The sequence below is a fragment of the Telopea speciosissima genome, chromosome 9 (assembly GCF_018873765.1).
Source record: "Telopea speciosissima isolate NSW1024214 ecotype Mountain lineage chromosome 9, Tspe_v1, whole genome shotgun sequence".
Lineage (NCBI taxonomy): Eukaryota > Viridiplantae > Streptophyta > Magnoliopsida > Proteales > Proteaceae > Telopea > Telopea speciosissima.
The window spans coordinates 9543505-9615593 of NC_057924.1; the positions used below are offsets into that span (position 1 = coordinate 9543505).

Consider the following 72089-nt stretch of genomic DNA (forward strand, 5'->3'; position numbering starts at 1 on the left):
GTCTAACTGTTTGAAAACCTAATAAATTTTTTTTTTTTATAAACAAAACTTTAAATCTAGCAAGTAGCAACTACTAAGTAGTCACGTTTTTTCACTAATGATTTCCTTTCTCGAAAAAAATAAAAAAAATTAATAACTTAGTAAATAATAAGTAATAACTATTAACTAATAACTAGTATTAATAAATAGAATAGTAAATGTGTATAGAACCGTCTAAATGAAACTGGGTAAAATCATATAAAATCATTTAACCGAAACCATTTAAAAATCGTTTACTAAATGGTTCAGATTTTGATTATGAGACCATTTAGTTAAACAGTTTGATTACAGTTGCTACTCTCAAACAGTCAAAATCGAATTAAATCAAACCATTTAACTGAAATCGGACTGTTTAACACCCTTACCAAGACATCATGAACCTAATTCTAAATTTTTTCTTCAGTTAAAAGAATGAAAAAAGGACGTTTATTTCCAGTTTCTTAAGCGGACAAAAATGAAGAAGAGCGGAAACAAGAGAGTGATACCAAAGCAACAAACAAAACTAGTCAAAACATAGTCCCCATTACACAGCTGTCGTGCGGTTGCCGTCAGTAATCCTTAACGACTTCATTTAAAGGCCCGACGTTTTCTTGTCTTTTTCGGTCCAATGTTCCGTATCCCTTCCTTAGTCCCTCTCATGGTGTTGGGTATCAAGATTAAGGGGTAGATTTCTATATCGGTATCGGATTGGATACGAGTAAGTATTGATAATATCGGATAATTTTACCCTTAAAAATACGAAAAACTACATTATTTTGACAATTATACACCATGTTGTTACTATACACCAATCTGGTATCAGTCAGATATTGATATTGATACAGATAACCAGCCAGGAGAAGCCGATACCTAAAACCATAATTCCGTGTCCTTTCCAAGTCCCCTCTACCGTTATCTAACCTCTACACGACAAACACACTATCCCATTCCTTGTTTTCGTCCCACCACCACTAGGGGTATCAAACGGTTGATTCGGCCCAGTTTCAGTCAAGCTGAATCGATTTCGATCTTGGAATGAGTGAGACTAAAACCATATTGTTAAGAAACTTCGGTTTTCGATCGGTTTCAACTTCAGTCCAATGTGATTTTCATTTATTTTGATTTTCAATATCGATTTACTACCAGTTTAGATTGATTTTTTTTGGGATTTGAACCACAATGAAACCTTACATTCATAATTTGTAGGGCGAAATATTCAAAAAAAAAAAAAATTTAATTCACCTTCCCCAAGTCAAAACAAGTAAACGACCATGAATAGAAAAATTTATCTGATGTGTTCATATTGTAATTCGAACAAAGAAGAATAAATTATAAGGAGAATAATGTAACTAATAAATTGAAATCAATGGATAAATAGAATTTGTGGCGAAATCATTTTTATAAATCATATAATTATTTAAGGGTAGGATAACTAATATCTAAATCAATAAATAACTAGTCATTGAGAAGATAACTAATAATAAAAAATAAATGCTACTATTTGACAATTTTACTAATTTTGTATAATAAACAAGAAAATCAATGGAAGCATTGTTACAAATCAATTTTCCTATTCATAACCTCATATTTGATTATTACCAAAAATTTAAAAAAAATCCTCATATTTGATTTTTAATATTCCTCTTGCAACCAGAAAGTTTCTCACTAAAATTGAAATTAACAAATAATCAAATCACCTATTCATAATCGTATACTCAATGATTTTTTATTTATCAACTTCATTTGATTCAATTTTCGATTTGGATATTGGTCAATTTAGTGCTGATCGATTTTCAATCAATTTCATCATATTTCAGTCCAAAACCAATCCGATTAAAGATAACTTTGGTTTGGGCCTGATTTTTTCGATCAGTTCCAATCGATCTTAACGATTCGGGTTAGATTTTGACACCACCACGACGTTAAATGCTACATCCCATCGATAAGGATACTACAATCTTTTAAGAAAGCTACGTTACGTGACGTTACGTGCGGGTTCAAAGCTTTGTAATGTCTTTCATTCGCACAAACTACAGATTCCAGATTTCCTTCTCAAAAAGTCTCAAAAATCAAAACAATGGCTTTGGAGTTTGGATGGATGAAAGACTCAGATTTTTTTATCTAAAGTTTTTGTTATTTAAAAATGTTTTATTCCGCTAAATAGGAAGAGGGTAAAGGGTTTTAAAAGATGGACCGTTGGATGTGAGAAACGCCCGTCCGCTTGATGCCGATCTTTCTTTCATGTCTCTCTCTCTCAAGTCTCAGCCTTTGTTTTCTTCTTTACTCTACTCTTGCTTTCTGCTTTGGATTGTTGCTAATGTCGTCGTCCTCTGCGACATTGTAGTTTGTATCAGTAATCAGAAGGGGTGTCATTCAGCACTGTTGAATCTGAGAAAGCTGGAAAGGTTTCTCATTGCAGAAGTCGCTGACCTTTCGCCGTCTGAGGTCCCTCTCTGCTCTTAGGGTAGTTGTGGCGATAATATCGCTATCCGAGCTCGAGCAATGAAGGTCAAGCACATTGGCTGGCGTGTCCGAGCTCGATACCATATCAAAAGCTGACTCGTAGCCGTCCATCACTATGCCCTGCATGACATTGCAGCAATCGAACAGGTTTTCCTGCAACGATGGATGGTATTCATTATTATCAGTTACAAGTAACAACAAATCTAAAACGAAATTAAAAGAAGAAAAAATTGCTGGAGGTGAAATAGAGAATGGTGAAAGTAATGTTATACTCACTTTGTTTACATATTCACAAGACGAAATGGCTTTTCTGAAACCAGGAAATTGTATGGGAAATAGCTCATGAGAAGCAGAGAGGAGCGCAGAAGCTGCTATTATCGATGGTTTGAAATCAAGAAGCTTCATTTCTGCAATCACAATGAGATTAATTAGCGAACAAATTTCTGCAATGGTTTTGATGCCAAAAAAGAGCAATGTATGGATCCAAATAATGTTTTCGACATTTTTATGGCGATTTACCGTTTTGAGCTTTAAAGACGATCTCTTTAGCTCTGGTTTTGAGAGCATCTCTTAGCGGCGGATCTTTCAGCATGAACAAAGACAGGAAGAAATGCACGAATGCGAAAGGAGTTATTGAGCGCATTCGCCACTTCAGAGCTCCGAGAATCAGGAGTTCCATTCTCTGTATAGACTGTGTATCGAAGATGAAACCTTCTCCCTTCTATTCCGAGTTCAACGAATACACGAAACATTTTAGAATATCAGGTGTGATTACAGATGCAATTTTTGACGGTTTCGTTTACAGAACGAAAGAAATAACAGAAAGAAGAGCACATTCAGTTTTTCACCTGAAAATCGATCAAGGAGAAGTCCGATTTCATCATCTTCGCCGCCAAAGAGAGGCAAGACATAGCAATAAGCTTCAGTATCCACGGCTTCCCTTGCTGTAATGCCAAGATCCGTTAGATCTTTAATAAAAATCCATAACAGAAACAGAAAAAATGTTCAAGAAGAGAGCGTCAGATGAACATTCTCCATACAAAGGCCTTCTTTACGTAACAACAAGGAAAAAAAAGGGGGGGGGGGAAACCTTTGAAACTCAATGGTAAGCCTGTAAAGTTTTGCATTTTACCGGAATTCCTTGTGTGGCGATGAACCGATCGAGGTAATTTACGGCCAGATACGCCATTAACGGATCGAAGAGACAGGAAAACTGCGCCTGGAGAACTAAAGCAAGTTCATAACAATAAAAAATATCACGAAATCAAACTACGAGAAACAGAGGTTGATGTAACTTAAATTTACCTGTAGAATCAAAGAGACGGACTCTTGTCGAACGGAGACATCTAAATCCCTTGCTTCGATGCTCCCACAGTAGTAATCGCATGGCATATGATCTGATTCTGCGGCGAAAAGTACTGGCATCGTATCGGATTGAAGTTCTTGGGAGTTCGTAAGTGGATTCTCGAGATCGAAATCCTCCATTGTTCTTCTTATATGTTCAACTCTGAGATTCAGAAGCTTTGATTATGATGAACAAAGATGAAGATACCAGAGGAAGAAAACCATCTGTCTCAGAAGAAATAGAAAAAGAATAGGTAAAAGAGCGACTTCGCTTGTCTGCTTAAAAGAAGCTGAAGCCTTAAACTTCACTCCATCAGTCCCCGCTCTCTCTCTTTCTCTCTCTCTTTCTCTTTCTTATCTGAGAGTTATTTGGTCTGCCCTTACCCCTCTCTCTTCTTATTGGGAAGGAAAATCGAAGATTAGGGATTTAAATACTTCTGGTTTGGGTTCATATTTTCGATTTTCTTTTTGCCTTTTGGGTTGCCCTCGTCAATGACATGGGTCCATTGGGCATATCTCGGGAAATTCTCTTCTCCGGAGAAATCAATTGTGAGTGACATGAGCCCAAGCATACAAAAAGGCGGGATTTTTTATCTTTCATAGGGGCGGGATTGTCATTTTGTATCCCCTCTCTATGACGATACATATAGCAATGTCACATTGCATTTCGGGGGATTTTTTTTTTCTGCAAGAAATCGTTGTGAGGCTGGATCAGGTTTTGGGGAACCATTTTTGTACGCTAGAGGGTGCAGAGATGGAATCTACTTATTATCTTGGATTTTAGCTGTCATCTCTCGTAGGAGTATCTGAACCATTCTCGATCATTGTCCGGTCATGTAGCACCCAATAAGAGCACAATTAAGAGCATTTGATTTAACGAGATTTTTTAGTTCATTGAAGGCTAAGGGGTACGTTTGCATGGTCTTGTATATGGGCGTAGGAAGAACCACGAGAGTGGTTAGCGTTCTTCCTCCCGCCCCCATGGAATCTATTTATTATCTTGGATTTTATCTGTCATCTCTCGTAAGAGAATTTGAACCACTCTTGATCGTTGTCCGGTCATGTAGCACCCAATAAGAACACAATTAAGAGCATTTGATTTAACGAGATTTTTTAGTTCATTGGAGGCTAAGCGGTACGTTTGCATGGTCTTGTTCATGGGTGTAGGAAGAACCACGAGAATGTTAGCTCTCCACCTCCACCTCCACCTCCACCTCCACCTCCACCTCCCCCAAATAAAAAAAATAAAAAAAGATCTTTGTCCGGGAGTGTGGCCTATGCCAACACTCCCATGAATCTATTTCTCTCCTCCCCCGTATGAAAAGACATATCTGCCCCCTTGTTTTAAGGAATAGAGAGATAGACACATGAGATTGTTGCCGTCGGCCACACTCCAATACAAAAAACTGCTTCCCTAAAAAAAAAATTACATAGCCTTAACATTTGTTAAGGGTCAAAATCTCACAACAGTTGCCAAGAAACACAAAATCTCACCAAATGTTGAGTAGACTTTTCTTTAGGAGTTATAACCATAGTCTACACAATGACAAATTATTGCTGGAGCCAGAAGTATACAAAATAATGACTCACCTACTCAATGAGCTACAAGGATTCACTTAAAAGTCTTAAACCCCCAAAATTTTGACCTAATTTTTCCAAACTCATGGTGATGAGAAAATATCTCCATCCACTCCATTTGACTTTCTCATTGACTGGAGCAGGATATTTTGAATCATTAATAATAAGCGATGAGTTATAAGGAATCTAGAGTTCAGTCATAACATCACATCCTGGTGAAGAAAAACTGAATCCCCAAATTTTTGGTTGGACCCAATTTTCCTTCACACGGGAAAGAGAGGATGAATCAAGAATCTATTCACCCATCATTCTTTGGTTGTTGCCTGGGAATCTTTTACATTGAAAATGTCATTTTGAACATTTACACTAGGTTGAGTAATTATGAGCATCATAAATTTGGGTGAAGAGATTTTTAGTTCACCATAGATAAAGATTTTTTTTTAATTCCAATGAGATTGTTTTAGTGATAGTTTCTAAAACCAGATGAGATGAGCAGCTGAAACTAGGGATGTAAATGGATCGGATTCGGCTCGGATAGTGTTATATCCACATCCGCATCCGATTAGTTTTCGGACGGATTCGGATAGTGCTAAACGGATACGGACATAGATACGAATCGGATATTTATCCGTTTTCATGTAAATATAGCTTTTCAAATAGCTGTAGCCTATCCGTATCCGCATCCGTTTAGCTATCGGACGGATTGGGATAGTGCTAAACGGATACGGACATGGATACGGAAACGGATTTCGGCTATTCATTTACACCCCTAGCTGAAACAACGTAAAATAGAACAGCCTATTGGTTCCCTTCTTGGTTCAATACTTCAATCATCAATTTGGTATTTAATGTAGGAAATAGTTTTTTGTTCGGGAGTGTGGTCTATGCCAGCAATCCATGTGTCTATCTCTCTCCTAAAAACAAGGGGGTAGAGATGTTTTTTCATATGGGGAAGACAGAGACAGACTCATGGGGAGTGCTGACGTAGATCACACTCCCGGATAAAGTTCTTTTTCCCTAATTACATACGATGGATTTCTCTTCATAGATGCCCCCTTTTTTTTTTTTAAATTACTTTTATTTCAAACAGTATCAAAATTCAAATCACAATAGAACCTAATGTATAGGCAAAATCACCCAAAAAAATATCTCCAAGAACCCTAATACAATAAAAAAAAAATAAAAATTTTAAAGAAAGAAATAAAAGGAGAAAACATCATCACAAAGTAAAATTAATCACAAGGTTTCCCTGAGATCTTCCTCATGCACTCTTGAATAACAATACTAATACAAGAACAAACCGTGGAGAAAACAACATCGCAAAGTAAAATCAATTGCAATTTTTTCCTAAGATCTTTCACATGCAATCATGAAGAACAATACTAATTAATACCAGAACAAGTCGTGGAGAAAACAACATTGCGAAGTAAAATCATTCGCAATTTTCCCCAAAGATCTTTCCCATGCAAACTTGAAAAACATTACTAATACAAGAACATGTCATGTTATCCTATAAACTATTCATCCTCAAACCCTTATTTGTAACTATTGAAAAATAAACTTTAGAAACCCAAATTGATTCTTACCTCGAAACTCATATGCAAGTTTCAATCAACTTGAACACCGTTACAAGCTTTTCATGGGATCGAAAAACTCCCACAACACAGAGAGAGAGAATTTCTTCAGTAATGGCTAGGGTTGGGCTCATCTGTTTGCTATTTATATATAAATGGGAAGACAAAATCCTAGGCATTGTTTGGTTGCAAGGGAAGTGAAGGGGAAGGGAAGCAGAATTTTTAAACTTGAAAAGGAAACTTTTGTAATTATTAACCTACATGATTATGTCATTAACTCTAAATCATTTCAATTTTTGTTATTAAATTTTAATTTTCTTTTCAACCAAATCCTTTGGATTGAGAAAGTAAAATAAAGAATACATCTAAAAATATTATTCTTTAATATGATAATAAATATAAGTATTTATACAATTATGTCGGGTAATGATAACAAAATTACCTCTTTAGGTTTGAAAATGTTCATTTTCCTTCTGCATAATTTCCCTTGTTACCAAACGAAGCTCTATATGGTAATGAGGTCATGAGATTCAATGTATGTGAGGTGTGTAATGGAGTGAAGGATTTTGCCTTTTTTTTTTTTTTTTTTTTTTTGGGTTTTGGAGGGGAGGGGGACGTCTTTAATAGGATCAAACTTATTCCTTGGTATATACATGAGATTCCTCTTTCTTATTCTTAAGTAAGCCCCTAAGAGGACTTAGTTGAAAAAGATATCAATCAATTCTGATTCTTTCTTTTTCTATCGATTCTTTTCCAATCCAATTGTATGGAACCATGGATCGATCTATGTGTTTATGTATGTAGATCTTGTTCATGGATTAGAGAAAAAATGTGCAAAAGCTCTAGTTGCCTCTACCAGTTTATGAGTCTTTTCTTTTTTGTGTATGACATCACCACTCCCCTTGACAACATCCACTAATTCAAAACTTAATTTGAAAGCCATAATTCAGCTCATTTGGCAACGTTTTTTCCTTGTGTGAAAAAAGGATGATCACCACTCCCCTTGACAAAACTCCCATTTTTATGGAAAGATGCATTTGCTACGAAACTTATCAACCATTAGCAGGCCATATATGAAATATTATTTATATTAAAGAGATGGAGAAAGGCTAGGCACATCGCTGGTGTATCGTACGCTAGAGTTCACTGTGTTTATATCGTTCTTTTCCTCTTTGAAATGACCCCCTTGCCCCTTCTATATGATACCCCCATTGGTGTCACCCGCTAATTTACGACACCCCCATTGGTCCCCCCTTTAAAGTGAATACTATTTGGGATAGAATTAGCATTTTCTCTTCCCCTCCCCCCCTCCCCCCCTTTTTTTTCTTTGTTTGTACTGTAATGTATTTAACTTGTCCCTTCTATTAAACGTATGTTGGGAACAAATGTTACTTTGTATTTAATTTGTCCCTTTTAATTAAAGTATGTGGAAAATACTTGGCTGTAATAATCATAAATAGGTAGGTCAGTTATTTTTTCAAATGTCACATGACATCTATCTAGCTATGTGGACAGTTGATTTGTCCATTCCAACCATTGAATAAAGAGAGCATGGTCTAGATTAGACACCGTTCTAATTCAATCAAATACCCCATTTCGTATTGGCACACATTTTGTGTATGTTCATATAAGTGTATCAATACTTATTTCATTATTGTGAACTTTCCCAACTTTGAATGGGAGCAGACGGTATAGATTAAAAGAAAAGTTAAAAAAGATGGCTAATATTTGTCTTGAGATTTTTGGAGACGTCACCTTCTATTGTTACATGAATGATTATCCTAATAAACCCATAAGAAAAAATATTAAGCTTAAGCCATTTCACATGTCTACCTTGGACATTGAACAATTTTTTTCAAAGTACATTGATTTATACACAAGAAAATAATAGTCAATAACATTATTTTTTAATTTTTAGCATCTATAAACCAAAATTTTTATGAGTATATATTTTTATAGATTTTCTTCAGGAATCGAAATCCTCTGCTTTAGTCTGCCCGATACTGTCGTGTGGCCCCACACACAAGCAAGGTGGAAAATACCGCCTTACCCCTGCCCAAGCGCCTTGCCCGAGCGGAGGTAAGGCGGTATTTTCAACCTTGCTTGTGTGGGGCACACAGCAGTACTGGGCAGGCGAAAGTAGAGGATCAAGACTCTTTCTTCCCTGTCGTTATACCTAGTAAAGTATAATGCTTCAATATTTGTCTCATGGGAGTACATGGGTTAGTCCATGTGATAGAGGACCAGACAAACATCTCATTGGTATAATTTCAATTTAAAATGAGTAGAGGAAATAGTTAAAATTACAAAGGATACCATTTTATATTTTATATTCATCTCTATTTGATGGCAATCTGGTAATTTGACTAAAACTTTGAATCAAAGTTTGAGCAATTTTCCTTAATTACTTTGGACTAAAATTGGTCATTAAGATGTATGTGGGATCCTCTATCGCATTGACTAACTCGACTAACTGATGTACTATCAAGTGGCAAATAGTGAAGCATTATACTTCACCAAGTACATATAATGACGCTTAGAAGGACTCTATATACTATTAAGTAAATAGCATTGGTTGTTTCATGTGTGTAATGTTCACCCAAACCATTATTAGTTGGGAAGAGAATAGTGTTATCTCACAATTCATTTTGAGTGAGAGAGAGAGAGAGAGAGAGAGGGTAATGGAGAAGTGGTCCATAATGAAGGCTGTGAGGAAGCAGAAACAAGAGAGTTACAAGAGTTGCAATTTTCCTTTCAGCCGCAACTAGGCGGGCACAACCCTTATCTTGTGTAGGCAAAGCTCACTAGTTAGTCTTAAAAGAGTTGCAATTTGCCTTTCAGTTTCAGGTTGGTGGGCACAACCCTTATCTTGTGTAGGCAAAACTCACTTGTTAGTCCAAGAGAGACCCTCTATCCTCCCCTATTCCTTCACAAGACCATGCCAGTGGACTGTGGACCTTACACTGCCAAGGGCTGCATCACATGCATTGGGGGGGGGGAGGGGTGGGTATGATTATGGTCATAAGAAGGTGTCCCTCCTCTCCTCCCAAAGCTCATTTCATACCTTATAATGCCCAATGACACCAAATGTTTTAATACAAACTTACAGAGACTTTGTCTTAAAGCTCCTTTAACTTATTTTACCGCCAGCCATCGCATGCTCATCTCTCAGACCTTTTGGTTTCTCCTAACCAAACCTTTTGGTACATTTCCATACCCTACCTGTCGCACCCATTTATTTTAATGCTACTGTATGCGTGTGACTCGTGATCCCCTGTGCACGCGTGTATTGTTCATAAGCCTTTTTTTTTTTTTTTTTAAAACTTTAATTTGGGATTATTATTTTTGTTTGATCGTTTTGGTTTAGTGTTTCAGTTTATTATGGTTCTGAATGCACATGATATATGCCTAGCTCCGAGGTGGCTTCATGAAATCCAAAAACTTGACTCCAACTTGATTAGTTTTGCCTGGTCAAGTTTCCTTGGTAACTCTGCAGGTCAACTTGCCAGTCATCATGATTAAACCATACTTAAAAATATTAAGCAATGTTTCTAAATGTTATAATCTTTGCTTGTTAAATAAAGTGGGAAAACCTACAAAATACCATTTAGAGGTTCAAAACTTCAACCCAAAAGTTTAAGGCATTAAGTGGAAATACCTCTATTTAGGGGTGCGATGTCTAACATAATTGGGTTTATTCCGAAAGGATATTAAGAAGTCGAAGTCCTGGAGGGCCTCTTAATATCCTTTCGGAATCAGGTCACCTTGTGTGTTAATCTTTTATTGGGGGTTCCACGCGGAATGTAGAAAAAAAAGTCTCATATCGGATATGAATATAAAATGTGGGGGGTTTATAGGTACTTGGGTACCCTAGCTCTCCTTAATGACTAACTTTTGAGGATGAGTTCTACCCGGCCAAATCCCTAACATCTTTGTTACTGGTAGGTCCATGTGGGGGTTTGGGGACAGTAGCCCTGGAGAAATTATTTTTAGGAATGTATATATACTTTGGTAAATTTCTTTTATAGGTTTTTCGGATAAATTTGTACTGAGGGTTCTTTCTTTGTAATCAATCCAAGAGAGATGTGAGGTCGAGCGGTTGTAACCCTTTTCTCCATTGATAGTGAAGCAGAAACCACGTAAATCCTAGTGCGTATTGTATAATTGTTTGTTTGTGACTGTCATTCTTTTCTGCATCATTTTGAATCTAACTCCTCTCAGGTTCCCTGCCCGATCAGGTTCGTATGTTCCTCTCATAGGGGGCCGAAAATGACGACCTCACCTCCTGCCTGACCACACTGCCCGGGTGGGGTGAGTTCGTCATTTTCGCCCTCCCTATGAGAGGAATCTACGAACCTGACCGGGCAGGGAACCTGAGAGGTGAAAAATTCATGGATGAGGCCTCATTGCTATGACCCATCAAAGGGTAATTTCGGAATCACTGGTGAGAGGTGACCATCCTTCACATGCCTAGTGACAGGCTTCTGTGTCTATATACTAGTTAGAAACCAAGAGATTTTAAAGATTTTATCAGATAATAGTGATAGAAAAGGCAGACAATCCCAATTAATGAGGAAAAGTAGGTACTCAGGCCAAAGATAGGGAAGATACAACACTCCTTTCTACTACATATTGAATGGTGTCGTCTCAATCTGATAAGAATAGCCAACCAAGTGGGCCTTTGGGTCTTCCATCCATAAACTTTATCCCACAAATCTGCTATATAGAGACAAGCTTTATATATTGCCTCTGTACTCCCAACCATACCATTCTTGATTAAATCCTCCAAAAATCAATTCTTCTGTAAAGGAGAAAAAAAATTGCTTGCAATATTGATAGTTTCCTTGTCATGGCAGGGTGCCAGCTAGGGTTTATGTTCTTGTGTTTAATGAGAGGCACTTTGTCCCCACTCAGAGAACACCACTTCTTTGATTATTAAAAGAAATCCAATATCAAACTTAGGTTTTATGGTTTTCTAAGGAAACACATTTGAAGACAGTTTGTAAAGGGTCATATTCTGATACTTATATTGAATGAAGTAGCTATAGTCTTTCTTTGTAGAGTGAATCATGTCAAAGAGGGACCCTTGGAAGGGCATTCAACATTGAAGTAAGTTGTTGAATTTGCTTCAATAAGTGGGGTTTCTTAGTAGGTCCAACAGCCAAGCAGTCAGGGTAGCTGTCCACAACTATAAGGGCACAGGAATATCATGTGAACTCTTAAGGTACCTTAAGGAACTCTTGTCCTTGCAATGGGTTATCACCTATTTTGCCCCATAATCTTCAAAATCTTTTACTCTAATGTCCATGATATGAGGCATTCATATTGTTATTGGGTTAATCCAGAAAGTATTGATCACTTTTCCCCAATATCGATATTGGAGGTCTTGTACAACAGTGAATGGACAAGGGGCGAGCCGAACTTTTGGGAGGTGTTTATACTGGGCGGTAGTAAGGAGGAGTAATATGATTTCGATTGAAGGGACTAAAAGAGCAAGGGCAGGCCTAAAATGACCATAGAAGAAGTTGTGAAGAAGGACATGCATATTCTTAGTCTTGTACCATGTATGACCTTGGATATAGCCTATAGGAGGACAAAGATCCATGAATCAGACCCTATTTAGCTGAGATTCTTCTGACTTTCTGAATTGTGCCTCTTCCTCTTACTTTAATCTATCACTTTTATCTTTCACTTTTCTCTTAATATCCCTCGTTCATTTGGCATCTTCTATTTTTCACTTCTCATCTCATTTGTCATTACTCTTGGACATCTCTTCATTTCCTTATTTTGTTTAGACCTCAGTTTTACCTACTTTGTTTGATTGGATCCATGTAACGGATCCTATTAAGTTGAGATAAGGCTTAGTTTGTTGTTGTTTATATTGGGATAGTTTTGTACTTTCAAAGATTAGGGTTTTTCTATGTATAGGGTATATTTCGTAAAAAGACGAAAAACTAAGATTTTGTAATTTCTTTATCAGAATAGTAGAAGTTCGCCGTGGATGTAGCCCATTTTGGGTGATACACGTAAATCATTGTGTTATGTGTGTGATTCTTTTTCCTTTTTTTTTCTTCTTTTGCTATCGTTGTTCTGTTGCATTATTATGCTAAGTAATTGGAGGATTCATTATCGACTCTAAATAGTTGGAATTTATACAATGATGATGACGTATACATGAGCAATGCAATAAAACATGCTTACGTGTATGGATGAACAAGTGGTCTGCATGTGATGTAAAAAGCCAAAAGCCAAGATTAGGGTTTCTTCATGAATGACCCACATATAATATAATGGATGTATGATGTATCAAACACTAATTGAGAGATTGTGGTGGAGAAGGTAGACACAAAAAGAACACAGAACCTTCTCTCAAGAAAAAGGCCTCAGCCTCCTCTCCTTTTTCCTAATTATTCCATTAATAGTAAATCCATCTCACTTTACTTCCTTATCAAAGGTTCAACAAAACAATGGGAATATAAGCAGGAACTCACTTGGCAAAAAGCTCAGGATTGACTTGCTTAATCACTAATTGAGAAAGACTATGTGTACACGAATGCACACAGAGAACAATGATTTACGTGGTTCACCCAAAAGTGATAAATCAAAGTTTCCGCTATTTTGATGAAGAAATTACAAAACTTTAATTCCTCACCTCTTTGCGAGATCACTGCTATATATAATGTGTGAGAAAATGTTCTAGGGACGCAGGCTGCACTCAGACATAGTAGGGGATGAAATGACCGCCCCCACCCCCACAAATAGTGGAAATCCCGCCTCCCGAGATGCCAACGCTCACACTCACTTTGAACTGTCACGTACACGTGGCCCCTACACTCCCGGTCAGAGAACATCGGCTCATAATGTTTTGAATTCTTGATGCATTACAGTATAAAAAAACCCTAACCCTCAAAAGTACAAAATTACTCTCAGTAAAAAAGACTCCTAAAAATCCAGATCAAGGGCTCCGTCTCGGGGTTAGGGGGGCTCTGCTCCCCAACCTCCCGGTTCACTCTCCGACATCTAGACCACTGATATTGGGGAAAAATGAACAACACATTCTGTACTAGACTGAGATCAGGATTCACCAATAACATGCAATTCCTCTCCACCCCCCTCAATTCTCATCCTTTCTATAGTGAGGGAAAGCTTATTAACATAAGATTTTTTTGGCAACTCTTATTAACATCAGATTGGTATATATTACATAATGGATTGCATTTACAAGCCCAAACAACTTTAATGGCTTTGCCATCCCAAGTATCAATGGCTTCTCTTTTATGGGCAGCACATAAGGCATGTATGCAGGACCAGGAACCAGATTCATGCCATGGAGGAGATTGAATCTACTAGGTATTACCCAAGAAAGAGAGAGAGAGAGAGAGAGAGAGAGACCATGAGTATCTTAGCTAACTCAATCATTGATAAAGTCTAGCTGTACCACATCAAACCTTCATAATTAATGCCTCTAAAACCACAAATAATTAAAACAATTAGCCATCAAATTGACTCTAATCAAGATTTACTGTACAACATATATTCTAATTAAGTTATATCCTTACATAGAACCAAAATTTTAAATGGTCTGCCACTAGACCAGAAAATGACAAAATGATTCATTCTAAAACACACATAAAAGACAATAATTCGAGGTCATTTCTATAAAATATATCGATGATAAGGGAGAGGAAACAAATCTTCTTGTAACAAGGACAAGGTAGGTTTAGCAAGATTACTGGTCCCTACAGTTTAATAAGCAATCAATATATAATCCAATCATAAATTGATGATTAATTTAAAGATGTGGATAATCTAATTTGTGCAATTTAATTGAGATCACAACAAAGTGTGCTATATATATGAATTTATCCAATCCATAGATCTGCTAAAATGTAGCTAATTAAGCAACAGCCAATTGTTATTACCCCACATATGCCATTAATTGACTGGTGAGGAATATATATCACTAGGGTCATCTTCTTCTAAATTTATGCACCTAGCTAGGGATGAGAAAAGAAATTTTGAAAAGTTGCAGTCCTTGTTTGGCATTGTTTTCTTAATTATTACTTAGGTTTTCTTTCTTGTTACTATGCCTAGTTGAGTATAACGTACGTTTCATTCTGTGACACATGGTAGTATATTGATAAGTCCATGTGATAGAGGATTAGACGAGCATCTCATTGATACAATTCTAGCTTAAAATGAATATAATGAAGTAGTTAAAATTACAAAATATGTCATTTTATATTTTATATTCATCTTGATTTGATGACATTTTGATAATTTTACCAAAACTTTGATTGAAGCAGAGTTTGAACCACTTTCCTTGCTTACTTTGGACTAAAATTAGGCCATTGAGATGTATGTGGGGTTCTCTATCACATGGACTAACTCATATACAGCCAAGTGGCAAATTGTAAAACAGTTACTTCACTAGGAATAGTGACGCCTTGGAAACTCTTATTATTAGGGAAGAAGCTAGTTTTCTATCCAGGAGTGTGGCCTACACCAGCAGTACCATGTGTTTATCTCTCTCCTCCACAAAACAAGGGGGCATAGGTGTCTTTTCATATGAGGAGGAGATAGATAGACTCATGGGTGTACTGGCATAGGCCACACTCCCTGATAGAGTTCTTTTTCCCTTGTTATTATTAGGACAATGCAAAGTTTTCTTCCAGTCATAGCCGATGGTTCACCCACCATTCTAGGGTTTTAGTATGTTCCAGAATACCCACCCTCTCCCACCCTTCAGTGAATGGGATCCCATTCACTGTGGGTGCATGGAAACTTGGTCCTTATTATTAGGGCAAGAGATCTCTACTTGGTTGCATGGTCTCTACACAAGCATCTGGCCAATGGGTGAGCACGTCTGGGTATCTACCCAGGGAGCAGAGGCGTTATCTCACAGTACCTTGTGAGAGGGCATAGGAAACACCACCAAAGAGAGATCTTTTTCCGTTATTATTATTATTATTTGATAATATAAGACATTAGAGGGTTGGTAAAATATGACAAGGTCAATCTGTAAAATTAAGTAGAGATGTATAATGATATAGAATTTAAAGATGATATATGCTATTTCAGAAGAAACAGACAAACAGCTAACTTTAATATTTAACAACCAGGCACCAGGTGAGTTTGCCATTGAATGTTGTTTTTGTTGTTCCTTCTCACAAACTCCTTTTACTTGTCTTTCTTTTCTTTCTTTCTTTTTTTGGGTTTTTCTTCCTCTTTGGTGATACTATAGATTCTCTGCTTTGCATTGATGCAAGAGAAAGGTTTAAAGCTCAAGGAGAAGGAAAGAAACCATGCATTAGATCCACTCATTGGAAGAAGAATAACCTTTTACTTTTGCTTTTCCTTACACATCTTACAGACTTTTTCTTATTTCCTATATCTCTCTCAAAGAGCAATTCCCATCTCATAGTCTCTCTTACTCTAGCTATCTTCTATTGTCTGGATTCAAATTCTTTACTGCCGAGCTGTCTAGACACGGTACTGCGCACAATGATCACCTTACCCTCACTCGGGCAAAACGATCGGATAGGAATAAGACGGACATTGCACGCAATACCGTGTCTGGGCAGCACGGTCCTGGCAGGCAACTCGGCAGTAGAAGATCCAACTCATTTAAGACAATACTTTAGAAATTAATTTAAAAGGGGGAAGAGTGATGGTGGTTTGGTCATAGATGGATGATCCATAATTCGATATATATCCTTGGATCTCACACGCACGCACGCTTGGAATGATAATTTGAGTAGTATAATAAGGAGACATGCACTCATGTAGTCACATGAGTGCAGGCTTCACGCCTTCAAAAACCCATTCGGACAACACCATCATTGTCATCCGTGTGTAGGGTGTGGACAATCAAGTGGACCTGCCTCCTCCTACATTGGAGACAAATTGGATTCTTTTGCATTTTTATTATTTATGTCCTTTAGGACTTGAGAAGCTAGCCATGCTCTCTTTGAGAGAGAGAGAGAGAGAGAGAGCTCTAAGCCCTCATTGATTTTCCACTTTCGTGGGTGAAACTATTTTCATATGGGGAACAAATAACATGACTTGACATTGTTCTTACTATTGGGTGGAGGAATTCACAAGTATAGGAGGAGGCAAAAGATTTCATGGGTAATTGATATAGGATAATATGTTGCGGGGTTTGATGTCCTGTATTCCGTTGTTTGCATAAATGAGTTACTTTCAAAAGACCGTTAAAAAACTGTATGGGATGGCAATTTTGTCGAACCACATAAAACTATGTATGCGATTATGATATTAAGTAAAGTTTTCGTTCTAAAAGTTCGAACTCTTGAATGGAGGAGGTTATAACTATCTCTCAGAGGTAACCGATGTGGGTTTATTCTCCCAACAGATCTCAATTCATGGAGCCAAAACATCCTCACCTCATGGAATAGATTAATCATTGATGACCAGAGCCAGTCTTGAATCTTGATGATTGGTGGCTTTTTGGTCTTGGGGTTTCCATTATTTTGATTCCCCAATGATTCCTTCGAGGTCAAGAGGAATGACTTGCGAAACGGAAATTCCATCATGCTTTACAGAGTGAGAAGGCCTGCGATTAACTGGGTCACACCTATATGGGCTAAGTTGGGCTTTCCCCATACATGGAAGCCCAAAGCAATCCTACACTAATTTAGTTTCGTTTCCATGTCTCAGAGATCTGCTTCTCACGGTATGCAGGGTATGAAATGATACATAAGTAATGGACTCTTGATTGCTTATGCTTTATAGATAGTAAGCAATTTGTAATCGCTCCAATACATACACACTAAAAGCAAAAAATCCAGTGAAAATCAACTGGGCTGGATGGCTCGATGACGTGGTGTTATGTGTATCTCGAATTCTTGTTCTCATTTCAAAGATCTACTTGTTCCGACATTTTTGGTGGCAACCTGAATGGGATTTTGTGTTTTTTTTTTCTTTGGGACGTCTGTGATGGTAGTGGAGGGTTTGGGCCGATAGGTGGATCGATCCGCTTGGAGCAGTATTAACCTGTTTTCATGTCTTGTTGTGTAAGCAAGTGAAACAAGTGAGATTTGGGGATTTTCGAGTTAGGGTTTTTGGGTGAGAGTTCTTGTTGTCGCCATTTGGGTGTTCTTGAGAAATCTCCATTGTAATCTTCTTCCATTTACATAGTGAATCATCTTCAGCTTCGCCCATGGACGTAGCATATCATATTGGTGTGTGAACCATGTTAAATCTTTGCCATTTTTGTTTTTTCTGTTTTGTTTGTTCTAGTTCTGTGGTGTTTGTTTTACCAGGTAGGTGTGAGCTCAACACTTTGAGTTTTTTATATTCCCCAGACTCTCAATGGGCCTATCCCCTTAAGCATAGCCCAATCCCTGCTAAACATTATAGCCCTCCTGTTGTGGGGTACGATATCTTGTAATCCGTCGCTTGCATATGTTAGCTGGTTCCGAAGGGCCACTAATTTAGTGTTTTGCTATACATTTGTAGCAATATGATTTTCTCTGTAATCTGAGAGAGGTGCGAGGATGAGCAATTGTAATCCTATTCTCCATTGATAGTGAAGCAAATCTCATCTTATGGTGGACATAGGCAACCTCGCCAAACCTTGTATAAATTTTCATATATACATTGTGTGATTGTTTGTTTGTTTATTTGCAATTTATGTTCGTTTCCTGCATCTTTTATGTTCTTGTTTTTCTACACCTACATTCCCCAACACCCCCTCTCCCTCCACCCACACACGAGAGAGAGAGAGAGAGAGAGAGAGCTAGTCAGAGCTCAGTCCTTCCCCATTCATTTTGGCATGGATGGGCTGGGGCTTCCAATTCACTCCAGCCCAATGTAGCTCCCTAAAGTAGGACTGTATATGGGTTGGAAAGTTCGAATATCAAATTGGATATTGGACATCTTATATATTAAATAAAAAATGCAGAAAGTACATAATCATTCAGGGTTAAGCTCAACTTATAATTTCATTTTGTACTAAAATTAAAATGGGAAAAAGATCTCTACTTGGTGGTGTTTCCAACACCCTCTCACAAGGCATCCGGAGATGACGCCTCTACCCCCGGTGGGTACCCAGGTGTGCTCGGATGCTTGTGTAGAGCATGTGACCAAGTAGAGATCTCTTGCCCAATTAAAATACATGGAAACAAAATTTATGTATAATATTTTGAAAGGGTGAGGGATAGGCATATCACCTGTGTGCGATATGCTAGCAGGTAGCACCAATGGAGCAGTGGAATGACGTATCATTTAGAAGGGAAATGATCATTTCAAAGGGAGAAGAGAGATAGACATAGTGTATGTTAGCTTATGATACACTGGTGGTGTGTCCAGCTTTTTCCTTATTTTATAATTTGTATAACAGGTGTGGGATTCCTGGCAGTCTGGCAGATCTAGGAAAAACCTCTAGACTAGCACTTAGTTTTACCATATTGAAGCTCAAATGGTGCTAAAAATTGTGTGTAGGTAGACCCCCATGGTCCATTGTTCACATATCAAATTCTAACCCAAAACTAAATTTGTCAAATGGAAAAATTGAGCTTTGAAAATTAGGAGTATGGGGGAATGCACAATAACGGTTGGAGTACCAATAGACATGCATACATACACAAGAATGTTGGATATTATTTATCAAATACAACATAATTAATAGAAAAAAAAAATGTTGGATATTACCTTTTGGTTGAATCAGAGTAGCCCAAGAAAATGCACTTGAGAGCTTTGGGATCAACCTTGGTGCGTGATGATGAAACCCAATTTTGGTTTAATGGGCCCAAGCCTAAAAGGTATAGCAAGTTAAGGTATATGGGATCTTAGTCCAAGACAAGATATCAAAGTAAGGGTTTATGGTCCAATTGATGGAAAACACCAAGGTCCGTAGGCCAGCTAAAATGGGCCCAAACCAACTCAAAAATCCAAAATGAAGAGTAGCTAGTGGAAAGGCCCAACACCTAATTGAATAGCCCAATTTGGTCAAGCACTGAACTAAGAAAAGGAAAACACCAATTTTGGTGTTATGAAGAGCAAAATTGTCCAAAACAACCTTATTAGAGGTGGGCTCCATGCTCCAACTGCTAGAGAAATGGGCAAGGACCAAATTATGACTCAGAAAGGGTTAGGGCACCTGAGCCGCTCGGTCTATTGATCAGTCCCTTTTCTTTAATTGAATTCAGCATGCAGGGTCTACAAAATTGAATTCAAGTCTTTGAAATTGCAATCTAAACCAATGTAGCCAATGGTCTTTCAACAGGTGCACCTAGGTTGAGAAAAACGTGTCAAATGGCCACTTAATTCAGATAGGCTCACCAATAGTGGCCAGAAAGACCACTTTGCGGTTGGGACTTGGGAGTACGCTTGAACAGAAATTGTACTTGGATCTCTATTTTAATTCTTTAATTTTTTATTTTTTTTTAATTCAATGAAGCTTAGGTTATGTTTGGAACTTTGGTATGCATTTTGGGAATAGATTTTGTTAAGGTTTAGTGTCTTGTATGTGAACTGGGTTGTGGGCTACTTCGGAAGGTCATTAAAAGCCCGAAGGGTTTGAGGACTAGAGGAATCGGCCCACCTTGGGGTTTAATCTTCATTTCTAGGGCCAAGGTGAGCTAGGGGATCCATGCGGGGCTCAAGAGTGGTAGTCCCCGAGGAAAATTTTTACAATTTACATGGGACTAATTTAGGAAGTTTGTTTCTCTTGTTTCCCTATAATTGTTGTGATGAGGTTTATTAGGATTATAGTAATTTCTTTGTAAACACAGAGAGGCGTGAGGAATAAAACATGTAACCCTTTCTCCATTGTTAGCGAAATTGTTTCCATCTCTCCATGGATGTGGACATTTTACGGAACCACATAAATCCTTGTATTGTGTGATTGTTTATTCTTTCTCTTTATCTATTTTCAATTATAAATAGGTTTCAATGTCACAGATTTTAGATCTAGAATGCATCCTAAAATCTGATTCTTCTTTATTTTCTCATTTCAAAATACATTCTAGACGGAGAACCAATTCAGCTATTCTGAGAATGCATATTCCCATACACAACCATACAACATATATATTTACATCCTTGGTCCTTAGCTGAACTCAAGTCAAGTTGTTTTTAAAGAAGGAAAAATGTTGAAATTGCATATGCATGGTTAGACTGACATGACTTGATCTCGAAACTGAAGGAGTTGTGGTCCAATAAGAATTGAAGAATTTAATCCTCTCCAATGACTAAAAGTGTGTAGTGCAGCAGTGCTAGGTGGAGATGTCGACACTTGATAGCTCGGACATCCAACAGTGCTGAACTTGAGAAGAAAGGAAAAAAAAAAATCAATGAACTCGAATCATTGGATATCTGAACCGTCCTACATACTTTAAAGGAATTGGAGAGGATTATTTTCCTAAAAATTTGATAGGATTTTATGGTTGAAAAATGAAACAACAATAATATTGTCAACAATTCTGAAATACTTTCAATTTTACACACTGAAAAAATCAAAATCCAAATTCTGTCGGAGAAGAATTTATAAATAAAAAAAAAAACACAAAAAAAATTAAATCTGTAATTACAAATTACAACCAATGCATAAACTTAGAAGATTTACCATAAACAACCCGACTTGATTACGTTAACGAAGGGAACCACCCAAATCTGCAGACATTCATTGCGGTTGCGAAACGCGACCGATAATCGTCTCAGTACCACTCCCCTGCAACTCAGCCCCAGCAGCAGGATAAGACGGAATCATCCCGGGATTCCTCGCTGCGTAGTACGCCTGCGGTTCAGGAACCACTCCACCTGGTGGGTATTGATCATATGGTTCCATGGCAGTAACCGCCTTCACTCCCCCGGCGTAAACCTGACCCACACCATGAACCGGATGTGCAAATCCCATCGGGAATCTCTGAACGTAATTTGCCGGAACTGGAACTGCTGCAGAGGGGACCTTACAGGGCGGAACCGGACCGGGCATGTAGTAGACCTGCATCGGTTGGACCGCCGGACCAGGAAAGTGACTCGCCGGGAAGTACTGCCATGTAGTGTTGTCCATGTACCCAGTTTGCCGCGAAACCGGCTGATCACCTGTCTCCCTGAAACCATCGATTTGGCTCTCCTTCGAATCGCTCACATGATTAGGGTCCTCTAATTTCGTTTTGACCGGTGGAAGATCAGAGATCGACGGAACGCAGGGCTGCGAAGAGGTTGATCCATAGGCCGGCGAACCAGGATCGGAAAAGGATACGTTTTCGGTCAAAGTGGGCCTGGTTTTCGGTTTGGGCTCGTCTGAATTATCGAAGCCGAAGAGATAATCGGGGACTTCGGAGACAACAGAGGAAACTTCGGAGCGACCACGCTCCAAGGAAGGCGTTGCTGAAACGCCTCCACCACCATTGAGCGCGTCGAAGAACCAGTGCTCGCGCACGCGCTTAGATTGACCGTCGATGATGGAACTAATGCTGCTGGCGCTGGAAACGGAGCCGTTGACGGGGAAAAGGAAGAGGCGTAGACGAGCGGTCTTTGAATTAGAGCCTTGGGTGAGGCGGTCGTACTCTTCCATCATGTTCTCGACGTCATCGTCGGTGGAGACGGTGATCAAGGCGTCGAGCTCTTCGTTGGGGAGTTGGTATTTGATGGTGATTTCGTTGGAGCCGGAGAGCTTGGACAGCTTTGAGAGGAGGGCTGAGGACCTGGTGGTACGGTGAACTGCTACGATACGTGTGTCGCCTCCGACGTATCGGAGCTGGTTGTCGTGGGGGCGAGGGAGGATCCGACCGCCGAAACTGCACATGAACCTGACATGTGGATGCAGCTCGTCATGTTGTTTATGTTGCGAAGGCGGCAGCTGGTCCGATCGCGGGGATGAAGTCACGGAGTCTGCTGCGCCGGAATCAAGCTCGGCTGGGTGGTGTGACGTCATCTCAGGCTGCCGCCGGTTCCTGCCACGCACGCACGCACAGAGAGACGATGGTGAAGACAGATACACGGGAGACGCGAGCGAGGGACAGAACGACATACAAAGATCAGTTGGTAGGACTACTTTTTCGTGGCTAATGATTCGGTGATTGATGGAACATACCCTAGCGGTCCACACCCTATGCGTGGCTCCAAATTGACTGGTCGTGGCTTAAGCCGTGAGTGATGGGTGTACGTGATAATTGTCTCTCACCTACTGTGGAGTGCGAATCCATCCACCGGGCTCTTAGAAATTGAGTCTATGTTTGGACGTCAGGAAACTGGAAGAAAAAAAAAAAACCATAATAAGAGAATTAATTTATATGGCTATCTCATCTTAAATTCAAAAATTTTATTTATTTAATTATTGACATCCAAACATACCCTAAGTTGAATGATACTAATACGGCGTACCAGCATATATGCCTCCGGTTATACTATTTTACAGAAAATTATTTCCTCCAGTTCCTTGCTCGGTCAGTTCCCCAGTTCCTTTAATAGGGGGGTGGTGGACTCCACCCAAGCAAGGGTAGGGTAGTCATTTCAGACCTCCTTGTTAGAGGAACTGAGGAATTGGACTAGCAAGAATTTGAGGAGATAAAGATCCCTATTTTACTCGATTCTTTTTAGCACTTTGCTAGAAACCCTTTGATGGTTGCCAAGTGGCTAAATCATAAACGTGATGATGAAATCATACTGTGCATTAAATTACCTTTTTGGTGTCACAAGATTAACTACAGCATGAGGGTATTTATGTCAGACTTGATAGTTCAACCCGATAATACCTGCCGGCCCACGATCATTTTCATTTGTCGACAAAACGTCAAACAAATTCATATTGTCAAGTAATTAAAAAATAATAATAAAACGTTAAACAATTCATATTGTCAAGTAATTAAAACATAATAATAAAAGGCAAACAAAAAACCCTTATCTATTGTGGGTTAATCTTGGTATAATTACGTGGTTACAAAGAGTTTGCACCATGAATCATATTTTTTTTTGTGGTAAAACTGTGTAGCATTTAGCAGACAATAATATTATGGGAAGCAATTTTCAGTCTAAGAGTGTGGCCTACTATGCGTCTACGCTAGTACTGTCCTATTCAAAAACTTAAAAGCAGAAGTATCTTTTTATGTGAGGAGGATAGAGATAATATGCGAACACCCCCCGTACAAGTTTTTTTTCCCTAATATTATAGAAAAGATTCTACCAAAAAATATTATAGAAAAGACGAGGCATCATTGTCACTTGACATGAAGCTGATGTAAGTCTAAATCGTTCGGATCAATAATAACGGTTGAGTTTCGATTTAGATATTTTAGAAATTTATATAAATTAAAATTTATTAGATCGACTAATTGAACCAATATAGATGAAAATTGAACAATAAAAAAATAGACAAGTTTTGAAAAAACTAATTAAAAAATCAAAACTAAATTGGCCTGAAAACCATTAGCAAAACCATAAGAAATTGTTAGGCTATGTTTGGATGTAGAAAAAACATAACGAGATCAAAAAAATATATGATGATACAACGATTGATTTATGTGCCGTATCTGTTTCTTCAAATTCTTTCTCTTTTTTTTTGAATTTTTTTTTCTTTATTGTTCTTTTCTTGACATCCAAACAAAGCCTTAGGAAAACCAATCGAAAATTGGAACTGAACTGGATCAAAACTGACCAATACTAAATTTCACCTTAACAGTTCGACTTTAATGTGGCTCATCACATGTTAAAACCGATTCAGCCTTGTCGAAACCAAACCGACCGATTGACACATTCGTCTAACAAACTTATTTATGTTACATGGAGAAGTGATGTGGTCATTCCAACCATTGGAAGGGCAGTGTGGTGTATTTCCATATTTGTCCATGGTACTTCAAGTACTTTTGTGCATTCTCTCATACTCTTGTTTTTTCCAACTCGCATAAGTAACCATTTCAATATAAACAGCGATTAAAATTAGGAATTAGGGATCAGGATTTGGATTAGAAATCAGCTTTAAAAACCCTGTTCATCGGCCAATTCCGATTCCAATCAATCTTAAGAACCAGAAGATGGAAGGTAGAGTCTTCTCTCTTAGTTTAATTAAGAGATTGCAGAGGCCAGGCTGTGAAAATCTGAAGATTGAAGTGGACAGATATTATCACTAATTTCTATATTAATTTACTCAACATGACACCCTAATATGTCTTTTCAATAATTGATTACCATTCTTGAACCTCCAATCGGAGTTGGATACAGTTCAGAGAACGAAGGGGGAGAGATGAAAGGAAGTGGAACAAAGGAACAACACCGGCGGCGGCGCAAATTAGGAGAAATATCTTTTGTTTGAAAATGAAAGGCTGCAGTCACACTCCAAGTATTTGGAATTTTCGAAGAATCTTACGGAATGATATGGTTTATCTTTGCTTTACTTCTTGACCAGAGATTGAGAGAAAGGCAGAAACAAAGGATAAGCAAGGAATCAAAGAATATTCAAATCCGAAATCTACTTCGATTCGAGGAAAATTGATGACGAAATTCCCGATTTCTTAAGCTGTCTCACCGTAATTTATTCTCATATTAGGCAAATTAGGATCCACGAAAGCACCAAATAATGGAAGTTAGAACTAAGTAAATGAACTCGAAATTCTAACAGAGAATCGAAGAAGAATAAATGGATAAAAATCAGCAATTCAGCAAAATTTAGAATCTGTCTATCAGAACATCATGAGAAAGCAAAGCTTGAGACTTACGTGTTTCTGTGTTCGCCTCTGCTTAATGCGCAGATTTTCTTTCGATCTGTCTTCTTTTGTTTCTTGTTGAGGAAGAAAAGACTAAAAAGATTAACGTAGAGAGGGAAAGAGATGACAGAAGAAAATTGGAGTTTCAGGAGTGGATTAGGGAACGTTTTTATATCTTTTTGGGGGGCGACAGTGAGGGAATTCAAGAAGGTCTTGGGAATTTGAAGAACTTGGGAATGGCCGGCTGGGCTTGGGCCGTGGGCCCGGGGCTGTAGGAGAGACGGTGGGATTTGTGGGGTAGATGATTGATCTGTCGTTGTGATATGGTGATGTCACAGTTGTGGATTGGGGACAAGAGATGGGTCCCACACTTTGTTGTTTTTTGTTTTTTGTTTTTCCCGTATACAGGCGACGTAGCCTTGCCAGTTGTTCAATGTCGTGCTAAGCTTGCACAGGGATTTAGTTCTCCGTATCGGTTCCTGCATCGGTCGCCATCAATGCTGATATGGATCGGCTATATCGGATTTGATCATACAATTTAGTCTTTTCTATTTCAACACCATTGATACAGTATCAGTTTGATGTTGATATCAATTGTTGCTGTTGGAAAGCTTCTAGATGACGTGTGCAACCTGCACAAGTGGAAAAGACACAGAAGAGACCCGGAGCAAACTCCAAGGGTGATTTTCTGATACCTAAGTCAGTCCGGTGCACATATGAATTGTCAGAAAAGAGGTACGGAGAGAGCAATAGGTCCAAAAGTCCCTTTACCTGGGTCCCCCATTGGGTTATTTATACTCGCAACAATTTCTCCTTTCCACTATTGATCGACTAATTCCAAGACTTTTCCTTATATACGATCATCTTCCTTTAGTTTAGTTGCTACCCTATGGTCGAGTGCTTTGTTTTGCTAGTTACACGCAAGCTCTTTCTTCATTGTTTCTCCTGGTTGCCATCTTTTCTTTTGCGCTTGCTTATGGCAGGCCCTTACTGAGGGGTGGGTTGAAAACATTGGATCGACTGACCCTTTCATCGTCGGTTCATTCACTTGGTTATTGAGGGGGTTGAGGGTTTCATCCTTCCCTGCTGTCGGCACGTGGCAGTCATGGGATGGATCCCTGGCCTCTCCTAGTTTCCGAGGTGTGTCCCTTAGTGGTGAGTGGATTCCACTATGATGCGACAGTTACTTCTATCATTGGCTGGCTATTTTCGAACGTATCATCAATCATGATCAATACCAATATGAATCAGCCAATACAACCAATCTGATAGCAAGAAACCATGAACTTTCCTACTTCAATTATGTGCAAGGCAACCAAGGAGAGGGAAAAAAATTAAAAGCTTGAATGAATCCTTCTCATATGGGTGGTGTTCTTACTTTGAAGTATGGTTTAAAAAATCCGGATATGATCGGTCATATCGAGTGATCTGTATCAGCCAACACCAATCCTTATACTAGGCCGATCCTATATCGATGGAACGGTACAGGCCAAGAATAAAACTGTCAACAAACGCCTAATTTTTGTGGAAAATCAGATATAAAATCATCCGTTACGCCGATTTGTACTGATCCTTATCAACATTGTATCAGTTTTTAGGATGGGCCATTCTCGATTTGATACCATACACTAAATCACGTGCTAAGAGAATATGTTCAATACTCGAATTTGAATATTTTGTGAGAAATGCTTTGGAGAATATACCATTCAACATTGTCTCTCTTTCCAAAGATAGTGGCACTCTGCTTTTCGATCTTGCTCTTTACCGTAGTACCGTGGGTGCCTTTCAATATTTGATTTTAGCACAGCCTGGCATTGTTTTCTCTATTAATCAGGTTTGCCAGTTTATGCACTCCCCTACTGTTGATCACAGGACTGCTATCAAACGCATGGTTCTCTATCTAAAGCACACGCTTACGCTTGGTCTTTATCTTCGCTTTTCATCTGATCTAACCTTGTGTGCTTACACAAATGCGGACTGGGCTGGGTACCCTGATGACCGGCGCTCCACAAGTGGCTATTGCGTCTTCCTAGGGCCAAACCTCATCTCCTGGAGTTCCAAAAAGCAACCTATTGTTGCTCGCTCTAGTACGAAGGCTGAGTCCAAAGGTCTTGCCAATACGATCACAGAATTGATTTTGCTTCATCAATTACTCACTGCACTTGGGCCGTCCAATTGTATCCCTACCATCTATTGTGACAACACTGGTGCAAATTATCTGGCTTCCAATCCTATTTTTCATTCACGTACCAAGCATGTGGCCATCGATTCCACTTTGTCCGTGAATAAGTTGTCACACACCAGTTCAAGATTTAGCATATTCCAACTCGAGATCAACTCGCTGATATTATGACCAAGGGTCTTTCTGGTCCTGCTTTGTCAATCTCTGTGCCAAACTCACTATTTGCAACCGGCCACTAGGGGTGTCAATTCTAGGCCCGGCCCGACAGACCCGATCGAGCCCACCTGGCTTAAGCCCGACCCGGCCCTACCCGATTACTAAACATGTTGGGCTTAAGCCCGACATGTCTAGTAATCGAACGATCCCGATTTGGGGTCCTAGTCCATCGGGCGTCTGACCGAACAGACCGATTCTAGGCCCGACCTAGCCCGACCCTTTAACATTTGTAGGCCATATATATATATATATATATGGTACCTTCCATTCCCTTTGGACACCACATATATTTAGGCAAAAATAAACATTTCTCCTTTGTTTTTTGAAATGTGTCTTGTAACGAAGAGAGAGTAGACATTATCATCTTTAAAAATACTCTTAGAAAACCCACAGGTTTCATAAACCATAGAAAACAAACGTGATTTAGAAGTGGTTTTGGGTGTTGGAAGTGTTGATGGTGATCGGAAGTGGTTTTGGGTTTTGGAAGTGTTGATGGGGAATCGCATCTGCATATGAACTGTTCTTGCTTCAACCCTTCACCATAAAAATAAGATGGTCATTAAGAGGACAAGTTACCGATGTCTAAGACCACCATGTGTACATGTAGTTGTTAGTTGTTACTAGTGATGGAACGATCGCCAAAAGAGTGAGACTGGGTTGTCATTAGACCAAAATGGAGCCGTGTGGATATAGCTATTGAGACACAAAAGGATCGAAATCACAGCTTGGGTGGAGTCACGAATCCTAGATTTGGAACGAAATCCAGCGTCACACTACTCGGAAATGGCTGCACCGTTTAAAGTCTGTTTATATTTAAACAGGGCCATAACCCAGTTTTGCACCAGTTAAGGCCCGATTATATTACCCAATTATAGCCCGAAGTCCAACCTAACCCGACCGAGCCCTACCAGGCCTAGCCCGAATAATTAAATGGTTGGTCACGGTGCAGGCTTTAAGCACCGTGAGGCCCGACCTGTAACTCATTGTAACTCATTGTACTCATTCTATAAATTAACACGTAACACCTCACTCACACAAGGTAGGGGTGTCAATGGGTCGGTTCGGTCCAGTTTCGGTTCAGGTTTTTCGATTTCGGTGTGAGTTTTATAGAAACTGAAATTGAACCATTAAGAAATGTTCGGTTTCGGTGCGATTTCGATTTCGGTGCGGTTTGGTTTCGTGTTGGTTTCGGTTTATGATAACGGGTTGATATCGGTTTGGATTCGGTTCGGTACTAGTTTTATATAACTAATTAACTAGTAAGGTTCGGTTAGTATTATTATATTCCAAATGCAAAAACTAGGTATAGAGATTCCTAATTCATATCTAACTAGTAAATGCATTTAAACACAAGTTCTTACAGGGGTTGGTTCAATATTAAACCATAAACGAATATAGGAAACTAGTGCAATGGATGCTCTATAGTAATTATTACAGAAGCAAGTTTCGTGGCATTAAACCATGATCGCATATAGGATGAGAGAACATCCATAAAATTTATTTGATCTCAACAGGTCTAAATGCTTTTAAAACTGATATAGATAGGTACATAAATCCATAAAATTTATTTGATCTCAGCATTTTATCGAGTTGGGTCGGTTCGGTTTGGGTTCGGGTCACCGGTGCACCGTCAGACTAGCCCGAACTGAGCCAAAACCGACTGCTCTCTGGATCTACAAATCGAATCCGAACCAATAAGAAATCGGTTCAATGTGGTCTGAACCGATTCAGGCCGCTTTTATCGGTTCAGGTTGGGTATTGACACCCCTAACACAAGGTGAGAAGGATCAATTCAAACACTTAGCTTTTGCATATCTAAGGTTATTTTCAACTTTGCAATATATCTCATGTTCTCGTGTGAAATGGCATCTATCACAGTATATGAGAGAGAGAGAGAGAGAGAGAGAGAGAGAGAGAGAGAGAGTGTGTGTGTACAACTTTTTTCCATTATTTTTTAATAAAAAATCATAATTGAAAAATCAGGCTTAGGCTCATCCTTTTCAAAACCTGGTGAGTTTGGTAAGTCAAATCTAATCAAGGCAAGTCATTTTTTTTTATTTTTTTTTAATATTTTCATTGTTCTCAAGTGAGAACAAAAAAATGGACTAATGTTGAATACACTAAACAAAAATTTTAGGGTTTTATTTATTTATAAATCAAACTTATGGTCTATGAATAGTATATGACCCCCCATAGAAAACAAGTAGATTAATTGAATTTCACATGACTTGAGCAAAAGTCAATAAAAATTCGAACTAACTCAAACCTAATTTGGTAATTTCTTAAACCTGAACGAATCTTCATGACTCTTGAGTCTTGACTAGACTCATATAATTGTCATGTATGTAAAGATGACACTTATTGTAATTAAATAGGGTTGTATTTAAAACCCACACGATAGCGATTTGGGCTTTTAATGTTTTGTGCTTTTTTGTTCTTTCACCAGCTCTTGCTTTGCGTTTTGGGCACCTAAAGTCTAAACTCGTATTTTGCTACAAATTAACTTAAAAGTATATCTTAATAAATTTCATAAAGAGTTGTCTTTAAAACCCACAAGATAAGAAATTCCTTCCCGGGCTCACCAAATTGTCATATATGAAGAGATATTTTATAATTCCAACAATTGGATAGACGAATATCTAAGTTTGGATTAGTTATGTTAATTTTTGTTTTTTATTGATAGTCACATATTAAATTCAAAGCTTAATTCATCAAATTACGTGCATTCTTTACATTCAAATACAATGGAGAAGAAATGATCGCCTCACCCCTCATGAAAGATGAAAATTTCACCCCAAGATATCAGCGTACGCTCTCATTGACTGCCATACGCACGTAACCCCTGCGTTCCCCCAAAAAAAGTCAACAAATGATGAGTTATATGATTGAAAATCGACAGACCATAAAATGGATGGCCCAGTGCATACCACAGCATTACCTATTTTTAAATTAACTTTAGAGGATTGGAACTGAGGTCTGAAATTTATGGAAGAATTTATAAAAGATTTGAAAATAGATGGTCGGCTGCAAATGGAACAAACAAACAAGAGGGTGAAAGTACGATTTAATATATAAAATAGACTCAAAACAAATCAGATCACCATAGAATAAGTGGATAGTGCTACTCTGGTCAATCAGTATTCTCAGTCCTTGGCAAGTATGTTAACAACTTTCATGAAGCTTTGTTAAGAATAATCTTATATTGGTTAAGTTTCGACCATTGGGTGTCTTTATTGATAAATCTTGTGAGGACTTTTTCAATTCTATTACAATTGATAGAAATATATACTAAAGAGTACGATCCGGCTCCTCTTCAGGGAGCTCAGCACCCAGGTAGTGCCTAGGAGGGCATCCAAGGGCTGGGCATTGTCGCACACATCCCGGTGTAGGTGTCCGATCAGCCATCGGGATGTGTGCGGCACAACCCAACGGCTGGATGGCCTCCGGGCACTCTCTTGGGTGCCGGGCTCCTGGAGAGAGCTCAATCCTAGGGATGTAAATGGATAATCGAATCCGAATCCGAATTCGCATCCGTATTCGCTAGTAGGGCATCCGTATTTGTTTAGAGATAACCGGAAAATAATCCGAATACTCCGATTAAAATCCGTCCGAAAAAAAACCGAATACTTAATAATAAAAATTAAGTAAATAATGATTTCAAGGGTTTTTGAAGATTAAACAAGTTCTAGAATATGATGAAAAGAGAATCATGTGATCTAAGAGATATGGATTGAGAGTGAATTGTATCCGCCAGGGGAGTGAAGGTCCAAGTTACACAAGGCGAGATGTAAACGGATGGTCGAAAACCAATCCGATCCGCATCCGAATCCGTTTAGAGGTATCCGTATTCACTGGGAATATCCGCTCCGATCACATCCGATCCGTATCCGATCCGAATCCGATCCGTTTACATCCCTACCAATCCTAGAGTGTCAACACGGCAAAGAGATCACCGCCCGATCGATCGTGTATCCTTGCACCAATAGGGGGACTAACAAGAGCACGAACAGGGACATCAACATAGATGGATTTTTTGATTTTACAACGAGCATGATGGTAAATTAGCATGCTTCTATATCTGGGCATAGGAACCACACGATTAGGCAACAATCTTTTCCCCAATCTAATATTACAACTAATATTTATATACCAATTCAATCAGTCAAAAATTTTAAAAGATAGAAATTAATTATCTTTTTTTTTTTTTTAAAGTGGGGGTGGTGGGAGAGGATCCTAGACTAGATGAAGAACAAGAAATCTCGAACTCGAAATCTCCTAGGACTAGACACTTCTGTACTAACCTCAAGCCAGCTGCACTAGCAGTTGTCCTCATTTAATTATCTTATATTGATTTAGCATACAAGTTGGATTTGAAAGACAGCTTTTTTGCTGCTTATGAAGGTGGTAGCTAAGGTGGAGGTGTTATGGTTTTACCTAAATCAATTATTCTCACTAATGTATGTACAAAGCCTATATGAGCATGGCCCAATTTTGCTAGGATGACAACTTTTGCATCCCTACATGTGCTTAAAGTGATAGAGACACTCCCTACTGTCCGGGAGTGCCACACTCCCATGTGTCTATATTTCTTCTCTTCAAAACAAAGGGATAGATGTGTCTTTTCATATGGAGAGTAGAGAGATAGACTCATGGAAGTGCTGGCGTAGGCCACACTCTCGGATAGAGTTCTTTTTCCGTAATTAGAAATAATGATTATTGTACCAGGGTTTAAAAAATCGGAATCGATCGCGATCAATCTTGATTCTTATTGATTCGAATCTAAATCTAAGAAGGATTTTTAGAGTTTGAATCGATTTCGATCGATTACGACTAAATTGAAATCAAAATTGAGGTTGATCCCATTGCCAATTCTGCTTACTAGAACCTTGTCTTGCAACCAATGGTGTCAAAAGGTTAATTTCGGACTTAACTCAGAATGTGCATTTTAGGTTGTGTACTAATACTTTTAGTATAGGCTTAGCGCAGAACTTGGCCAAGAATGCATGTATAGACTAATGTTTTAAATATTTTTTGTTCTCATAATAATTTTAAAAAAATAAAAGAGGTTAATTTAGAAAGATTATTGCTTGCAGATAACTTCCTTTCAAGGAGTAAGGTTGTTTAGATGAACTGGTTGGTGACCCATAGGGGTGTCAATGGGCGGTTTTGGTTCGGGCTTTTTGGTTTCGGTGTGACTTTTATAGAAACCGAAACCAAACCATTAAGAAATGTTCGATTTCGGTGTGGTTTCTGTTTCGGTGAGGTTTGGTTTCGTGTCGGTTTCGATTTATGATAATGGGTTGATATCGATTTGGATTCGGTTTGGTACCGGTTTTATATAACTAGTAAGGTCCGGTTAGTGCTAATTTTTCTTCTCTTTCTCTTTTAAGTACATAAAATATTTCAAATACAATGCATCTTTGTATCCTATGTCCTATGGCCTATGGATACAATTGGTTGAGTAATCACTAACAAAGGATATAAGATAAAGTGAGAAACTATCACAACATATTTAGGGGGCAATGGGACATTAGGCATTTATTGATTTACTTATTTATCGCGTTAGGTCGGTTCGATTTGGGTTCGGGCCTAACGGTTCGGGCTATCGGTGCACCGTCGGGCTAGCCTAAACCAAACCAAATCGTTTGCCTCTCTGGATCCACAAACCGAATCCGAACCATTAAGAGTTCGGTCCGATGTGGTCCGGGCTCGTTCGGGCCGATTTCATCGGTTCGGGTTGGGTATTGACACCCCTAGTGACCCACAAGCACTTTCATAAAATTAAATTTGATTCATGTGATTACGACAATATAGAGTATTAGCTATTAATTTAAAAAATATAGCACTGTCGTTGCTGGGCCATTGGCATATGCTGGATGTGAGAAGAATCCAAAAGCTTAGAGCCAAATATGGTGATGGAGGGTATAGTGGCTGAGCTATTGGCTTGGTTGAAAGAACTTATATTAAAGAGTCTACTTGGATAGTTGGAAAACATAAATGCATATATAGAACAAAACATCCCCATCTTTATTTAAATGCCGCCCTTACCCCACTTGCAGGGGTGGACGGGTGCATCTGTGACCCCGTCCCCCCCACCGCAACCTTTTTTTGTGGGAAGAAAAATACAAAAACAGTTTTACTAAAGATAGCTTAGAAGTATGGAGGATTGTAGGTAAATGGATAAGAAAAAATTTGAATTCGATTCGCGTTCGTATTCATTAGGGGTATCTATTTCCGATCAGATATTTTGATTTGAATTCAGATAATCTGGAACATAATTTATCGAATCCAAATAGATATACAACTAATAATACAAAAATCAAGTGGTTAATGATCTTGAGGGTTCTTGAAGATTTGTCGGATAGTAGAGAATGAGGAATAAAGCTAAGACAATAGAGAGACATCGATTGAGAGCTAATCGTATTTGTTGGGGGAGGAAGGTTTCGGTTACACAAGCCAAAGATGTAAATGCAAGTCGAAATCCATACTCGATTCGCATCCGTATCCATTTAAGGGATATTTAGATCCGATTACATCTGATATGTTTACTTAAGGATGAAAATGGATTGAATTCGGTCGAATAGTGGCATTATCATATTCATATCCGATTATATTCGGACGGATTCTAATAGTTTTCGTATAGTTTTTTTAGAATACGGATTCTCCTAAATGGATATGAACGTTGATCGAATACAAATTTTCGACTATCCGTTGACATCTTTACCGTTTTGTTGATGAGAGTTACGGTTGAGACTTGAGAGTTCAACAACTACCCTTTCTTCCACTCTTCTTAATATTTGATTTTCTTATGTTTTTTACTTCTGATTTTATATAGTATTTATTTTAATAGATATGTAATTCCATATATCACAGTGCATAAAACAATATATATAAACCAATAGAAAATCTAGAAAAAGAACCATATTATCTTAACTTATAAAATTATAAAAAAAAGAAAACAAAATCCAATAAGGTAACTTAATCGGATAGACGGACATAAAGATATATTTCAGACATTTTATTACCGTCAGATTACTAAACGAATCGAATAATAATCAGCCAAATAGGGAGATTATCATATTTATATCCGATTAGTTTTCTGATGGATTCGAATTCTCCTAAATGGATATGAACGCGGATCAAATATGAATTTTCAAATATCCGTCGACATCCTTACGTGTACCACTCTACTTAAAAAGGAGTAGAGAATTAGAAGTACACATTAGTTGAGAGAGTCCATGAAACCTAACTGATCTAAGAACTAACTTTATTTCTTAGAAGAAACTTAACTAGTCTATATGCCAGCCTATGAGAAACATGGGCTTAAAATTGAATTGTATTGGACCAGCTCTTGTGCTCTGACATATTCAAAATTCATGAATGAATTGCTTTAACTCAATGCAGAGTTAGGGTTTGCACAATTAACTAATCCTGCTCGGGACCTTGTGGGCAAGGTTATGGAAAGGGTTTTGGTGGGAGGTGGTTGCAGGTCAAGCAGTATGGACTCTGCTAGGGGCGTATTCAGTGCATGAGACTCCCGTCACTATGGGGTCTGGGGAGTGTCATAATGTACGCAGACTTAACCCTGCTTTCCCGGAGAGTCTGCACCCCACCATAAGATCTTAAATACCCCACCCAGTCCAACTCTAGCCTCTCCAATATGGGCTCAGTAGAGCCCAGGCCCATTTTGTAGGCTGACTGGGTGGCCCAATTCGCGCCTTTTCCAATTTTCAAGTCTATCATTCTGAGTGGATCTTCACGTGTCTTTTGTGCAACTCCAAGTTTCGAAAGCCCATATGGATGAGGCGGCCCAAAAATAGAAGAAACGCTGCAACTGATCTGCACATGCATGTGGCTTCTTCCATTTTCATTTTTGTTTTAATTTTTTAATTGAGAAAGAGAATGTCACCTGGTTGCGCAGCGCATGCCACCCCTGAGCCTAGACACAAGGGTGCACGAATTGACCGCCGCATCCCTAGTCAGTTCCATCTTTTCAGGGGTGCGATGGTCATTATGCACACCCCTGTGTCTAGGCACAGGGGCGACATGCGCTACGCAACTGAGTGGCATTCGTTCTCGGTTTTTTTATTTATTTATTTTTTATTTATTAAGGCTTAATTAATGGAGTTGGGTTTTTGTTGTGCCTGGGAAAGTGCAAATATAGGGTAAAAAATATAGAGTGCCTCATTTGCAAGATAGAGATAAAAGAGACCAGATCTTGTCCTTGTACAAGTACCGTTCAAGGCCCTCCGAGGCCACTCACATGGAATCCACTGTGGAACCCACAGGAGGAGTGAATTCCATGTCAATAGCTCTGGAGGGCATTGGACAGTACTTGTACAAGGACACGATCTGCGTTCAAGATAAAAATACAAGATATTTTCATTCAATGGTCAATTTACACCTTTATAGACAATATGCTCCTTTTATTGCTAACAACAATGAAATAAAGAGTTAGACACCCTCTCTATGGCCAAGTTTTTGCTTGCCATTTTGAAAGAATTTATACAGCCCAACAAGTAATTGTATTTGTGGCTACAATTACATTTTATCATATTTTGGTTGTCTCGTAACTTGGTAAACCCAGTCATCTTTCCATTTAACTCTCAATTTGTTGTGACTTATATGGATCATGGATTTTTAGAATACACTCAAGTTCCATAAGCCAGGGAATTGCAACAGAGCCTGTAGAGAACGAAGAAAAGGATGAACGTGCTTAGAAGTTTGGATAGATTGTCAAAACCTTGTGACACGGCTCTCCCAGGCAACTCAAGTAGGCTGGCCATGAGAGATCTCTTTTCTTTAGTCATGATGCTTCTTCTTTAAGGAATGATGTTGATATTGTTTGTATTAAGAAAAAGGATAAGAATGCTCACTTTTGTACATAGAGTGGCTAATAAAGCAATGTCTAACAAGTAACAACTATAAAGGTACTTATAAAGTAGATGTGGATATAAATTTGTTTGATTAGTATAAAATATTTTTTTTTTGTTTGCCATCAAAAAAGCATGTTAAATAAGGGGAAGATTCAAGTTCACATGTGTTGTTTGGATTGATTAAAAATCTGGAAAGTGGAGGAGCCCTTTCTTCTCTTCTTATGTTAGGAGGATAAGAGACACGAAAGTAAGACATATTTATTAAAAACATAAAATCCAAGGCATGCAACATTTTCTCTGTCCAGGCAAACAAAGCCTTACCCTCTCTAAGGGTAGTGTATGTGGGCTCTCTCCATTAGAGTCCATTCCAACCCCCCTTCTTCGTTTCCTGAAATGAAGCAAGTCAAATAACATAGAAATTTTGTGGACGTCAATTAACTACTTAGGTTTCCTTTGTTTCGGCATAAAATTTTACTTGAAATTTTTTTCTTGGTAAATTTTACTTCATAAATGTAAAATTTTATATGTTGAAAAAATATTTTATAATTTTTTTATTAAAAAAAAAAAACATTAAAACACTTTTCAACATGTAGAATTTTACATGTCAAATTTTTTTAAATGAAAATCTTTCGAATAAGAGAGATTTCATTGTTTGCTTGTGAAAGACATACTTTTTTTTTTTTTTCTTATTAATTAACTTGAAATTGAAATATTTGACTTCATGTTTATGAATTTTAAAAAAATATATATATTACAAATTGATAAAGGTTTCTCCGACTTGCCAATGATTCATCCTTCGTTGTTGATTGTTTAAAATTGAAATATTTGACTCATTTTTAATAAAATAAGAAAAATCTTTTGTTGGACATTGGTTTCTTCCACTTGTTGAGGGTCAATTTTTCATTTCCCTTTGAGAGTATTTTATGTACAGAAAACTTCATTTTCATGGATTGACTTGTGTTAACTTGCGTTATCTCGAGACAATACAACCTTTTATATTAAATCAAATTAGACATATTTCTCACATTTCTTGTTTGTAGGCATGGAAATTGTTCATAATTGTCATTGCCATTGCTCATCTAACGCAAGACGCATAACATTAACAATAGAACCATAATGAATCAATAATCTCAACAAGGAATGGATTTGGCGATCACCTTATGGGAGCTTGCTTTTTTCTATATCTTATTTTATTTTTTTCTTATGGGGATAGATTATTTTATTTTTATTTTATTTTTTTTTCCTTGTGGGAGCTAGCTTTTTTATTTCTATTTATTTTTTTTTAAATATTAATATTACATATATTTGATAAATGACCCAATTTTCCTTCACCCACAATCAAGGGATTGGTCAAGGGAAAATCCATCGGCCGAGGTCTTCGAATGGTGTTAATCGAGAAGATATCGTGCAACAATGAGGGTACTATCGACCATTTGCCAAAAGCCCTGGATGAAGGAAAACTCGATTCTTGTTTTTAAACCAAATTAATGCAAATAGTCAATGGGTAAATATGTTTTATAATCATTTTTTAAAGTAAGAACAGGGGTAGGTGTTACCAACCACAAATAATGTAGATTGGGTTATGGGGATATTTAGGTCAACGGAGAGGATGATGGATTTGAATTGAGTGTAATTCGAAATATGATAAGTTCAGATTTCCAAAATCTAATATGTTTATCGGAGAATGTTCTTTGTACCGCAGTGCAGCCTGCGCCCAAGCACATTGATAGCCTATGCGAGGGGGAGGGTGGTCATTGTGCCCACCCCCATGTGCCTGGACGCAAGCTGTGCTGCGGCACAGAAAACAACGCCCCTATGTTTATATACTGTTATACACAAAGTCACAGTTAAAATAATTTATATTTTTAATTCTCCATAATTTTTATGAGATTAATAATTTAATCCCATGTGATTTATATTGAGATAGATAAGTAGGTGGTGACATGTGAGGTTAGCAAAACCCCACTAGAAAAGGCTTTTTCTATATAAAATTTGATTCCTTAGGCTTTCGTAACCAAATTGGAGGGTTCGAAAATGAATAGTCTACAGGTCAAAAGAAGCAAACTCATAAGATTCTTCTTGGTGCATGATACACGTTAATTACTTGTCAAACTCCTCATACATTGAAACTTTGAAAGCTATTGTTATTATTTAATTGCATTCACACAATCACAACTTTATCACCTTATTAGCATTTATTAATTTATTTTTTAAGTTTTAAATTGAGGTTTTAGGTTATATGTATCCGTCAAAATACATTTACTTTAACTGGATCACCCCACCCCAGACCGGATCGAGTGAACCGATCAGAATCAATTGAATTGAATCGAATCAAATCGAATCGATTGATTGTTCTCTTTATCAATTTGATATTGATTTTGGTTTTTAGAAAGTTATTATTTGAAAAATAATAGTGAACATTTAGCCATAATCCATTGAAATAGCACAAGTGACAAAGGCATTGAAGGAAGTGAGATGTTGTATTTTCAGGATTGGATTTCATATTCAAATGAAAGACCAAAATTGGTTGGCTCGATCGATAAGACCAATCACAATTGATCGTTTGGATTGAAATCGAAAAATTGATTATTTTTTACATCTTTTACATGCAAAAAGCAACAATGGACCAATAATAAATCAATAAGCAGGGATTTAGGAACCGATATCTGATACGGAATCGATCTTCACCAACAATCATCCGTTACCAATATAGACTGGCTTGTATCAGACGTATTTGCCCTTGGGTTCAATAAAGAATGGTTTTTTTTAGCCATCTTACACCATACCAAACAATCGAAATAAAACTAAAATGATCCTTTGTCACCCCTATTTTTGGCTTCGCTTTCTGTAAATTATTTTTGTTGTAGTAAAATCGGATCGACCGTTTGACCCCACTATTTCTGACTTTGTTTTCGTAAATTGTTTTCGTTTCAGGTTGTGTTTGTTTGGGAGTTCAGACTTTAGACACGGGCCCGACTTTGCTCGTTATTTATACTTTTACGAGCATCCAAATGTAGTCTTACAATCTTTATAAAGATATCTCAGATAGGGTGTGTAAATGAATAGCTAAAATCCGTTTTCGTATCTGTTTAATACTATTCAAATTCGTTCGAAAGCTAAATGAATGCGGATACAAATAGGCTATAGTTATTCGAAAAACTATATTTACATGCAAACGAATAAAATATTCGATCCGTATCCATTTAGCACTATCCAAATCCATCTGATAGCTATTAAATGCGGATACGAATATAACACTATGCAAGCCGAATCTAATCCGTTTACATCCTTAATCTCATAATATATGGGCTGAAAAAAGAGAATCTTGGGGCTTGTTTGCTTTCCAAATGTAAGACCTCTAACGTGTAAGCTAATAAAGGATTCTTATCCTTTCCCTAAAAAGATTTTACTTTTAGTCAAACGTTGGAAATCCAATCCATTAAAAAGCAATGTGGCTTCAAAGAAAATTGGGATACTCTTGTGTCTAGTTATCAATTTCAGTTAGATCCCAATCCAACGGGTCAGAATATTTTAATTATTTTATAAATGGTCAACGATCAATAATTTAGTTTTCTTTTTCCAGCGTAAAACTCTTCTTCTGTTCTGCTACTGGCTCCAGCTATCATATGGGAATTATTTTCATCTTTGGAATCTGGGATTCCTGAAAGTGAAGGACAAAAATATCAATGGGAGAAGGGTAGAGCAAGACTGCTATAAATTTAACGACACGACAACCTCATCTAAACCCAATCCCCAAGTCTTTTGGGATTGTAATACAGAGAGATTCAGAATCCATAGAAACCAAGAATCTCGTATGTTCATCTTTTTCTCTCTTACTTTTTCACAGGATAAGGTTTCACCCACCAATCTATCTTCATCTCATAACTTTAGATGTACAATTATAGCTTTTGATATAATGGGTTTTCGTAGCTCCCTATTCTCGTCTTACATTGTTTTTGCTTTATTTTCACAGAGATTTTCTATTAAGGAAAGCAGATTCCATTTTATCAAATACTCTCTCTTGAAAGCTTTTCTTTTGCAGTATAAGTATAGTAGGTTTCTGATTCAGATTAGTGATGATGTGTAGTTCGTTCCATAATATCAAAGGTTGTATGGGTTCCTTGACTAGAAGTATACAACTCTTAATTTTACGAATTGGGTTCTTTGATCTAGACTATACTTGACAGATAACCTTTCTTCTCTCCATATTCTCCTTTTATATTGTTTTTGCTTTGTATTTTTGTCTTGATATAGGGCTCCTTTTGTTTGTCATGTGTGGAGGGAGAAAAAAGTCCAGGGGGGGGGGGGGAAGAGTTGAGTTTCCTGATAGAGTATTGAGGATTTGGGTTTTGGATAAGCTGTGAGTTTATTTTAATCTGTATTGTTAATTGAAGCAGTTCTCCCCCTTCTTTTAGGATTGGAATTCATGTGGTTGATAGTATGTATGATTTTCTATGTAGAAGTTTGAGTTCCTTATGTTGTTGAATTATTTCTTCTCTTTTTGCTCAAATGTCTGCTAATTTGGTAGTTTCAATAAGGAATTTAGTTATGAATTTTTTTCTGCAAATCTCATTTTATCAAATATTCTCTCCAAAAAATGTTCTTTTGCAGTATAAGTATAGTATTAGTTTCTTTGATCTAGACTGTACTCGACAGAGGATATCTTCACATTTTGATGCAATACATGTGTGGTAGGCCTCTATTTTAGAGGGATGATAGTGTGTAGTTTCTTTGAAGCCTCATCACCATGACAGTAAAGAATTATTCTCGTATACTGTTTACTCTGTTTGTTTTTTTTGGAACTCTGAAGCATGGTCTCATCTCCTTTCTAGAGTTAAGATAGCTGCTTTATAGGAGTTGCCGACAATTTATAGTATTAAGTGGGCTAATTTAGATTTGACCATTGTTTGTAGGAGCTATCAAAGGGGACCAACTATGTCTACACTTGGTGGAAATGATGCTCCAGACAAGCTTAAGGTATATGAGTTTAATTTATGAAGTTTTTAATTTATTGTATGTTCTCTGAAGAAATTTAATACCAATTTGCTATGATTTTCAGGGAAAATATGCTGCAGTGGTACTATGTTGGGTTCTTGGATTTGGGAGCCTTCTCTCATGGAACAGTATGCTAACGATAGGAGATTATTATATGGTGGTGTTTCCGGTACATATTCGTCCCCCTCACTGTAATCTCTTCATAGTATATGCTTTGTGATACGTGCTTTATCCTATGGTGGCCATCTAAACATAAAGAGAATCAATGCACAAAGACCTATTTCTGTTATTTATTATCTGCTACTAAATTGTATTTATGCCCTATTGAACATAAAGACAGATGTCAATGGGTTGTTTTGTGAGTTGATCATTCAGTTAATGCTCTAGTACAAGGAAGGAGGAGAAAATGGTGGTTCATTTAGCTTAATGGACATACTTATTCTAAAATTATGTTGTTGTATGTTTCTTAATTGTTGTGTATCTAACAAACTTTTGGCCTTCTGCTTTCTTTCTATGTGCAGACATACCACCCTTCAAGAGTACTCACACTCGTGTATCAACCTTTTGCATTTGTAACAATTTCAATACTTTCATACCATGAAGCAAAGCTCAATACAAGAAAACGGAACTTATTTGGATATAGCCTTTTCTTCGTTAGTTCTTTTATGGTTCTAGTTGTAAGTACTCCCTTTAATGTTTATTGCATCCCCTGCTATATTGTTGAATTGTAAGAGCTGCTTTTGATAATTCCTACTTGATCATTCTTACACTTTTTCCTTTTTCCAGGCCCTATGGTTCATCCTTTTTTCTGATTTTGTTATAGGTGAATCTGGCTACATCTGGGAAGGGTGGAGTTGGACCTTATGTTGGTATATGTGTAATTAGTGCTTGCTTTGGAGTTGCTGATGCTTTTTGTCAGGGTGGAATGGTTGGAGATCTCTCTTTAATGCCTCCTGAGATGGTCCAAGTAGGTGGCTAGCAGTTTGCATTTTTCGTAATAAGTTTTTTCTTTTAATAGGAATATGTTGAATCATATTGGTAGATTTTCAATCTTCTATTGTTGTGAATCATGCAGTCTTTCTTTGCTGGGCTGGCTGCATCTGGGGCTCTAACCTCTGCTTTGAGGCTAATTACAAAAGCTGCCTTCGCAAATTCTAACGACGGTCTTCGTAAAGGAGCTAGTATGTATCTTACCTCTTATTCTTAGGGATAAAATACTTTGATCAGAATCATAACATATATATCAATGTTATCAAGAATAAATTCAATCTATAGATCACAGACAAGGTAAGAGTAGGCAGTAAATTTCTTTGAACAGAGAAACAAAGAACATTTGTACTAATAATCATTGTTATGGACTTATGGTTATAATTTTGAGTACTACTGACTCAAGAAACAATAGTTTTTAATCTTTTGAATCGGTTTTACTAACATTCCCTTCAGTTTCCTAAACTAAATTAGCATTGATCACTTCCTGTACTTTATTTAGGGTGCAACCTGTACTTGTTTCAGCATACTTTGTTTCTGATATAGTGAAGAAAGAGCTACTATCTAATGATTTTAGTTTTTACATTACTTGGGAGGTGGGGTATGCCACTGCTCTGTTTATTGACAATATTATGTGCCCAAATCAGCGACTTCAACTTGGTTAGCATAATTACTCTTGAAGGAAAACCAAATACTTTTTTCCCTCTTATTGAAAAGACATTGCCTATTATTTTTGTCGAGTCAATATGATGCTTTATAAACTTGTAACACATTTCATCAGTATATGTTGGTCTGTTCAACTGATATTTTCTTAGTGAGACCACTGTTTGGGATTTTCTTATATACCAGTTAAGCTGCGTTGCATCATCTGCCCAGGATTAAGTACCATTGAATAATTTAGAATCCATCAAGACTTTGTTTCATAGCGATGCTTTTATACTAAATCTTCTTCTGGAAGAGTTCATTCAGTGATGAAGCGATATGTCTTTGATCACAGAATGATAAATAGTAAATGATACATATGACTGACAGTGACTCTAGTGATTAAGTTCTCCTAATAAAATAGTCTGGTTTCATTCTTTGTCACATCTGAAGTGAAATCCTTCTCCTTTGTCTGAAATTTATGAAAGATTATTAATGAACGTTTTTACATTACCATTCACTGCAGTTATTTTCTTTGCCGTCACATCATTTGCGGAGCTGCTATGTGTTCTTATTTATGCATTCATCTTTCCCAAACTGTCAATTGTGAAGTATTATCGTGCAAAGGCAGCCTCAGAGGGATCAAAAACTGTTGCAGCTGACCTTGCTGCTGGTGGCATTCAAACAATACCAAGCCAGGTATATCCCCTTCTTCATTTAATGTGTATAGGACATAATAATCTCGCGAGAGTGTCAATCTGCTGATATGATTTTGGAATTCTGACAGGATGAAGAAGATCCAAAACTACTAGATCGTCTGACAAATAAAGAGTTGATTTTTCAGAGCATAGATTATTTAATTGACCTCTTTCTGATATATGTGCTGACATTGTCAATTTTCCCGGGATTCTTATCTGAAGATAGTGGTTCTCATAGCTTGGGTTCATGGTAACTGCTTGATTATTTATTTATTTTTCAGTCTCTTTTTTAAAGCAATCTTCTTATTTCTTATTTTCTCAGTGACAATAACTATAGATATATACATGTTCAACTCCCAAATCCAGCATTGTGAGATTATGGGAGAATGGTTTCATCATCAGAACCATTTTTATTCTCATATTAGAGTATATTTCAGAATAAAGTTTTTCTATCGATTTTAAAAAGGGAGTGTCTGAATGACACCTCTTAGGTGTATTTCAGGGTATATAAGTTTCAAAAATAATTTGAAAATGACATCATTATTTCATTATTAAAAGGTGTCGGTGTAATGGACATTTTTCGAGTATCACATGTGAAATGACACTATTAGCCTCATTGGAAAGAAATTGTGTCATACTAAAACAATTCTTGTCCACTTTGATCCCATGGTATTTTGTGGAGCTTTCAAGTTTCAACCTAGACCTTCTTGATCTTTCCTCTCCTAATGGCAATCAGCTAAAAAGTCAGAAAACCTGATCAGCTAAAAACATCGTTCAGTCTTCAGACTACCAAAACCACTGACCGTTTGGCATTAAGGTTTACTGATACATTGAACTACGCTTCACTCAATGATCGTTTACTGAGTCAAGAAACCAAACAACTTTTGACCATCTGAATCATATTACAGTTGATGAAACTAGATCAGCTTTAGTCCCACTACAATTTTATCTGAAAAAGGTAAAAACATAGGAAACAAAATCTTAACCACTGACCCACAGGTATAAAACAATTTAAACATGCTATATGATAGACCAAAGAGAAACTATTTCTCTTATTATGCATAAGATTTTCTTTATTTTTCCATGCAACTCATTGATTCCTTTTGGCCTTTTTCAGGTATGTAGTTGTTCTGATTGCAATGTATAATGTGTGGGATCTGGTTGGAAGATATGTCCCCCTCATAAAAGGCCTAATGTTGGAGTCACGAAAGGGCTTAATGATTGCGAGTCTTTTTCGTTTCTCATTCATTCCAGCATTCTACTTTACAACCAAATATGCAGGTCAAGGTTGGATGCTCATGTTGACATCCCTTTTGGGATTGTCCAATGGTTACCTCACTGTTTGTGTCATGACTGCAGCACCCAAAGGTTACAAGGTTGGTTACTCTATGTATAACCTTGACAAATTTTATGTTCCAAAACAATCTGTTTATGAAGAAAAGAGAAAAACAAACAAGTTTAAATGATTCTTAACTTGTATAGAAACTTATGGGATTCTGGTTTTGTAGGGACCGGAGCAAAATGCCTTGGGGAATTTGCTTGTATTATTTCTTCTTGGAGGCATATTTGCAGGGGTAACCCTTGATTGGTTGTGGCTCATAGGCAAAAGTTGGTAAGATGATATGAATTTTGAAACCCCAAATTGGAGCAACTTCTCTCAAAGAAGGAAGTTTGTTTGTCCAAAATTAGGAGATTCATCGTTCCATGAAATGAAATCGAAGCTTGTAAGATGTAATTAGCTGCAGCAAATCCTTGACAACATACTTGATGGAAACTGGATGCTCCAGTCATGTTCAGTGTACATGAATAATGTGAAGACAATGGCATTTCCACACCAACAGCTCGGTTTCACTTTCCTTGTTATCATTTTTCTGATGAATGTATTTGAATGCTTCAATTTATCAAAGTAAAGAGCTAGTATTGGAAAGATCAATTGATTTTAGCTACTTCGATTTCCAATTCATCTACACTTCAAAACCACATCAAAATCACCTGTGTCTTAACTATCATGTGATTAGCAGCAGACAGGTCTATCAATTTGCCCATCATTTCGACCCCATGTAAAAGATTTGGAAGGCAGGGAATGACCAGTGGATTCAGTACCTCGGTTGAATATGAACCCATAGTTCCATTGCCATGAGGTAGCTAAGCTATCTACAATGAGCTGATTTCACGAAGTTATGGATCCACACTCACCACAGTAAAGTAATGTGTTATTGGGTGATTAAAACTTAAAACCTTTTCATCATATAGCCTATATCCATGTGAGAGAGATCAGAGACAAGAAGTTTCTAACAAAAGCAAGCCTTATCCAAGCTCCATTAATCTGGTTTCAGCATTGTACTCTTCTGCATTAAAATTTCTCTCCTGCAACTCTGCAAGTATGTGTAGATGTTTGATTCAGGTTAGTTGGATAAAGTCCCTCTATAAAATTGAAAGAAGGGATTGCCATGCCCGAGAGAGAGAGAGAGAGATAGAAGGGAAGGGGGGAATGGTTTCAAATATTATGTTTTTCATTTCCAACTTGGAAATCCGTTGATACATTTTGAGCTTGTGTCTGTCTATTTCTTTTTTGGGTCGGTGGGTTAGCGATTCTAGCTTTCCACAGTGGCCGCCAGCATATTCCGGAATGCCCTGCTACTGCGAAGGATTTCCAAGACTTGGACTATACCCAGAGATTTGGAAATCTGTCTTTTTAGTTTCTGATGTAAAGGATTATATACAAGATGGATAAACAAATTTCAGGTGACTTTGAAGTATCTGATCTCTGTATCAGTTCTCACAACTGAAGGTAACTCCACTGAACAATTTTTTGATCGTTCAAGAAGTCACATTGGTTGGGATCATCTGTTCCAAGTAAACCCTACTTTTCTCTAGTTCTATACTATTCAACAAGGAGAAACAATAATATGATTGAATGGTCAGGTGAACAGAGCATCCGTTTTCTTGACTTCCTTTTACAGTAATAAGCACGTGAGATGTTCCTTTACGTTAGCTTCAGATGTGGAAGAACGTATTCATTTCTCCCGGGAGATGGGGTAATCTCTGAAACATTGCAAATACGGTCGAAGCCACAGCAACTACGCATTTTATACTTACTAATTTATTCCGGTATTCCTAATCATTTAAAGGTTAACTTCCAGCACTAGCAGAGAGCAAACAATAAGCTCCGTTGTTATCCACCCAAAAAAAAAAAAAAACAAAAACAAAAACTCCGTTGACTTCCTTCGTAGCATTCTGGGCATTGCTCCGTTCTCAGTTAATTAAGTTCAGAGAGAGAAAGAGGTTCGAAGAACTTACGTGATCCAAGCATCTCACATCACCAATCCTTCCAGAGAGGTCACTTTCCGCATTCTTTGCTCTCCAATGGGTTGTTTATACCCTCTTAATTTTCCCCCTCTCTGAATGATAATATCCATTCTGTTTCTTGTTAATTTATGCATCATTTATAGTTTCTGGAGAAACCCAGCTTCTTCTTTGTTTTAAGTTTACTATTTACAGAGGACGGTTTTGCAACCCAGTTTTTCTTTCTTTCTTCTCCTCTTCTATTCTCTTTCAGTTTATTTATTTATTAATTTTTCGTCCCTCGCCCTGAAAGAGAAATAACTTCAGCTGTTGATTCAAATTTTTTTTTTTTGTAGAATACTTGAAATTCTTTTTTGTGATGTCCAAACAACTGTTGTAGTTCGATTCTGATATGACTTTAGATTGTCATGGTGATTAATAATGAAGTATCTAATCATATGAATTTTCCATTCAAATTTTACTCCATATTCCAATGCAATATAATATTCCCCTTTCAAATAGAGGAAGCTGCTTCATAAGAGTTGCCAAAGACTTCTAGTATTATGCATCTAACTCTGACCTGCGCTTTGCTTCTGGGTGTGTTTGAAGCTGAACAGTAATGATGGAGTTCGGTGGAGATGAGGCTTCAATTAAATTTGAGGTTTGTGATTTAAACGTTGTTCTCGGTACGTGGTCCTTTTCAGCTCCTGCTACTTTGTTTATGATTTATGTTATGGAATTGTCTACTTGATCATATAGTTATGGCTTTGTACTAGATGTAAACGAATGCACTGTTAGTCTTTGAGCACCTTCGGGGGCCTAATCCTTGCTCTTCTAATACCAAGACTCCACGAACTAATTACGGAAGCTGGGTCAAGTTGTTCTGGTTCATTTAAACTAAGGGTGGAAATGGAGCAATTAGGATCAGGTCAGATGTGTTAAGGCTGGGAATCGCCAACCTGAATATAAATTGGTTTTTGATTAAGCGATGTGAAAATTAGAATCATTCAATCTTATCCCCAAACACAGTTCCAACTGGGTTCTGATTACTCAACCAGGAACCTTGAGGGAGGAAGAGTTTTTTTTTTTTTTTTTTTTTTTGGGGGGGGGGGGGGTGTTGTGGTTGAGGGTTGGGTGTGCAGTGATTGCCATCAAAGTCTAAAGCTGCTGTGATCCACTGTTATCTTTAATTATACCTTTGTGATTGGGTGCCTAATGATAGTTTAATGGCTCAGTCAACCTAAGTTATGCTTAATGGTTCTCACTTATCAATGGTGTGAGTCTCTCCAGATAGAAACCCCTCCTCCAAGAACATAGCAATGTCATCTCCTGCAATTCAATCTATTCCTGTTTTGTGGTTAAATGGACCCGAAAATGTATGGTTTTCCATATTTCAAGTGTATTTTATTAGGTTCTATATCCAAGAAAGACATAGAAACTGGATGTGGATAAGAAATCATGTCATTCAAACTCAATCGTAATGTGTTTCCAACCCTTCAACAGTCTAAAACATTTAGACAACAGAAGTGCTTAGTTCACCTGTTTTCTTAAATGAAGCTGTTGGCATCTTCATTATAAGCCAGTGTCTTAGTCATCATAGGTGATAGATAACATTTCTCTCAATGTGTAAATTTCACAGGAAGGAAGGTATCCCTTCCACTGTAAAAGAACAGATTAAAATCTCCTCAAAATGTCTCGACTTTCTGGATCAAGTAGATCTCAATGTACTGAATAAGTCCGATATCTAAGAAACTCATAGATTAATTGAACAATGGTAGAAACTATTTGATGTAGATCCATCATGATCACACTTCGATATATGAGTTTCGAAGCATATAGAAGACCCATACCTAAAAAGCAAAACCCATTTTTGCTATCTCGGCTCTACTACTAAATGGTTTTTCAGTTTGGTCAGTATACAAATAGAGTTGGTGAGTAATTTTCTCAATAGATCATCCACTAGCTTAATTGAATGGAGGAAAATAGGAAAAAAAATGCTAAATGTTGGTTAAGGGCATAAATGCATAATTACCATTTGCAATATTTTCTTAAAAAATATGCTTTGTTTCTCCCCAGCTCATTTAATGAAGTTACCACCTTGGGTTTCTTGCATTTCCGATGCAGCACTACCACCCTGCAAGGGTACTGATCCTTGTGTATCAACCTTTTGCTCTTGGAACACTCACAGTACTAGCATACAATGAAGCAAAGATCAATACTCGTAGAAGGAACTTAACTGGATATATCCTTTTCTTCATAAGTTCTCTATTGGTTCTAGTTGTGAGTATGTGTACCTATGTTGTTTTATTTTTATCATCCAAGATATTCTAGAATTCTACCAGTTAGATTTGGTAATTCACATGTAATGCATTTCATTGTTTCTTAGAGCATATCATATTTTTTCCATTCTGTGATAGTTGGATTTAGCTACATCAGGAAAAGGAGGACTATGGACTTATATTGGTATCTGTGCCATCATAGGTGCCTTTGGGGTTGCTGATGCCCATGTCCAGGGTGGAATGGTTGGGGACCTCTCCTTCATGCTTCCTGAACTCATCCAAGTAGTTGGTACAGGAAGCCCAAGCCCACTCAACAGGCTAAAAAGCCCAGCTCAGGCCTGTCCGGGCTCAGGGCTAACCCGTTAAAACCACAAAGGTAGTAGGTACAGGAAGTTATGTGACGGTTCTCTCCTCTTTTCTAAGACACAAACAACGGTTTAAGTAGTTGTTTTTTATTTCTTCTTTTCTTTTTGTTTTTGGGTAAAAGTTAGTTTTCTTTCTTTAAACACACACACAGTTAACCGAATTTTCCAATCTGAAAATATTTCAGATATACTGTAGAGGGTCAACTGAAGCTTTGAAATTCGTCATCTTCTCCGCTCTCCCTCTCTGTAAATATATATAGTTCCTTCCACAAACACCCAACAGTTTACAATACTCAAAAGAGGTTTTCCCAGTCTTCTTTCTTTTCGTCTTCTAATTTTCTAACTTGCCGTGTCATTGCTAACTACTAAATCTACCTTGCTTTCACTCAACTCCATCTTTTCAATACTAACCAACAATGGGTTTAATTGTTTTTTTTTAATTTAAGAGAAATTAGGAATGCTCATCTCAAATCAACATTTCCCAGAAACCTGGTTGCAGACTTTACTTGAAGGTTTCTTCTCATTATCAGGTAAAGATGATTACTAATTTTTCAAATATTTTGAGAAGCCAAAGGCTTCTAAATCAAAACCCAATTGTTGTTTTGTCAAGGAAGTTGCACAAGGAAGTTAACATTCAAGTCAAATGGAGAAAACCAGAAATTGGTTGGACAAAACTGAATTTTGATGGATCTTCCAAAACAGGAATGGCAAGCATTGGAGGTGTCTTTAGAAATCATCAAGCAGAATTCATGCTTGGCTATGCAGAATCAATCGGGAAATCAACAAGTATGGAAGCAGAAATCACTGCGCTTCGCCGTGGACTAGAATTGGTGCTGGAGAATGGATGGTATGATGTATGGTTGGAAGGTGATGCTAAGGGAATAGTGGAGATTATCACAAAGAGGAGAAAGTTCAAATCAGAAGAAGTTCAGAAGCATGTGAGAGATATAAACTTGATCATACCTGAGTTGAACAATTGTATCATGACTCACATTTACAGAGAAGGGAATAGGGCTGCTGATAAGCTTGCAAAAATGGGGCATGAATTGGATGAACCCTGTATTTGGAGGAACAATCCTCCAGAGGAAGTTCTAAGCATTATGGATGAAGATGCACAGGGTAAGAGTTTCCTACGTCGGAGATAATTAACCTGACAAGGGGCGCCATTCTCTGCGTGGGATGCAGGGGCCACACCGTGCGCTAGTCAATGAGAGCGGATGCGCTGACACATTGGGTGGCGGAATTTCCCCATACATGGGGGCATGGTGGTCATTCCATCCCACACTGAGAACTTTTCTCCTTAATCCAATTAATTGTAACATTACTGTAAAGTTTTTTTGTTTTTTGTTTAAAGGTTGCTCCCTCATTTTATTTATTTATTATTGCATATGTGTACATGTAGAATGGATGTAAAGAACTAATTCCAAGGTTGGCTACTTGTTTATATATGTTTGGGGTTTTCTTATTGATACCCCTTAGGGTGTCAAATGATTTATAATTGAACTTTTTTATCCTTTTAGTATAATATGTATGTTTTTTTCAACGAGGATATATATTGTCATTTTGCATGTACACTCGAAAAAATGTGTCAAATAATGACAACTTTTGATAATGATATATTGATAAGTAACATTTAAGTTATTTTCGATAACTCTTTTTTACATGTAGTTTAAAGAACTTTTGAAAATAAGATAAAGGACAATTAAATGATCCAAGATGTCAAATTCTAAATTCTCCTATAGATGTATCATTTAATTAGACGAAGCATTAAGAGCAAACGGTATTTTCCATGCCTACAAGAGAAGTTGTATTTTCCATGCCTTTTTTTTGTTTTTGGTTAGTTTCAACTTCCAAGCAACCTTGTAATATGTTTTCAACTTCTACTTCCAAGCAACCTTGTATTACGTTATTAGCAAATCATATCTCCCAAACAACCGCATACGCCCCAAAAAAATGCATTGTAGTTAAGAACAAGTTGTATGGAATATATAAGAAGCCTCCTTTATTTAACAAGTCATTACATCTATTGTTCCATTAATAATAGTAAGGATAATGTATACATTAACACAAATAAAACATTGTGGATACAATCTCAACCTATGGTTTTTCCATAATATAATCCATTGATAAACTATTACACTTTTTTTTTTTTTTTTTTTTTTTGGGGGGGGGGGGGGGGTGTTGGATAATATCACTTTGTTGCAAAAAAGAGGGGAAAAAAGGAGGTAGGAGAATACAAACGCTACCAACAGGTTCACAAGCAATTATTCTACACAGAGCCAACCTCACAGGTTGAAGATACAAAGCAACAAAACACGTTTTTATTTTCTCAAGTGTATTGTACTGTCCAATGCACATTAAAAGTGCATCCGATGTTGGCCACTGCACTTGAGAGGATAAAAATCCAAGAACATGCTTTTGACCATCGTCGGATGCACTTTAAAGGTGCATTGGGCAGTGCACCACACTTGAGAGGATAAAAATTCAAATAAAACCCGCCAACACCCTAAAACAATGCAACCCGAGACAACCAACATGGAAGAGAAATCAATGCCCCTGAAGCCAAGAAACTTGAAAAACCGGATTTTTGCCCTTCAAAGATGATGACCGTGCATTTGTCATGAATATCCATCTTGATATCCCTCACAACCCATTGCATATTTTCATCCTCTCAAGTGTGGTGTACTGCCCAGTGCACCTTTAAAGTGCATCGGATGATGACCACTGCATTTGGGAGGATAAAAATCCAATGTACAAGTGAGGTGCACCGTCCAATGCACTTTAAAGGTGCACTGAGCAATGCCCGCAATTGAGAGAGGATGAAAATTCCAACCATTGCACAAAATTTGACAAACCAATCTAAATAATACAGTTAAACACATACTTTTGGATTGTAATGGTACTCGATTGAGCAAAGTACATGGCATGTGGGTGTGTTATTATTAAGCTTGAGTTCACATCAATCTTTTACAGCTGAACCTAAGAGCACATACTCCAATTCCAATTAAGTTTAAAATTTTCTAAGCTGGATCTTAATTACTCTTCCCAATAAATTATGTCCAAATAACATAACGGTCGAATTCACATAATTAGTTTTATGATTCAGTCAAGTGATGGAATTGTGCAAAACCTTCATTTTGGAGAGTAAACTTATAGAGATTAGGCAAACAACTACAAAAGGTGAAAAAGAAAGACAGAAGATGATATCCATGAAAGATATAGCATAAGAAAGAAGCAATATGAATCAAATTAAAGCTTGAAAGTATCCAATCACAGCTTTAAAAAAAAAAAAAAAACTAACACAAAATAGAAGCTCAATGAACTCTCTCTCTCTCTCTCTCTCTCTCTCTCTCTCTCTCTCTCTCTCTCTCTCTCTCTCTCTCTCTCTCTCTGTGTGTGGCTTCATTACAGTTTTTATTGTGATTGACGATTCATTTAACCAATAGGTCAATGAGGTGATTGCACAAGTAATGTTTGTCCAAGCAGAAAGTTGCAACTCTTCAAGGATGTAGTGAAACTCTTTTAAGATTCAAGGTTTATATACACTCATGGTGTCTGCTCCAAATTCAATTCTTTTATTCACTTCATTACAAATAAAAAAGCTCTTACAATTTATAAAAGAAAACTAAACCCTAATTCTCAAGCCAAGCTTCAATCCTACTGTTGAGATTAAATAATAAAAATCTATATCCTATGGTTTAGAATTTGTAAAGAAAATAAACCTAAAAAAAGTAATCTTCACTGAGGTAGGTTCCTTGGTATAAAAGACATACTAAAAATAAAAATCAATTTAAAGTGGAAGGAAATTTCATAATTCAATTAGGCTATGTACTGGCGCGTTGGGCTCCTCTGTAGCATGACACAGTGTGTAGCGCACATCCAACGGCCTTGTGTGCTCGGGCATGTAGCCCAACACCCTGCCTGTGTATTGGGCTGCTTGCTCGAGCACACAAGACCGTTGGATGGTGCGCTACACACAGTGTCGCGCTACAGAGGACCCGAATCCATGTGCTTCCTTGATTGTGATCTCCAACAAGTCAATCTCCTTCCAAACTAAGAATAGGGAAAGATATTTGCTAGCATTCGATCTTGGGTGTTCGAGCTAAGATTACATTCCAAATATAAAAAGTGTAAATATTGCTATTTCCATAGACCAAAGATATGAAATAATCTTTGATGGGCTTTCCAATTTCAAAATAATAGATCTCCCAATATTATAGAATCCCTATGGTCAAAATAATAAAAATGAAAAGATCTCATGCAACCTTGCAATCAGTTGGAGATTTTTGTTTTATGAAAATAAAACTAATATATTAAAACAAAAGGAAAGGCTGTACATCATATAAAAAGGGGGGGAAATGTGTCTTGTTCCTAATAGCACATAGGATTAGAGATCGCAACGCTTTTATCCATTGGTTTTGCTGGTGGGAGATAGTTATAGCTGAGAAGTTCGATGTTAGTTCAGCTAATTCAAAGAAACTAGTAGCTAAATTCCAAGATATGCACATATATCCTTGAGGGTTGGAGTTACTAATGTGACTGTTGGCCTTGTTGAGCTGGGCCTGCATCATTTGAGCATGCTGATGATATAGTCAAATTACATTTTAGGGTTCTTTGGTGATTGTTTTGTTATTTTGCATGCTTCAATGACTGGATAAAAAATTTAGAAGGGGTAAAGATCAACCTTTGCCTTCTATAAGTCTGATGGATTTCCAAATTATACTATATTTTTGGTTAGGAAAAAAATCCTCTCCAGTGCACCAATGTGGCAGAGCACTGTAGTGCAGTATTACGAGTTCGACACATGGATGATGCGACACCCAACAGTGCGAGCTCGATTGCACTTATTTTTTTCTTTTTCTTTTTTTCGAGCTTAGCATCGTTGGATGTCGCATCATCCATGTGTCGAGCTCGCAAGGCCGCACCACAGTGCACTGCCAGATCGGTGCACTGTAGAGGATTTTAATCCTTTTGGTTATGGTTCCCTCGCCCAAGAACTGAAATCACGGTCTTAGCCAGCACTTGTTTGTTGAGACCTGTATTGGACGTGTAGATAATACAAGGTTGTGCGGGGTAGGATGAGTCTTTCTGATAATGGGCCTAAAAACATCATAAGTCCATTTATTTTAAAAATAACGAACCAAAACTAAGCCCACATCACATCACATCACACCACCGCACCGCAAGCCCATGACAAGCCCATGACTTATGGACTCGATCTTCATAAAAATCGTAAGCCTATGACTTAGAAATAAATCACAAATGGGTCTAAAACATCTCAAGTCATTTGTCCAAAAAATAATGAACCCAGACCCAAACCCACATATATCACACCATTCCAGCCCAGCTTGAGCTAACACCAACTACCATCACAAGCTGATATGCGAGCAAAATTTATCCACCCTTTGGTACCAAACCCAAGTATGGCTACTAGGCTATATTAAGAGGTCTACTAAGTCTCTTAATTTTAGGGATGTAAATGGATATTAAAAAATCTGAATTTAATTTGAATCAGTACCATTTAGGGGTATCTAGATTTGAATTTGAATAATCTAGGAAAAAATTTATCCAATCCGAATAGATATCCAACTAATAATACAAAATTAAGTAACTAATGATCTTGAGGGTTTAATGAGAAAATGAGAATCATGAGAGTAAGATAACTAAGAGACATGGATTGAGAGTGATTCATATACGCAGGAGGGAGGAAGGTCTGAGTTACACAAGTCAAGGATATAAATGGATAATTGAAAATCTGAATTAGATTCTCATCTATATTCATTTAGGGATATACGCTGCCTTAGACCGAGACCTGTCAACTAAGGCCTCATCCCCGCGTGACCCCGGGCCTGAAAATCTCAGATCTGGCCCAGCCATTGGGCTCAAGGTGGGCTTGGGCTCGCCTGGATTAACTTGTAGTACACTACCTACAATCATGGGCTGTAGTCCAGGAGCGGTTTTTTTTTTTTCTTTTTCGTTGAGTCCAGGAGCGGTTTAAGAGTGAAGAAATGAGAATTCTGCATTAACATGCAGTTCACTTTATAGATCATCATTAATTTGCTTTCTGGCTCGCCTAATAAAAACAAGAAGAACCATAATAACAATGTCGAAATCAAACATAAGATAATAGTACTTGATTAGTCTTTAATAAAACAGTACGACTGTACGAGAGATTAGGCTAAAGTACTGAGAACGATGGTTGTGGGTAACTGGGTATTGGGTAGTACAATATTTAGGGGGTTGGACCAGATCCTCTGCAGTACCGCCGGGTGTGCGGTACACATCCTGCGGTACAGCAGAGGTCACATGGCACACATGGTCTTTGCTATGCCGTAGGATGTGCAACGTGACGGTACTATAGAGGATTTTTATTCGTTTTACTGTACAAGAGAAAAAGTAAAGTTTTGAGAATTATTCAGTGTGAATCAGTCAGATTGATCGAAACCGACCAGTTCAATTTAGAGTGAATTGAAGGTTTTCTAGTTGGGTTTTTTGGAACCGGTAGAAACCAAAATTGAAATTTAAATCAAACCGGAAAAATAAGTGCACTGATCAAAACTGAAAATTGAATTGAACCTGATAAAAACTGAGACCGGAACGATAGTTGCCCAATAAGAAACTGTTTTTGGCTTGGCGTGTAACAAACCAAAATTGGTTCAATCCGCTAGAAACCATACCAAATCGATCAACTGATATCCTTACTAAGAATAGGCCAGAAAAATTCTAAGAATGGTGGTTTTGGGTTTACTGTAGGAGAGAAAATAAGCAAATGTCAAAGTTCAGCCTAAAATAGTCGGATGGATCGAAACCAACCAGTTCAGTTTGGCTCGAATTGAACCCTTATTGGTTTGGTTTTCGAGTTGGGTTTTATGGAACTGATAAAAATTGAAAGTGAAACCAAATTGGATTGAACAAGTGCACCATCCGAAATAAAAAATCAGATCAAATTATAATTATAAACTTGGTAAAAACGAGACTAGATCGATAATAACCCAATAAGAAATTAAAAATAAAAAGGATTTAACAATTGATTTCCTTACGTTTAAATAAACATGAAACTGGACCGGACCGAACCCAATAGCAGTTCGATTAAAAAGCGATGTAAAAAAAGCGATAAGAAAGCGGACCGAAAACTTAATTACTTCCCAGTTTGGTTCTGGGCCACAAAACCTGTTCCTGAATATGGTTTACTGTAAGAAACCAAACATGGGCTTTTTGAACTAGGAATATATTTTGTAGTACAAGTGAAATACAGTTCGAACAAAAGTAGTACCTAACTGCATTTTAAATGAAAGTGGTTCTGTTGCTCCCTCTTTTAAATTATATCTCTTCCAGTTCCAGCCTTCAACTCTTCCAGGTGATCAAGTAATGAGACCCAATAGCACTGGGAAGGAGGGAAAGAAAGCACCGGAGACACTCTCAGGTGACCGTCACAAAAGCATCGTTGAGTGCAGCGTTGGTGACAACTCCAATCCCTTCATTCCCTCCTTAATTTGTTCATCATCTATTCCTTCTATTTATGCATATGCAGGGTGGCCAGTTTCACCAGCGCTGCACTCAATCATGTTTTTTGGGTTCTTCTATGAAGTAGCAGATCACATTCTATTAACTTGAAAGGATCATCCCATGTCCAACAGGTTATTTTTGCCCTTCCAATCTTCTTGAATCCTTTAATTTTTTTCCTTAATTTCGTGGTTAATTTTACCTTTAATTTTCATTTCAGGTTTTGAACCATAAACTTACAAACTAATCTTTCGGACCATTGACCATTTTTCTATGTGGTTATATATCAGATGAACAAGATGCATGGAATGCCACTAAGGAGAATATCCTTGTACATATATTCTCTAAAAAAATAAAGGGAGAAAGAACGCCACTCAGTCGCATCAGACTCGTCATCCCTGCGCCCTGATTCGGGCGTGTGCAAAATGACCACCATGTCTCTGTTCCTTTTGGGGGTTCAAGGGGGTGTGATGGTCATTTTGCATGCCCCTGTGTTAGGGCGTAAGGCAGTGTGCATTGCGTGACCAGGTGGCATTCTCTTTCCCATAAATAAAAGACATAAAAAATGAGATAGAATAAATAGTAAAAAGACTTCCCCTTCAAAGTTATTTAATGTGAATCTGAGACTAAGAGGGATTCATGGTTTACTTCTGTGCCAAATTTGAAGTTTAAGGTAATTAATTAACCATTGGGAATGATTCTCAACTCTTGATGATATATATATATATTTTTGATAAGTCTTGATGATTTTTTTGTTTGGTAAAGTTAAGTCTTGATGATTTAAAAGCATTCAAAAAGGACAATGTGTGTGATTTCTTCTCTGCAGGAAATTCAGGCAATTGTTGTGGACCATCTAATACTGTTAGTTTCATCAACTGGGTACCTTGGGTTCCAAGTAGGCAAAGTTTTAAGATATTTTATTCTTCTTTGTCGTCTGGATATGTGTGGACCTTAACCGGATCCAGATCCTCTACTGCACAGCTGCCGCAACGTCCTGCGCTGTGCAGACACAAGGCAATGCACAATGTCAGCATTACCCCCAATTAAGGCGGTCTTTGTGTACCGCCTTGTGTCTGCGCATCGTAGGCCGTTGAGGCAGCTGTGTAGTAGAGGATCTGGATTGACCTTAATCCTGTACATCATTATTTATTTTTAATGAGAGAAAAAACGTTACATGGGCAGGTGTAGTGCGCCGTCCCTGCGCTGAGACATCCTGACGCACAAATTAACCATCGCACCCCCAGGAAACGACGAAAATTACCAGAGGCACAGCTGTCATTCCACGCCTCTGTGTCTGGGCAAAAAAAATGTCTATGGTATAAAGTAAAGAGGATCTCTAATATGATCAAATAATGAGCAGAAGAAGCCAAGTACCAATCAATCAAAATCTGTAATTTCATTTGGGAAATAATACATACTTCTAAGCATGATAAAGGAACTGATGAACAAAACGAAGCTTCTCTTTGCAGTACTCTCTGCAAATGGCATTAAATTTTTTTTTTGGGGGGAGATCTCAGCACTAACCATGCACACTAAGTGGGCAACTAAATAGATAATAATATGATTCTTGTGTTCTGAGCTGTCTTACAAATAGGCAACACGTTTCAAAAGGTAATACAAAATCTTCCCAAATTTCTCTTTATTATTTATGTTTCTTCCTTCTTTTACAACCCAATTAATTAATTTATAGAATTAATATTGGATATTAAAATTTGGTTTGATTTCTTCCTCAAGTCCAGTCGTTGATGCACAGTTCTATAAACTATAGTAGAAACAAAACCATTATAAGAAGCCATTAGGCAATTCCATGCAACAGTGAATCAGAAGTCGGTTAAGAAGGAAACAAAGCAAGAAGCAATGCCATTAGGCATTTCCATGCAGAATTGAAACAGAAGTGTTGACCATTGAAAGTTAAAAGAAAGAGACTAACAATGGCTACGTGCTGTTCTACAGTTCTACTGCTGTTACGTTATCACTACATTAAAGATAAAACTTTGGGGGTTTTAAGAGAGATAGAGAAAGACGATAATCTGCAGCAGAGAGGAGTTTTATCAGCTTGGGAGAGTAGTACGTGAAGGGGTATTTTGGGGAACAACAAAAGCTATGGCAGCTTCAGCTTGGGTGTTGAAATCTGATGAGATACGTAGTAGAAGGAAAAACCCAAAAATCTTAGAAATCTCGAAAAAAGGGGATTTTCTCTCTCTCTCTCTCTCTCTCTCAAATTTGATGATGAAGATGATGATGATGCAATCCCTCCTTCTTTATATCTCTCCTAAATCTCTATTATCATAAACCCTTCTCCCCATTCTCGCTATTCTCGCCCTTCTCCACTTCCTCTGTTTCTCTCTGTTGTTCTATTAGTCTCTAACGAAAAGGGTAGTAATCAGTCTTTCCCCTTTTCGCTTTCTTTCTCATTTTCTTCGTTTTTTCCTTTTTTACGGGTAGGAAAAAAGGAAAAAGATGGACATTTCCATGGTGGACAACGGGGAGCTACCGGAACATCTCCGTTGCCGGAGAAACGACGGTCGAGGATGGAGGTGTTTGATGCAAGTCATGGAGAACAGGAGTGTCTGCGATTTTCACTTCTACCAGGCTCGTTTGCGTCAGTCCAAGAAGAAGGTTCCTCCTTCTATGAAGCTCAAGAGGAATACCCTCCGTGAGAAAGCCGCCGAAGCTTCTTCGTTGGCGGTTTCCGTAAGGAAAGATTTTGATTTTCAGAATCTTGGAATTCCGGTGAAGGTAAGTCGAATTTGGCGAAAGTGTTGAAGAGGAAGCGTGCAGTTCGGGTGGCGGACTCTCTGGTGAAGATTTTGAAGAAGATGAAGTCGAAAAAGGGTGACTTGCAGTTGGAATTGATAAGGATGTTTCTGCGGAGGCAAATGGAGAGGAAGAAGAAGCGAAGTTCCGAGGGGAATAACAACGGGGAAGAATTAATGAGGGACTTGCCCAATGGACTGATGGCCATTTCCCCTGCTCCTGTCAGGGATTTTGGCAATGCCGTCTCGTCTTTCGATGGAAAGCTAGGGCTTGATTCTTATGCTTCTTTTACCCGACGCTGCTTCCGGTCAAAGAATATTGAGCCTCTTCCCGTTGGCCCATTGCAGGTGTCTTCGCTTAGCTCTATCAGTATCAGACTTCTTCGGTACTGCAAAATGCAGTTGTTTCCTCTTTCTTTTCTTGACGTTTGGGTTCTGTGTTTCGCTAGATTCTTCCTTGCGGGAAAAGCATATCCAATTCCAGGAGGGGTGGGAAGAAGAATTGCCATCAGTGCCGAACAAGTAATGCTGAGAACCTTGTTCATTGTTTGAGTTGCCGAAGAGAGTCTTTCTGCCCAGATTGCATTCGTGAAAGGTAACAGTTCCTTTACCAACTCTGGAATGTCTCCCGTGTTTAGACCCTAATGATTTAGATTGTAATGACTTTAGGGATATCTTTGTTGTGAAGCATGTTTTTTAAATTTGTTGGGTCTTTAGCTCAAATTGGTAGAGCACTTGAAACATGAGGATGTCTCAAGCATATTCCAAGGGGATGGTGGTTCGAATCCACCAAGATTTTTTTTATTCAACTATTCATAGAATACAATCATGAGCATCATACAATGTCTACTTCTCTGTGTTTTTTTTTTCTTTTTCTTTTTCTTTTTTTGTTGATAATTTGAATGAATTTTGTTGTTTCTTTGGTTCTGAAGATGCAAATCACCTGGAAGCCAAGTGTTTGTTCTCAAAAACAGATTTTATCAAGCACCAATGGTGTTCCAATTGTCTTCTGGAAACGTTTCCAAAATAGGTTTATCAAGCAGGTAAAAAACGATTTCTCAGCAAAGAAAATGAAAAAAACTGTGCTGAGAAACAAAAAAATGTTTTGGTGTTTCTCAGCACATTTCCATAACAGAAACACCTAGTAAGGTTATCAAGCGGTGCCTTAGTTCTTGTAAAGGTTCATCCTTTGAATGCTCTTAGGTTTTCTACCATCTCCTAGCCTTCTATTGCAATGACATTGTGATTCTGTTTTCCCCTAAAATTCCCCTAGAAGGGCAATTCGGATTTTGAACCATAGTGTAAAAAATAGTGGTGCCTTCTGGCAAAGTGCCCGCTTGATAACCTTACGGATGTTTCTGTTCTGGTTATGTACTGAGAAATAGCAAAACAATTTTTTCATTTTCTATGCTGAGAAACCGTTTTTGACCCGCTTGGTAAACCTGTTCTTGGAAACAAGCAAAACCTTTTTTTTAAAAAAAAAAATAAAATTAACAAAAGGATATGTTTGGCACACTTTTCCAATTTTACAAAAGAGCATAGTGGACGAATATAGGAGTTTTTACAGGGCACACTTTTCCAATTTTCAACCAAGAAACGATAGAACATGTTAGAGTTCTGTCAAAAGTCTTCCAAGGAGCATAAATTTTGATTTATGTTTCAAAAAATAGTCACAAAAAACACTTCGTCATCAAACGATTTTTAGGTCTTTTTCCGTTTCTCAAAACGAAAAAACATCAGAAACTATTTCTCGTAAGGTTATCAAGCGGGCTCTTTGTTATCGTAAATTGTTTTCGTTTCCGGTTGTGTTTTGTTTGGGAGTTCAGACTTCAGACACAGGCCCAACTTTGCTCTTTGTTTATACTTTTACGAGCATCCAAACATCGTCTTACAATCTTTACAAGGATATCCCAGAATATATTGGCCTATAAAGAGAATCTTGGGGCTTGTTTTCTTTCCAAATGTAGGACCTCTAACGTGTATTTTTTTTTTCTTTTGGTAGAAGGACCTCTAACGTGTAAGCTAATAAAGGATTCTTATCCTTTCCATAAAAAGATTTTACTTTTCGTTTTTTTGATAATGAGATTTTACTTTTCGTCATAAGTAGGAATTCCAATCCATTAAAGCAACGTGGCTTCAAAAAAAAATTGGGATACTCGTCTCTAGTTATCAATTTTTGGTAGATCCCAATCGAACGGGTCAGAATATTTGAATTATTTTATAAATTGTCAACGATCAATAATTCAGTCTTCTTTTTCCAGCGATAATTTCTTTCATAATGAGTTTTCCTATTCTTTCCCTTTCTACTAGTCTTCTTCTGTTCTGCTACTGGCTCCAGCTATCATATGGGAATCATTTTCATCTTTGGAATCTGGGATTCCTGAAAGTGAAGGACAAAAATATCAATGGGAGAAAGGGTAGAGCAAGACTACTATAAATTTAACGACACTACAACCTCTTCTAAACCCAGTCTCGAAGTCTTTTGGGATTGTAACACAGAGAGATTCAGAATCCATAGAAACCAAGAATCTCGTATGTTCATCTTTTCTCCTCTTTTTCTCTCTTACTTTTTCACAGGATAAGGTTTCACCCACCAATCTATCTTCATCTCTGTTCATAACTTTAGATGTACAATTATAGCTTTTGATATAATGGGTTTTGTTATCTCCCTATTCTCCTCTTACATTGTGTTTGCTTTATTTTCACAGAGATTTTCTATTAAGGAAAGCAGATTCCATTTTATCAAATACTCTCTCTTGAAAGCTTTTCTTTTGCAGTATAAGTATAGTGGGTTTCTGATTCAGATTAGTGATGATGTGTAGTTCGTTCCATAATATCAAAGATTGTATGGGTTCCTTGACTAGAAGTCTACAACTCTTAATTTTATGAATTGGGTTCTTTGATCTAGACTATACTTGACAGATAACCTTTCTTCTCTCCATATTCTCCTTTTATATTGTTTTTGCTTTGTATTTTTATCTTGATATAGGGCTCCTTTTGTTTGTCATGTATGGAGGGAGAAAAAAGTCCAGGGTGGGGGGCGGGGAAGGAGTGTTGAGTTTCCTGATAGAGTATTGAGGATTTGAGTTTTGGATAAGCTGTGAGTTTACTTTAATCTGTATTGTTAATTGAAGCAGTTCTTGTTGAACAGTGATGGCCACTGAGAGGGGGGGGGGTGAATCAGTGGACTATAAAAATCTTTCCCTCCAACAGGTTCACTCCCAATTCACCTGTTGAGATCTTTAACACTCACCACAACCACCCACACAGTCTTCTCAAAAGGCAAACAGGTACACAACCACACTTTAAAAGCAATCTTGACTCAGTCTCATACAACCACAGTCACTGATGCTGCTGCCAAGAGCTGCTAAACAAAGTGCTGCCAAGAGCTGCTATGTCAACTGTTGGAGATCCCTCACTCAAGCACACTGACTTAATCACAACTCGAGGATCTGAATACAAGCCACAAAGTCGTATACACACCCCAGCCAGACTCAAAGGCTCTACCAGGTGTGTACACCCATCCTGCAGAAATGCACTTCTAACCAAGGCAAGCAAGCATCCACAACACAGAGAAATACGTGCTTCGGCAAGTTGCCTACGTGCACGGAGTAATGGTCACTTGGACCTTAGCATCTACTCATCACTAATTTTCCCAGCATAAAACTGAGAGGCCGCACCCACGGCAGATGATGTTTTAGTCACACCTATGACTCAGACATCTCGACCTGCTTCTATCTCTAAGTATAGAGACAAGGGTGTTACCCCAATGGTTTTCCCAAAGACCCACTCGGTAACTGAAGATCGTGTCCAGATGCAATCGGACAACTCAATAAAAACAATTGGGCTTATACAAATGCCCTACAATGAAATCCACATAGCATAGGTCTATGGCAGTATAACCTAGCTAGCATATGCAATGGAAATACAGTATATCAAACACAACAAGCAATAAAGTGTAGAAAATCTCACAACCATGCACTGTCTCTGATCACTGATGTCCGGTGATGGAGTCTAGCAACTCTGGTGGCTCACTGGAATCTTCAATTTCTCCCAATTTGATGGAGAACTGAAATCTTCAAGTGTGCTCTATCACTGGAGTCCTGGAGTGGTTCCTGGCAGTGTGGGAAACCACTGTCTTCTTCCTTTTCTTTCTTTTCCTTCTATTTCCTTCCCTTTCTGTTCATTTCTCTTCTTTCTCTTCTTTTCCTTTCCTTTCCTTTTCCTTTTCCTTTTCTTTTTCTCTCCCTTTTTTCTTTCCTTTCTTCTTTCTTTTCTTCTTTGTTTCCTCCACGGAATCTAAGATTTGGGGCTTGAGATGGGGCTTCAAACTTCCTTTTTTTTCTTCTCTTCTTCTTTCTTTCTTCCTTCCTTCCTTCCTTCCTTCCTTCTTCCTTTTTTTTTTTCTTTCTCTTTTCCCCTTTCTTCTTTGGCTACAACCACAAAGAGAGGTGCTGAAACTATGATTTCAGACTATCAATGGCTTCTAGGGAGGCTGAACACATGAGATGGAGAAGGTGATTCAAGCCATGACTACACACATCACCTATTTAGGGCTGCAACCCTTTTCCGGCGACCTCTGCTTCTCTTCTCTGTTCTCTTAGCACAGCAATAGATAGGTCTCGAAAAATTACCCAAAATCAAAAAAAAGTTCATCTCATTTGGCCATTGGATGAGTGAGATATCGGGTTTAGAAGTTGGGCCATTCGTAGAGCTTAAAATGGAATCTCGAGGGCTGTGTACCTATGCGCGCGCAAGCATCATATCGCGCTTGATTCCATGTAGCGCCAGTGCATCAGCACATTTATCAACGTCCGTCAGATCTTGACTTTGAAATATGCATGTTTTTCATACGTCAGATCGCTCAAGATCTCATCCGTCAGATCAGTATCACGAGGTAAAGTCAATGTCAAAGGCTGACAGTAGCAGGCGACGTTTCGCGTTCCTATTGGCTGTCTCGTACGGCGGCATTCTAGCCGTTAGATCTGTCGGTGAAGGCGGGAATACTTCTCAGCCATCAGATAGTCATCTATTTCACCTTGAAATGATAGGGCCTATGAGATCTTCCGAAACAGAATCTTTCTTGGGTGCTTTATATGTACGCGCTACACTCAATCAGGGACCACAGGGTCTACAGATCTGAAATAATCTGGACCGCACATTCAAATTTTAAAATCTCAGTTGAATGTGATCATGTTGATCAGAATCTTCTACATCCCAACCTATCAGAGAACCCGAAATGGAATCTAGGCAATAACTTCTTCATTTTAGCCCCGATTTGAGTGCCGTTTGCGGCCACGTGTCCATGACGATGAGCACTACCAATCAAAATTAGCCACATCAGCAAAATCCTTACTGATTTTCTCAGGAAACCCCAAAACAATTCGGATTGACTAAAATGCCCTTCATTTTAGGTGACCAAACGGGAATTGCTATAACTTCATCGTCTGAACTCGGAATTGCACGATTCCAATTGCATTTCGAAGAGAACTCGACGAACTAAAATACTCATGCAGAATGCTCCACCCAGTTCCGTCATAATACCCTCCAAAAATACCGACGAACACGCTGCCAGTGCGGAAACCTATGAAATCAACATTCTTAATGCACCTAGCCTTCACCCAAGGCTATTTAAAGCTTCCAAACACTGCAATGAACAATCTTATGCTGCCACAATTCCCGGATGCTCCAACATCATTGCCAACATGTCACAACACTGTCAAATGACCAGAATGCCCCTGGATGACTCCCAAACACTATGGGACCTCTGTATACACTGCCATACCCCTGTAATGATATCACTGCCGTACTGAACACTGTAAGAACTACTGGGGATGATGAGGACACAATCCAGTCACAGTCTACACTGCCATAAGCATGTCTACTCAACTAGAATGCTGCTTGACTGGCCTGAGCGTTGTAACTGCACCAAGATGCATTGTGTTGACCACAACAACACACATGCACTGTGTTGACAACAATGACAACCAACACACAGTCACTGCCATCTGCACTGTGTGTTCAACAGTTCTCCCCCTTCTTTTAGGATTGGAATTCATGTGGTTGATAGTATGTATGATTTTCTATGTAGAAGTTTGAGTTCCTTATGTTGTTGAATTATTTCTTCTCTTTTTGCTCAAATGTCTGCTAATTTGGTAGTTTCAATAAGGAATTTAGTTATGAATTTTTTTCTGCAAATCTCATTTTATCAAATATTCTCTCCAAAAAATGTTCTTTTGGAGTATAAGTATAGTATTAGTTTCTTTGATCTAGACTATACTCGACAGAGGATATCTTCACATTTTGATGCAATACATGTGTGGTAGGCTTCTATTTTAGAGTAATGATAGTGTGTAGTTTCTTAGAAGCCTCATCACCATGACAGTAAAGAATTATCTCGTATACTGTTTACTCTGTTTTTTTTTGGAACTCTGAAGCATGGTCTCATCTCCTTTCTAGAGTTAAGATAGCTGCTTTATAGGAGTTGCCGACAATTTATAGTATTAAGTGGGCTAATTTAGATTTGACCATTGTTTGTAGGAGCTATCAAAGGGGACCAACTATGTCTACACTTGGTGGAAATGATGCTCCAGACAAGCTTAAGGTATATGAGTTTAAGTTATAAAGTTTTTAATTTATTGTATGTTCTCTGAAGAAATTTAATACCAATTTGCTCCGATTTTCAGGGAAAATATGCTGCAGTGGTACTATGTTGGATTCTTGGATTTGGGAGCCTTCTCTCATGGAGCAGTATGCTGACAATAGGAGATTATTATATGGTGGTGTTTCGGGTACATATTCGTCCCCCTCAGTGTAATCTCTTCATAGTATATGCTTTGTGATACATGCCTTATCCCATGGTGGCCATCTAAACATAAAGAGAATCAATGCACAAAGACCTATTTCTGTTATTTAGTATCTGCTACTAAATTGTATTTATGCCCTATTGAACATAAAGACAGATGTCAATGGGTTGTTTTGTGAGTTGATCATTCAGTTAATGCTCTAGTACAAGGAAGGAGGAGAAAATGTTGGTTCATTTAGCTTAATGGACATACTTATTCTAAAATTATGTTGTTGTATGTTTCTTAATTGTTGTGTATCTAACAAGCTTTTGGCCTTCTGCTTTCTTTCTATGTGCAGACATACCATCCTTTAAGAGTACTCACACTCGTGTATCAACCTTTTGCATTTGTAACAATTTCAATACTTTCATATCATGAAGCAAAGCTCAATACAAGAAAACGGAACTTATTTGGATATAGCCTTTTCTTCGTTAGTTCTTTTATGGTTCTAGTTGTAAGTACTGCCTTTAATGTTTATTGCATCCCCTGCTATATTGTTGAATTGTAAGAGCTGCTTTTGATAATTCCTACTTGATCACTCTTACACTTTTTCCTTTTTCCAGGCCCTATGGTTCATCCTTTTTTCTGATTTTGTTATAGGTGAATCTAGCTACATCTGGGAAGGGTGGAGTTGGATCTTATGTTGGTATATGTGTAATTAGTGCTTGCTTTGGAGTTGCAGATGCTTTTTGTCAGGGTGGAATGGTTGGAGATCTCTCTTTAATACCTCCTGAGATGGTCCAAGTAGGTGGCTAGCAGTTTGCATTTTTCGTAGTAAGTTTTTTTTTAATAGGAATATATTGAATCATATTGGTAGATTTTCAATCTTCTATTGTTGTGAATCATGCAGTCTTTCTTTGCTGGGCTGGCTGCATCTGGGGCTCTAACCTCTGCTTTGAGGCTAATTACAAAAGCTGCCTTCGCAAATCGTAACGATGGTCCTCGTAAAGGAGCTAGTATGTACCTTATCTCTTATTCTTAGGGATAAAATACTTTGATCAGAATCATAACATATATATTGTAAGTACCGTGGTCCTCGCGTCTTTGATGAGGCCTCCGCAGCCTTAGTGGGATGCAGGCATATTAATGCTGGGTAATGTTGTCAATGTTCAAGAGTGATACCAGGGGATTGGGATCATGCATAACGCACTAAAGTAATGTGAAGTCGCCACCTAGGGTTAGGGCCTAGGACCCATTAAGTGTAGCCCTATCCGTTGTGAACGGAACCGGGCTACGTGACTCCATATGGTCTGACCAGAGGTTCGGGTAAGGGGTCAGGTTACGAGTGTGGGAAGGTGTTAGGCACCCACCTCGCCCGGTTGAAACCGGTCTTTCTTTGTTAGATGCTACATAATGACGAATATTCTCTCTCTTTTATTACGGGGATGGGAGGCATTGTGAACTACATTAAGATGTTATGAACTGGATTATAACATAATAAACTACATTATGTATATGAAATATACACTAAAAAGACGGAATACAAAAGGACTACATTGAAACGATAAGAATGCAGTAATTATACCTGTATGGTTGTATTCCCTTGGCTCAGGCGAGATGGACGAATGGGCTGATGCTGGTTCCTTCTGGGCAGAGCAACGGCTCTTTCAAGTGATTTGATGGGGAACAAACAGACATAATAACTTTTGTTATAAAGGGGTTTTGATTGTTAGCCGTATACTGACGGGATAACAATGCCTAGGAGCGGAAACACTCTATGCTCGGAGGGGTAATCAAAGGATCTATCCACACCGAAGAACCTTCACTCACTCACTTACTTTGTAGGAGAAAGGGATGAAAAAGGGTGAAAGAGATGTAAGAATCATGCATGAAGGATCCCCAGCTTGAAAAACCATGAGAAATGAGGGAGAGGGACCCTCCCATTTATAGGGAGGGGGGACCCTCTCCCTTGGGCCGGATAAGCCCTCCACGGTGTCGTGGAGATGTCCATAGTACCGTGGGAGACTTTTCCACGGCGCCGTGGGTGACGCTAGCAGGCTGATGTCACACCCCCTTATGGCGCAGTGGAAAAAGTACATAGGTGCCGTGGTGGGCCACCACGGTGCCGTGGGAGCACAGTACCACTTTTTCCTTGTTTTTGGGCCTGAAATGGGCTATTTTGGGTTCAGAATGGTTTTGGGCTTATAGGTAAGGTATTTTGAGTCCAGAAAGAGGGAAAGTGCGTCGTCCATTGTCCATGTCCCGTTGTTGTCATCGCCAAACAGGGGGTGACAAAAATCAGTGTCTACATATATCAATGTTATCAAGAATAAATTCAATCTATAGATCACAGACAAGGTAAGAGTAGGTAGTAAATTTCTTTGAACAGAGAAACAAAGAACATTTGTACTAATAATCATTGTTATGCTTATAATTTTGACTACTAATAACTCAAGAAACAATAGTTTTGAATCTTAAATGGGTTTTACTAACATTCCCTTCAGTTTCCTAAACTAAATTAGCATTGATCACTTCCTGTACTTTATTTAGGGTGCAACCTATACTTGTTTCAGTGTACTTTGTTTCTGACAAAGTGAAGAAAATCTAATGATTTTAGTTTTTACATTACTTGGGGGATGGGGTATGCCACTGCTCTGTTTATTGACAATATTATGTGCCCAAATCATTGACTTCAACTTGGTTAGTGTAAATAAAACCAGATTTAATGGAGAAGATGGAGAGGAAGAAGATGAAGAAGAAGAGAAGTGGCTGTAATCCTTTGGGGAGAACTATCGAATGAAATTGTTCTCCCCTCTTCACCAATATTATTAATAATAGGGTAGAGCTAACACACAAGAGAAATTCCTAAACTGCCCCTGACTAACAACTCTCATCTTCTAGTTACTGTTCACGTGAACAGTGTATGGTACTGTTCACGATACTGTTCACGTGAATAGTGTACGGTACTGTTTACGACACTGTTCATGTGAACAGTACCCAAAGCACATTAACACTCCCCCTCAAGTTGGAGCATAGAGGTTAATCATGCCTAGCTTGTTACAAATATAATCAATTCTCTCACTTCCCAAGGACTTAGTAAAAATATCAGCAAGTTGCTTCCCTGTACGAACATGTTGTGGAGCAATAAAACCTTCTTGTAGTTTCTCTCGAACAAAATGGCAATCAACCTCTATATGCTTCGTCCTCTCATGAAGCACAGGATTGGAAGCTATATGGGTAGCAGCTTGATTATCACACCACAGCTGTATAGGTAACTCCTTCGTAAATTTCAACTCAGTCAACAACTGCTTCATCCACATCAGCTCGCAAGTAACTTGTGCCATAGCCTGATACTCTGCCTCTGCACTAGATCTTGCTACTACTGGCTGTTTCTTGCTCTTCTAGGATACCAAATTTCCCCCCCACAAAGACACAATACTCAGTGGTAGACCTCCTATCTACAGGAGAACCAGCCCAATCACCATCACAAAATCCCTCAACACGTCCATGACCATGATTAGTGTAGAGTAGACCATGACCTGGAGCTTTCTTGAGGTATCTCAGAATTCGAATCACAGCATCCCAATGTGACGTCCTAGGAGAGGACAGAAATTGACTTACTACACTAACCGGAAAGGCAATATCCGGTCGAGTCACAGTGAGAGAATTTAATTTTCCAACAATTCTTCTATATTTTTCCGGATCATCAAGAGCATCACCACTATCAGCTGTCAACTTCAAATTTGGGTCCATTGGAGTATCCAAAGGTTTAGACCCAAACATACCTGTTTCGGAAAGCAAGTCAAGAACATATTTCCTCTGGGAGAGAGAAATACCTTTACTAGACTGAGCTACCTCAACTCTAAGAAAGTACTTCAACTTACCAAGATCCTTGGTCTGAAATTTACACTGCAAATGTAACTTAGCTGCTTAATGCCTTCAACATCATCACTAGTGATGACTATATCATCTACATATACCACCAAAAATATCCTGCCAGCTTTGTTATGCCAGTAGAATACCGAATGATCACTGCCACACCGAGTCATCCCAAATTCCAGAACAACATCTGAAAATCTCCCAAACCAAGCCCTGGGAGATTGTTTCAAACCATACAACGACTTCTTAAGTTTGCACACTAAACTAGACTCCCCCTGAGCAACAAACCCAGGAGGTTGCTCCATATAAACCTCCTCATGGAGATCACCATGAAGAAAAACATTCTTCACGTCCAACTGAAAAAGAGGCCAATGATGGGATGCGGCAAGAGAGATCAAAAGACGAACAGATGCAAGCTTGGCAACAGGGGAAAAGGTATCAAGATAATCAACTCCGTAAACCTGTATATAACCTTTGGCAACTAAGCGTGCCTTCAAACGAGCCAAAGAACCATTAAGGTTCACTTTAACCACATATACCCACCGACAACCAACAACCTTCTTGCCAGCAGGTAACGGTACCAAGTCCCAAGTGTGATTTTCAGCCAAGGCAGCCAATTCCTCCTCCATAGCTGTCCTTTAGCCAGAGTGGGATAATGCCTCTGAAACAGACTTAGGGGTAGGAGAAGACTCAACAGTAGAGAGACAAGCAGTAAAGTTAACAGATAAGCCTATATATGAAACAAAATGAGACAAAGGATGTTGAGTACAACTACGAACACCCTTACGAAGAGCAATGGGAATATCAAGATCAGAAGAAGGAATACTTAACTGAGGAGAAGGATCCGCAGGCGAAGTTGAAGTTGGAGGATCAGTAAAGACCGGGGGTGCTGTATCATCTCGAGGACGCCGAACAAATGTAAACCGAACAGGAGGATGGACAGGCCGAACAGGAGGAGGCGGAGGCGGAGGTGGAGGTGGCGGAGGCAGAGCAGCA

General features: G+C 38.1%; 4 protein-coding genes across 9 annotated transcripts in view; 2 read left to right on the forward strand and 2 right to left on the reverse strand.

Annotated features, from left to right (window-relative positions):
• Nucleotides 1-2297: 2297 nt before the first annotated feature.
• On the reverse strand, nt 2298-9349 carry LOC122640450 (putative cyclin-D6-1). Of its 3 annotated transcripts, none has more exons than XM_043833654.1 (7): nt 9345-9349; nt 3787-4096; nt 3614-3700; nt 3330-3425; nt 3001-3202; nt 2758-2888; nt 2298-2634 (listed from the first exon to the last, which is right to left on the reverse strand). In XM_043833654.1, exons 2-7 carry the CDS (start codon nt 3964-3966, stop codon nt 2392-2394), a joined length of 939 nt encoding a protein of 312 aa, XP_043689589.1. In that variant the 5' UTR covers nt 3967-4096; nt 9345-9349; the 3' UTR covers nt 2298-2391. The 3 variants fall into 3 exon arrangements, with proteins under 3 accessions (XP_043689589.1, XP_043689590.1, XP_043689588.1); XM_043833655.1 differs by lacking the exon at nt 9345-9349 and having other exon boundaries at nt 2298-2348; nt 2449-2634; nt 3787-4179; XM_043833653.1 differs by lacking the exon at nt 9345-9349 and having other exon boundaries at nt 3787-4179.
• A 12275-nt stretch (nt 9350-21624) lies between these two features.
• Nucleotides 21625-22962, reverse strand: LOC122638619. The gene is made up of 2 exons (XM_043831478.1): nt 22809-22962; nt 21625-22778 (listed from the first exon to the last, which is right to left on the reverse strand). The coding sequence occupies exons 1-2, from the start codon at nt 22879-22881 to the stop codon at nt 21625-21627; spliced, it is 1227 nt and encodes a 408-aa protein (XP_043687413.1). The 5' UTR covers nt 22882-22962.
• Nucleotides 22963-41666: 18704 nt separating this feature from the next.
• LOC122640049 (equilibrative nucleotide transporter 3-like) lies at nt 41667-46079 on the forward strand. The gene is made up of 9 exons (XM_043833155.1): nt 41667-41896; nt 41979-42083; nt 42436-42591; nt 42738-42881; nt 42990-43095; nt 44070-44242; nt 44331-44491; nt 45359-45617; nt 45750-46079. Exons 1-9 carry the CDS (start codon nt 41855-41857, stop codon nt 45855-45857), a joined length of 1254 nt encoding a protein of 417 aa, XP_043689090.1. The 5' UTR covers nt 41667-41854; the 3' UTR covers nt 45858-46079.
• A 3550-nt stretch (nt 46080-49629) lies between these two features.
• LOC122640050 (equilibrative nucleotide transporter 3-like) overlaps nt 49630-72089 on the forward strand; it is a 28082-nt gene continuing 5622 nt past the window's right edge. Inside the window, exons 1-7 of one of the 4 annotated variants that reach the window (XM_043833158.1) lie at nt 63482-63512; nt 66436-66442; nt 66970-67033; nt 67116-67220; nt 67573-67728; nt 67875-68018; nt 68125-68230. In XM_043833158.1, coding sequence (XP_043689093.1) covers nt 66992-67033; nt 67116-67220; nt 67573-67728; nt 67875-68018; nt 68125-68230 — 553 coding nt within the window. In that variant the 5' untranslated portion in view covers nt 63482-63512; nt 66436-66442; nt 66970-66991. Of the gene's footprint in view, nt 49807-62821; nt 62962-63276; nt 63324-63481; nt 63513-66435; nt 66443-66688; nt 67034-67115; nt 67221-67572; nt 67729-67874; nt 68019-68124; nt 68231-72089 lie in introns of those variants that run through there. The other 3 variants (XM_043833156.1, XM_043833157.1, XM_043833159.1) reach the window with 3 other exon arrangements.

Bases quoted from the DNA above. Each gene is read 5' to 3' on its own strand.
- LOC122640450 (XM_043833654.1), bottom strand. From the start codon at position 3,966: ATGGAGGATTTCGATCTCGAGAATCCACTTACGAACTCCCAAGAACTT. The intron at 3,701-3,786 runs GTAAATTTAAGT...TTAGTTCTCCAG, and splicing joins CCGTCTCTTTGATTCTACAG to GCGCAGTTTTCCTGTCTCTT. The intron at 2,889-3,000 runs GTAAATCGCCAT...TTGTGATTGCAG, and splicing joins CGTCTTTAAAGCTCAAAACG to AAATGAAGCTTCTTGATTTC.
- LOC122638619 (XM_043831478.1), bottom strand. From the start codon at position 22,881: ATGACGTCACACCACCCAGCCGAGCTTGATTCCGGCGCAGCAGACTCC. The intron at 22,779-22,808 runs AGCTGCCGCCTT...ATAAACAACATG, and splicing joins TTCATCCCCGCGATCGGACC to ACGAGCTGCATCCACATGTC.
- LOC122640049 (XM_043833155.1), top strand. From the start codon at position 41,855: ATGTCTACACTTGGTGGAAATGATGCTCCAGACAAGCTTAAG. The intron at 41,897-41,978 runs GTATATGAGTTT...TATGATTTTCAG, and splicing joins ATGCTCCAGACAAGCTTAAG to GGAAAATATGCTGCAGTGGT. The intron at 42,882-42,989 runs GTAGGTGGCTAG...TGAATCATGCAG, and splicing joins TGCCTCCTGAGATGGTCCAA to TCTTTCTTTGCTGGGCTGGC.